This window comes from Python bivittatus, unplaced genomic scaffold (assembly GCF_059951505.1).
Source record: "Python bivittatus isolate LINGU-HERP-01145 unplaced genomic scaffold, Pbiv_v1 ctg000310_np1212, whole genome shotgun sequence".
NCBI lineage: Eukaryota > Metazoa > Chordata > Lepidosauria > Squamata > Pythonidae > Python > Python bivittatus.
The window spans coordinates 935,915-1,003,410 of NW_028277054.1; the positions used below are offsets into that span (position 1 = coordinate 935,915).

The 67,496-nt window shown below is 52.0% G+C and overlaps 5 protein-coding genes across 7 annotated transcripts; 2 read left to right on the plus strand and 3 right to left on the minus strand.

Annotated features, from left to right (window-relative positions):
- Positions 1-10,418: 10,418 nt before the first annotated feature.
- GMFG (glia maturation factor gamma) lies at positions 10,419-19,308 on the minus strand. 2 transcript variants are annotated; one of them, XM_088139715.1, is made up of 7 exons: positions 18,256-19,308; positions 16,941-17,033; positions 16,248-16,297; positions 12,620-12,671; positions 11,417-11,497; positions 11,002-11,075; positions 10,419-10,671 (listed from the first exon to the last, which is right to left on the minus strand). In XM_088139715.1, the coding sequence occupies exons 2-7, from the start codon at positions 16,942-16,944 to the stop codon at positions 10,600-10,602; spliced, it is 333 nt and encodes a 110-aa protein (XP_087995841.1). In that variant the 5' UTR covers positions 16,945-17,033; positions 18,256-19,308; the 3' UTR covers positions 10,419-10,599. The 2 variants fall into 2 exon arrangements, with proteins under 2 accessions (XP_087995841.1, XP_087995840.1); XM_088139714.1 differs by having other exon boundaries at positions 16,941-17,037.
- Positions 19,309-20,188: 880 nt separating this feature from the next.
- On the plus strand, positions 20,189-38,575 carry SAMD4B (sterile alpha motif domain containing 4B). Of its 2 annotated transcripts, none has more exons than XM_088139689.1 (13): positions 20,189-20,402; positions 25,650-26,079; positions 26,635-27,120; positions 27,596-27,838; positions 28,489-28,598; positions 28,935-29,021; positions 31,956-32,250; positions 32,639-32,724; positions 32,826-32,944; positions 34,476-34,674; positions 35,221-35,344; positions 35,718-35,801; positions 37,734-38,575. In XM_088139689.1, exons 2-13 carry the CDS (start codon positions 25,884-25,886, stop codon positions 37,760-37,762), a joined length of 2,058 nt encoding a protein of 685 aa, XP_087995815.1. In that variant the 5' UTR covers positions 20,189-20,402; positions 25,650-25,883; the 3' UTR covers positions 37,763-38,575. The 2 variants fall into 2 exon arrangements, with proteins under 2 accessions (XP_087995815.1, XP_025026549.1); XM_025170781.2 differs by lacking the exon at positions 20,189-20,402 and adding an exon at positions 20,444-21,232.
- Positions 38,576-41,104: 2,529 nt separating this feature from the next.
- On the minus strand, positions 41,105-46,058 carry LOC103055617 (suppressor of cytokine signaling 5-like). Its single transcript, XM_088139699.1, has 2 exons — positions 45,798-46,058; positions 41,105-44,598 (listed from the first exon to the last, which is right to left on the minus strand). The coding sequence occupies exons 1-2, from the start codon at positions 45,806-45,808 to the stop codon at positions 43,251-43,253; spliced, it is 1,359 nt and encodes a 452-aa protein (XP_087995825.1). The 5' UTR covers positions 45,809-46,058; the 3' UTR covers positions 41,105-43,250.
- An 856-nt stretch (positions 46,059-46,914) lies between these two features.
- Positions 46,915-53,408, minus strand: PAF1 (PAF1 component of Paf1/RNA polymerase II complex). Its single transcript, XM_088139690.1, has 14 exons — positions 53,193-53,408; positions 53,057-53,086; positions 52,875-52,967; positions 52,236-52,357; positions 51,264-51,330; positions 50,491-50,592; positions 50,156-50,261; positions 49,815-49,883; positions 49,577-49,680; positions 49,150-49,266; positions 48,488-48,616; positions 47,998-48,103; positions 47,762-47,852; positions 46,915-47,628 (listed from the first exon to the last, which is right to left on the minus strand). Exons 1-14 carry the CDS (start codon positions 53,240-53,242, stop codon positions 47,201-47,203), a joined length of 1,614 nt encoding a protein of 537 aa, XP_087995816.1. The 5' UTR covers positions 53,243-53,408; the 3' UTR covers positions 46,915-47,200.
- A 63-nt stretch (positions 53,409-53,471) lies between these two features.
- MED29 (mediator complex subunit 29) lies at positions 53,472-58,957 on the plus strand. The gene is made up of 4 exons (XM_088139712.1): positions 53,472-53,884; positions 57,532-57,590; positions 57,696-57,780; positions 58,125-58,957. The coding sequence occupies exons 1-4, from the start codon at positions 53,618-53,620 to the stop codon at positions 58,350-58,352; spliced, it is 639 nt and encodes a 212-aa protein (XP_087995838.1). The 5' UTR covers positions 53,472-53,617; the 3' UTR covers positions 58,353-58,957.
- The last annotated feature ends 8,539 nt before the right edge of the window (positions 58,958-67,496 follow it).

A 67,496-nucleotide genomic window follows, 5' to 3' on the forward strand; every position in this document is an offset into this window, starting at 1 on the left:
GACCCTGACCCTGGAAGCTCGGATGTCAAGGTCTCCTCAGGAGCAGCATCTGGGTAAGGGAATGCAACCTGCTGGGGCTTCTCCTGGGGGTGTAAGCAGATGAGGGGGAGGACCCCCAAGCCTTGGGGGACTCAGACTGTCAGGCCAGCCCAAGAACAACAGTGAAACTGTCCAGTTGAGTTCCTTTACTGATTACACCTCAAAGAGAGAGTCTTGCCAGACTCAGTCTATACTCCTGCAACTAGTGGATACACCCTGGGAGATTCCAGGGAGGGCTATCCTGATCCTCTTACGCTTCCCACGCTGCACCTCCGGACTGTGCCGTCTCTTGTCTCCTTGCCCTTCCTGGCAGCCTTGCTCTCTGCTGCAACCCACCACACAGGTGGGCGCGAGGAAGGGCTGGTAGATCCTGCACAGCAGCTCTCTGGAGCCTCTACTCTGGACAGCTCCTGGTGCCAGCTTGTGCCAGGGGCTCTCTCTTCCAAGGGGATCTCATTCGACTTGGACTGGGGAGAGTCAGTTCTAGTTCCCTCCCAGAGGGAAGCTTCCTGGGGGGCCTTGGGCCAGTCACTGTCTTTCGCCCCAGCCTCTCTCGGGGAAAAAATGGGGGAGGGAGGAACCCCATGTGCCACCCACAGCTCCTGCAGGGAAGGCAGGATTTCAGTACAATGAGATCCAGCAGTCAACCACCCTGGGAAGACTCTCTTTTGAATGGCAGTGTCTAAATTTAAAAAATACCACCCCAAGTGCTAAAAATGTTCAGTGACCTTAGTTATTATTAATGGTATGAATCAATACTTGGTTGTTATTAGTACACTTAATGACTGCTTAATTAAAAATAGGATGCTTGGAGCTGGCAAATGGGTTCCAGCAGTAGTCACTTAAAGGACTTTTCAGCGGAATTTGGCAAATTGTGATGGTGCCAAAATGACACCATGCGTGGTGACATCATCCCGCAGACGGCACCCTAACCCGTGCCCAATTTCTCACGCAAGAACGTTAGCCACGCTGTTTGTGTGACTGCGTTATCACGCTCCCTTTGTCGTTGGCTTCCCACCTGGAGCATTTCTATTATTGCAGATTTCTTGCTTGGGGTAGGCGGAGGTGGGGTCGGGGAGGAGCTCAAAAGCCACAGACAGGTAAAGGAGACAGTAAGGAAATCTCAGCCTGGGAAGGTGCTAAATGTAAGAAGGGGCTGAAAATGGCCTTGCTTGATGCTGTGTGGTATAAGAGAAGACAGAGGGAAACTACAAGCGGTCCTCACTTAGTGACCACTCTTCCAGAGACCCTTTGAACTTACAACGCCACTGAACGAGTGGTACTTACGACCAGTTCTCGTATTTACAACAGTCACAGCGTCCCTGCAGTCATGTGATCGCCATTTGTGACCTGTGTTTGTGGGGTGGAGGGGCTCCTTCCTCTAGCACATGGGATCTTGGTCAGCTGACAAGCAACATGTCTTGGAGAGCAAAAATGTCCAGGCTGTCTCCAAGGGCAGCCCTGCATAAAGGGGATTACAGTAAACTAGCTGGGAGATAGCTCAGGTATGACATCCCTTGTCCATGTCCAGTTTCTGCTGCTGGACCCTCAGAAGGTGGTGAAGGATTTTTCCAACCCTCACAGAGACCTCAGAGTAGATGTTTTTTGGAAAATACCCACTCTGTCCTGATGGAGCTATTAATGTTTCACCTAAGTTATTTGCATGTTTAGTGCCTGGCTGGCTGCATCCATGCTACTGCGAGGGAGCGTGCATGGAGAAGAAGAGGAACTGTAGCACCTGAGGGTCCTCGGAGTGAACAGGTGCGGTGGTGGAGCCCTGAGGAGACTCTTCTCCCTTCCCTGCTAAGGTGGGGAGGGTTCAGCCATTGCCACCAACGGGGCCCATTCGTTCCAGAAACAAGAATCAGGTCTAGGACGTGGCACTCTGAGTCATGCTGACTCCCACGTTGCAAGGCAGGTGAAGATTTTTCTCATTTAGAGGATTTACTTTATTTCTAGAGACCCTGACCCAGAAAACAACAATCATGTTTTCTCAGCTTTCAGAGCATAAAAACAACCCCTTCCTGCCTGCCTTGGAAATAGGACATATTCTCAGCCTGAGCTGGTCCCCACAGCTGTCCTGACACGGAGCCCCGGACCATTATCTGTGCTTTGGGCCCTTCAGCTGATCATCAGGGCTGAACTGGCACAAGGGACAGGGACTGCCATCCAGCGCCAGGGCCAAGGCCGGTCAGCCAGCAATTCAACAGGGATTCAGGCAAGATTTTATGTCCGACCTGATGCTGTCTGGGAATTCTGCAAGAGGCAGCCTCTGCTGTGTACAAGCGTCCATTTTGGGAAGGCTGCTCGCGGATGCCCGGGGACACCCGAGCCCGCACAGGGTGGCCAGTTATATTAAACTCTGAAGGCACGGGCAGCCATCACAGGGGGCCAGGCAGAGACTTACAGGGGACTTGAGCCCTAAGATTTGTCTGGTCTAAAGTAAAACGTGTCAGGGTGGTCTGCCGGGGCACGGCCCCTGCATTCTACCCATTGTAGCCATGCTACTGTTTATCTGCGTTTATTTATCAAATCTAGGCCTAATCTTTCCGCTGTCTTCAGGTCTGCTCGCACACTGTCTCACTGGCCAATGGGAACAGACACGGGTGCCTGAAAGGTGCGGCCAAACCATCACAACGACAGGGCGATCCAAGCACCACGCACGAAAACAGGTGGAGCTCTGATCGCGCCGCTGCACCTGTCGTCCTGATTTTTTTTATCGTGTCCTGCGGACATCCCTGGAACAGCCTCGCTCAGCTGGAACACGGAAGGCTGCGAACGCTGCTGGCAGGTAGCAGGGCAGCCAACACAGCGCCTTCCCTTCTCTGGCCCCCACTGAAGAACGAGCGCCTGCTTAAGAGTTGCGGTTCCCTCAGTTACCCTCCAGTCCGCACTGCGTGTCCGCTTGCTTATTCAAGGAATTTCTTCAAGGCCTCATACACAAAGCATCGCTGGCTGCTAAGCAGGTGAAAACACAACCGCATGCAAGGACACCCACAGGGAAAGACCAGCCACAGTCAGCAGGCCCAGGCGGGCCAACATAACGCTGTGACACGTATCCTTCGAATACACAGAGTAGAATAGCCAGCGAGATTTAAAACTAAGCCCCGGGTGCTCAGATGCAGATGGCCTGGGAAAGGAATATGGGCTAGGCTCTGGAGCCCCCCTCGGGGAGGCGTTTTTAATTCGGGAGGGGGCCACCACCGCGAAAGCGCTGTTCGTGCTCCTTCTTCTCCATGCCCCGTGCTTCTGGCAGAGGGGGCAGCAGAGAAGGGTTCTGGCAAAGACCCAGGGATAGGAAGGGGCAGTGAGCTTTTCTGGCATTTACAGGTCCTTATTTGACTTGGAGCTTGACTTCTTTATGCAGTTTCTGCCATGCGCTTTGCCCTCAAGGATGCCCTCACCCACCCGTAAGCATCCTTTGGCGCAGCTTCTTCTGCCCATATGCCTCTCTCTTTGCCCTGCGCAGATTTCCATCCAGGCTGCACAAATTTCCCACCAGGCTTCCGTTGCAGAATGTGTCTCTGGGGCCCAGAGCCAACTCCCCTCTCAAATCGTTGTCTTCCTTAACAGCCCCGACATGCTTGAGAGCCCTGCTGACAGATCTCATGCTCCGTGCACGCCTGTCGCCCTCTCCACACAGCCCTGTGCGTCTTCCCCGGAGGGTCTTGGGCCTGTGATTCCCAGGGAGAGAAAACCAGCACTGCAGGGCGTTCCGGCTGCTTTTTCAAAGCCCCAGGTCAACCTCACCAACGGAGAAGCCCTTCACTCCTGCACAGTTCGGCGGGAATCCTTTCAGCATCCCACGCAGTTTGCTTTTTTTCCATGTGGCTGGCCATATTTCCTTCCCAACCAACAGGAGTTTGGGAAACAAACAGCCACTTTTGGAAGGCAACTTTCAGCAGAGAAATGGTGTGTGTCCATATGTGTGCAAGCTGATATCATAGCTGTGATGCTGATAGGCACAAGTATTATTTCTTTGAAGAAAGAAGAATCCCCAGCCCCAGATAACCCAAGCAGTTTTGCTGTTCTGGACACTGTGCCTCAGCATAAACATCTGCTCTGCGCCATCTCTCCCTAGGCAGGCCGGAGGGAAAGGAAGCCGAACGCTTCTGAATTTTGCAGCCCTCCTTTGCAAGAGAACTGTCACCCCTCTGCCTTCGGAGAAACAACCTTGGCAGCAAGCTGGCTTAAAGCACTTAAAATAAGGGGGTGCCTTTGCTCACAGTGACTCGATGTCCTCTTTGTACCACTGACAGCCCGAAAAGACCCAACGAAGAGAGAATTTCCATGCCTTTGCCTCCTGTCATCCAACAGCATCTCCTTGGGAAGCTGCAAAAGGATTGAAAAAACAATTTGTGAACACGCAGATTGTGCACAAATCCTCCAGATGCTTTAACCCAAACAATAAGCTGCAGCTTGGTCCCCAAACCGTTGACCCCTGGCCTCCCAGATGGACTCCCTCCCCTTCTTTTAAATCTCAACCTCTTTTCACCCGTAGCACTCCGTGCGAAGGCTCCCCCTGTTCCTTCTGCCTCTGGTGAACAGAAAATGATTCCAGAGCGCAGCAACTGGAGCAGCCCAGCCCCAGGAAATGGATCTTCCTGCTCTGCTGGTAGGCGGCTGCTGAACATGGAGGTTTCACCGCTTCGTCCTCACCCAGAGCCACCTCCTCCTCTCCCGATTCCACCCATGTGGCTTGGAAATACTTTTGCAAGGCCATCTCAGCAAATTAACAAAACATCAGGAGGGGAACCCATTTGTGGCCAGGAGAGCAAGATGAAATCTTGGGCAGAGGTCAGGATGGGGGGCAGTCGGGGGGCTTAAGGAGGCGGGATGAAAGGCTGCTTGTCACGGTAACTGGAGGCATTGGCCGCGTTGTCCACTTGAAGGGGGAAACGAGAAGGGTGAGTTTGCACGCCTTGGGGCTGTGGCAGAGAGTGAGAGAAGGGAGAGAAAATACTGTGGCACCTTCCACACGCCAGGGAGGAAGACCCAAAGCGTGCCCAGGCACACGGACTCCGACACCATCACTTCTGTGGTCCCTGGAGGGAGTTCTGGAGGGCTTCCTTGAGTTTCAAGAGCCTTGAGCGGTTTGGCTGCTGGCCCCATTCGCCAGATGGGCTCTGGCCCCATCCACTTCCAGAGTGGGACCCTTAAGGGGCCAAAGCTGGCTCCCCAAGGGGTCTTCTCCCCCCTCACCCCCAGTGGAAAGGGAAGGCAGCTCTGCAGGGGTGGGCGTCTTAGGGTTGTACCTGCTGAGGCTGAAACACCTTGCGAGATGCCCGGCCGCAGGGGGGTCCACAGGGTGTGGTCCGAAAAGTCCATATGGGCACCTACAATATGGGGGGAGCTTTGGTCATCCCGTCGTAGCCGCCATCTCGCCTTTTTGGCCCACGCCCTGCAGACACTCCTGCTGGCCCCCAAAGGGCACCACACCTCAGGGCCCAGCCAGCTCCGAACCGGAGCCTGCAGCTCCTCCAGCTTCCTTCACTAAACGGAGGGGGCCCACCTTGGCTCCTTGAGGGCAGCTTGCAAAGCGGGCAGCATGAGAAGAGGAGAGCACGCACAGAGTTTTCCCCTCTAGACTCAGCCCCTTTGGGTAGGCTCTGGTTGAAGGAGGGGGCTCTCTGTGAACCCCACACCCCAGTGAGACGGAGCCTGGGGCAGGGAGCCGCAGGGAGGACTTGACCAGGAACGGCTGCACCGCTGGCGGGGAGACGCTGCTCAGGCCGGGCCTGAGGGGCAGTAGGATGGTGAGGGCCATCTAGGAAGGCAGCAGATGCCCATGCAGGGCCGGGTCTGTCTGGAGGAGCCGGACGGCGCCCGTTCCTGTTTCCATCCTGAGCCTGGGCTGTGCGAGCCCCGAGGGGGACCCTCCTGCCCCTCCGGTGGGCGGCAGACGGGCCAGGAGCTGGGAGCAGGCGCGGCTGGCTCCTGGGGAAGGACGGAGCCGGTCGCGGTGGCTTTAGCCACCCGCACGAACCAACCTGTTTCCATGGAGATGCGCCATCCAGAGCTTTGAGAAAGGAAAGGAAAAGCGGGCGGGGGGCGGCGGGAGGAAAAGAGCCCGCCGACGTGGTCGCTGCAGCCGAGAGGGGGCGGCGGATTCGCCGAGAGGCTTCTGGAGCCTGATGCGAAGGCGATGTCCAGGCTCTCCCGCCACCAGCATGCGGGAGGCGGCCTGTCTGGCCCTTCTCTGGACGGGAGGGGAGGGAGGGGAGGGGAGGGGAGGGGGCTCTCGTCGGAGACCGCCTGCCGACGCGAAGGCTGGCTTCGCGGCCTCCCAAGGCGCAGGCACCCTGGGCCTTGGCCAAGCCCGGGCCTCTTCCCATCGCAGACGGGCACAGAGGTGCCAGCTCTCGGCGCAGTGGGCCGGCAGAGGCCCAGCGGTCCAAAAGCGCCTCCCTGGGGGCAGCCGGCCCTCCGGCCGGCCTCCCAACCTGATGCAGCAGGGGCCTCCGCTCCCATCCTCCCCAACGCCCGTTCAGAAAGTCAGCTCCCTCGCCATCCCGGGGTCAGCGCCCCGGAGTCCCGCTGGCTGTTGGGGGCAGAGCCTTGTCGCTGGTGGTACCGACTTCCTGCTTCCTTGCGCGGGCTGCCATTAAGCGCCAGGCGCAGATATCGCTGCGCGTAGCCGCTATCCCATGTTATTCTCCCCCTAGAAACGAGCGCTGATCCCTCGGCTGGGCGCGCGGCTCCGCTCGTCGCCTTCTCTCGCCGAGGGGCTGATTGGTGTTTTGTTGGCAACAGTAATGACAGTGTATTTTTTAAAAATAACTTTTTAATTACCGCTTGTATGCTCACTGCTTTCACAAATGGAAAGGTGGGGTGGATTGCCTTAATGGACTGAATTAATTTGTCAGGCTTTGTTTTAGCTGGCGAGTGAGATGGAGGAGTTAAGCCCAGATGTTTCACGCGAGAGGGGACCTGGACCAGGGCGCATCGTCCGCCTTGCTTTACCGCTGGGGTGGCAAAAAGGCATCGCAGACCGGTTCCTCGTCTGCGCTTCTAGTGTCGCACACTCCTGCTTTCGGGACGGCCCCGAATCAGCCGGGCCCGCGAATGCTTCGCGCCTCCGCGCGAGGGTGGCGGGTCCACGCGGTCCCGAGCAAGAGAGCCCGGCCCGGTCAGCATCGCTCAGCTCGCCCTGTGGCAAGGGGGACGACGGGTGGCGGCCGGACGCAGGGAGGCAGAAACCACGGCTGCCCTTCCTCAGGCGCTGGCTCCGCGGTCCCAAGCAAGCCACCTCGTCCTCCGGTCCTTTATTTTTCCTCCATGTTGAAAAATCATCATCTTCATCATCATAACCACCAACAACCCAATATGCAGCCCCCCCGCAATCCAAGGACAACGGCTCTGCGCCCCCTGCTGCCCAGAGCCGGAACTGCAGACGCCCGGATCCCTGTCTCGGCTTGGCCCGCCTCGCCCAGGCGAAGATGCGGGAGGAGACCCGCCTCGGCCTGGACGCCGCGCTGCGCTGCGCTGCGCTGCGCCGCGCTGCGGGGAGGGGAGGGGAGGGGAGCCTTTTCCCAGCGCAGGCCCTCTGCAGGCTGCTGCCCGCCTCCCAGAAATGCTCAAGGCTCCTCGTTTTGCCTGCATGCAAGGAGACGGAGCCGCTGACAGCCGCAGCCCGCTCGAGTCGGCCGTTTCGAAAGCCACCTCGGTTAGTCGCCGCCTCTGCGCTTGGGGCAAAGAGCTGCGGTGCTAAACTCTGGAGAGAAGTTTTTAAGGACAAAAGGAGTCCCTGGCAACCCCCCTCCTGGGAAGGCCAGCTCGAGGGCGGTGGGAAGTCCACAAGGGCGCTGCTTGAATTCAGGGATAGCCTTGCCCGCTTGGTCGCCAGCAGCTGGCATCCAGAGGCAAACTCCTTCCACTGAACAGGGTAACCATGATGAGTCGCCATGGGCAGTCTGCTCATCTGGGGGGTGTGTGTGTGTCAAAAGATGGGAGGCCTGGCACCAAAGGCCAGAGGAAGGACTCCCTGGGCAGCCTTTGCCAGTCAGCGGCCAACGGCTACGCTGTATTCCTCTCCCATTTGCCCAGCCCTCGTCCCCAACGGCCACCCAGACCACGGGGTTGTGGGAGTCGAAGTCCAGCACATCTGGAGGACCCCTGGGCGGGAAAGGCACAGAGACTGCGGCGTAAAGCAAAGCACTCCATTCCCCTGGGAGACCTTCCTGGACCCCAGAACGCCTCTGCTTCGTAACCCAGCTTGAGATGTGAGACGTGCACATCTGTCTCACGCTTATGTGATAGCTGCTGCCCCAGATCCACAGGAGATGACAGCACCTTGATTTGAGCTGGCATCCCTGAAGTTAGAGGGAGGGAAGATCCTGCCTTCCATGGGCAAGAGGACAAGAGCTGCTTTCTTCAGCCTCTGACTGAAGAATCAGAGTTTTCAACCGACAGGCAGAAGCACCTCTGCGGCCACGGTGATACAGCAACATAAGCATCCGAAGAGCAAAACTACGTCTCCACCATTTCTGGAGTGCGGGGTTTAAGGCATTTTGGGATATTTGCGCAAGCCTTTTTGGGCATATAAACAGCACTTATCCTATGAGAATTTATTTCCTAGACTGGAAACAAGATATTGCATGTTATAAGGTTGAATAGGTAGATTAGCCAGCTGCAGCCTGACGCTTCAGCCAGCCCTAAAGTAAATAAGCTGGGATGGGCCTAGCCCTGTGGCCCCGATCTTTCTCATAATCTTCCGTTTTGCCAAACAAGCGACGTTTAAAGAACTTTCTTCCATGCTTCTGAGATATACAAACTCACTTTGTAGAGAAAACGTGTTTCAGGATTGTCTGCATGGTATCGTTCATAAACCTTGGGCAAATTTCTCGTGCACGAGTTTCCTACCCAGATTTCCCTCCCTTCCCACACCGGACCAGGACATTGAGTTACCCATTTCCATCACCGAGACACATTTTCTCTTCTTCCCTGCCCCCTTTGTCTTTCCAATCAGCAAAACCAATTTCCAGGCCAGGCCGTTTTAATAATCGCTCCTCAGATTAATCTGGCAGGGAGATGGAGAGAAACCCACTCCCTCTATAAATGAGGCAATAATTAGCCCGAGTCTCCGGAGGATACGAATGCCCTGGGGATTCTTCCCACCCCTCAGTGAAGACTCCGGAGGATGATAGAGGATGCAGCATTTTTCTGCTGGGGATCATCTCTATCCAGCCTTTACCACTATACTTTAATAACTCTCACCAATCTAACACTGCTCCATAAAATCTTCCTCCTCAAACTTTCTTTCACCTTTTTAAGTCCCTTTTCCAATTTCTGTCTCCAGGAAGTAGATGTCTCTCAAGGCTTACAAGAAATCCATATTTCCCATCAGAATAAATGCCTGTATCGGTTCAGCCATCAAGGTTAAGATCCTGTACATATTTGTCTGCTTCTTCACGAATTGGCTTAGCCTTTAACCCAAAGGCTCTGAAACTAGGGGTTGTGATTACCCCTGGGGCTTGTGTACAACTTAGAAGGGGGGGGGGGATGTCATGAAGTTTTGTTACAGCTGATCAGGCAATGTAGGAGTGCTATCAAAACTTGCTTCCTCGACAGGCTTGTGCAAGCTAAGTGGGGACCAAGCCTTGCACGAGTTCCATCTGCACTTGTGAGTTCAGCCATCTCTCCAAACCGCCCCCCCAATCACAGCAGTTTTATGTGTTATTGATTTTCTATTTAGCTTTGTTCATGAAGTTCGCACACATTTGTCATTTTAGGGCATCGCAGTATCAGAAGGTTTGAGATTCCTTGCTTTAACCAAACTGCTGAATGAATCCATTTTCTTAGTTTGCACAATATGTTGACCTACAAATTGATCAGAAGTTTGGCTTAGCATACAAAATGCTAAAAACTAGATTCAGTCACTCTCTTTTGTCACTAAGTTGGTAAGTGCCCTGCTTCGGTGTGTTGTACAACACAGCCAGGGCCCTTTTCCCCCTCAGAGTAGCTCTTCGCCATCTTGCTATTTCTGAGGCAACCGTGGCAATCCGACAGGTCTGCTGAGAGAATTCAGCAAGTGCGTAGCTTCTGTGTCATATCTGGAATGCTTTGAAAAGCTGCACTTGCAGGAATTCCTCGCTCAGTCCTGCATCCCAAATTAAAAGACTCTGAAAAGCTGGTCACCCCAATATAGAACTAGGTGTCCACTCTACCTTGCCAGAGCCCTTCCAATGGGCAGAAGGTGCCATCAGCTGGTGAAAGGCTGCACTACGGGGAAAAGAGATCAGCTTGGTCTTCCTGGGTCAGAAAGAGTTCCCCTTCATCTGCAAGAGTGGCAACCCAGATGGTGGTCCCTGGAAACTTAAATCAAGCCCGAAGGGGACAAGTTCAGCACAATGCTTCAGAGAGGAAAAACTAGAATCAGTCACTCTCTTTTATTTTCAGACATTTTCGCTACTAGCCAAAAGCTGGTGGTGCAAACAGTGGTGATGGAGAGGCAGCTTCTGTTATACGCATCATGTGGCGGTGTCTCCAGAGGGAGAGTGGCAGAATCTATTGGAGGCTGGGATTTAAGTGAAGGCTCAGCCCTCCTGGATTGACCAGCAGCTAACGGAAAAAAGCCAGGCGTTCTTTCAGCCACTGCTCCGTCAGCTCTTCTGTGGATCGGATCTCAAAGACCTGGCGAACAGAGAATTGCCACTGTTGTTAATAATTCAATACGGTATATATGACTCCACTCTGTACTACATATAAATGGAACATTTTGCAAATTAAAATAAAATGCAAGACAAAATAAATTCAAAACCAATTCTCACCAATACTGTAAAATAACACAGCAATCGGCAGCACAACGTCAGTGGAATCTTGGTAATCTATATTCTACGGACCTGCAGCCAAGCGACCTTACTCTTTGCATAGAGAAGGTAGAATGAGATAGCACAAGTTCCAAAAGCCAAAAGAGTCAAAGGTTTTGGCAGAACCGTAAGCAGCAAAACCAGGATTAAATACCTTTGTGAGCTCAGCTGCCTGCACCAGCCTGTTTTTGCTCCCGGCATACATCATCTGCTGCTCTGGCTTGCACCCTGGGCGGAAGGAAGAGGGGAGAACTGTTTATTTGCAATTAGCATTCATCATCTCCTTTGGAATGTCTTTCAAAGTAGGGAGAGAAGTCCTCCCTCGAACTGGGCAAACTCAAGTCACATAGATGCTGGACCACTGTATTCTCTCCTTAGAACAAAAAGGCGCCAACAGGAAACTACACAGGATTAGGGAAAACTGCTGCTACGCCCACTCAGAATCAAATCTTGCACTCTTCCTACAACCACCTTCAAAGGTTTGCATTTATTCCTATAAGGAATCAAACCCAACTCCACTGAAACCAGCCCCTTAAACTACCCTGGTTGTGTTGGTTAGTGATTCTTACCAGCTGGACTGGAAAAGATGAAACAAAGCGGGTAAGAGATCCGCCCATCACTGTGGACATATTTATAGCTGTAGACAACAAATGTAGACACACATGGACAGTCAAGGAAACAACAGGAAATTTCAAGCAAGTTAGGACAGGGACTCTGAAGAGAGCTTCTTCCGAGCTTATGCCTAGGCTCTAGAACTATCTACAGAGACCTGTTTCGTCCTTTCTCTGATGGATTTTCATGATTTAATTTCGAGTTTTTTCTGGTGTGCTTCCTTTTAGGTATAGAGCCTTCGTAAACCTGGCCTTGCCTCTACAACATACACAAAGCAGTCCTAAGATGCCCAGGACTGGGCTTCCTGGTCAAAAACACCTTTCATTCATTTGCAGCCTAGCCTATACTCTCTTCCAGTTGCTTGAAAACTTAAGGAATGGAGGATAAATTTCTCTTTTGAGCCATTCACCTTGTGCGGCTGCTTTAATTCTCTCCCCATTATGTGAACAGCATCAATGCCTTTGGCAACGCTGTTCATTCCTGTGTTCTTTTATCCTGGATGTATGGCTAAGGGACAGTGGAATAGAGTTTGCCAGTTTATGTTGCTATTCTTTTGTGACTCAGTGGACAGCCAACACTGTTTGCTTTATGTCCAGCAGTGACTGACGTAGGACCTAAGTAGAAATAGGGCAACCAGATCTGGGCTGCAAGCTTCTGGGTGATCATTAGATAGCAGCGCAGAAATACAGAAAACTCTGATAATTCTTTGTTGCCATCTAGTGGTCATCCAGATGTATACAGCCCAAATCTGGCAGCTGAAAAAAAAAGCCTAAGTAAGAAGGGTCTGGCTGCTGGTCAGATCAAAGACCTATTTAGTTATGCACACTGCTTTCTGGGTGGTCAGCTAGATGTTCCTGAGAAATGTTCATGCAGAGCTGGAGAGCAATATTTGTCTGATGCAGTGACTTCCCCATCAAATGTCCTTTAACCATTATAGCAATTAGCCCTGGATAAAACTTGGCTAATTAACTTGCAGAATCATCTAATATTCTACCATCTTGTGAGAGCAAATTTCATAAACTGATTACGCCTTAGGTGAGGGAAGACTTCCTCTTGTCTGTCCTGACAGCAACAGAAAAACGCAGAGCCACTTAAAGATATGGGCAGATGCAGAAGGACCTAGAAGATGAAACTAGATTCCCTCCCCACAGCTCTAGGATATCGGGGCTGGCGCTCAGGTAGTTCATTTCTCAGCTGCTCTGGAGAGACATCCTACAGAAGAAGAGAAGACAAAAGAGGCGTTATTTCAGAGATGGGCCTTGACCAATGGGAGTGCAAAGAAAGGGGCGAGATTTCTTCTCAACTCAAATAAAACCTACATGGAACTTCGCAAAAGATGAAGCTAAGAGAGGGGAGGGGCCTTGTGGGATGAGAAGCAGGGAAAGCAAAGTACAGAACTATAGAAGTATTTTCAAAATGTAAGCTAAACAATGTTTTCATATGTGTTATATCTTCAGGAGTTAACTTTGCTTCTTGAGGAATGTTCTTGCATCCCATAGGGTTTTTACAGGATGTACTTCAAATCTTATTGTTTCTTGGACATCCTGAGGCATCCTGTTCCACTGGGCTGCAATGGGGGATCACATATCACATGCTGTACTGCTACAGCTGTGCTCTGTGCAGTGTTTTGCTTTTGATAAGCCACCAAAAGAACTCCTTGTTGTGAGAAGATGGCATCACCAGTAATGAGGCAGAAATTCCTAGACCCGTCTTTTTTGCAAGCTGCTGAGCACCAAAGCAAAGCAAAGGACTGTTCACCCACCCAGCAGCCCGCTGTGTCACTCTCGGGGTTTCTGTGCGCCCTTCTGCCTGCCATCTTTCCCTCTGACATGGAGATGTACGGTCCTTCCCCAGCTGAGGTCCACACAGTCTTTGGACAGCATGACAAGGCTCACACTTCCAAAAGTGGGCATGGTGTTGCTAAAACTCAAGTTTGGCTTAATTGAGAACTCTCTGTGTTTAATATTTTCCTCTTCAATTTGGCTAAACATCACAATGTGATGGCAGAGGGGTTTGGAGGACCACCCCAAGCCTTTGGGGCACCCAGATTACATACGGGCACAGTAAAACTCAGATACGGCTACTCTCCCTGCACTAAAATCTCATGAGGTAGCAGATATGATCTGAATCTGGGACCCCCAATAATGGCTCCATTTGCTGCCTCACAGCAGCGATCTTCTATCAGGTGTCAGGTGGAGTTGCTCTGACTACAAGCAGCCTGAAAAGTGTCATTTTCAGTCTCACATCAAAATGCCAAAATTGTTTAAAGGCTCAGCTGTGGCTCTTGACATTCCAGATAGTTGAATAAAATGGGCCATAAAATGTTGATGGTTGCTTGCTGCTCTAGAGAGCAGTGGAGTGGGGAGAGAGGGAAGAAGCAGTGGTTCTGTTTCTCACCACTCTTCTGCAAACTCTGCCTTCATCAAATAGGAAACTTTCTGTCTTTGAAGGCTCCCTGCTCTGACTCAGTGCCACGGAAAAGGGGCTCAAAAGTTCATTTCTTCATTCATTCCGCTCCATTCAAACTGTTAAAACTCCGAAAAGAGCAGTTGCTGTTTAGGATAAAGAAAGATGGCTCAAAGGGATCAGCAGTCTCCTCATTCGAGGTCCCTGCGCATATCCTTTTAAATGCAGCAGCATTGAGGCACCCTGAAACCAATCTAAGCAGCTCAAGTGAAGAGGTTACTTGGAGCCAATGATACAGGTGCCAGAGCCAGCCCTCCTCTGCTCTTGGTCAGTCTACCCGGATTCAGCTGCAGCAGTCATAAACCCTACGCACGCGTGTCTCAGGGGCTTGGAAGTGGAGAGCGGGGGGCAAGCAGAGAGAGCAACACAAGGCCTTCCCAGAGCCTGACAACTTAAGAGTAAGAGCCTGAATATTACAGGAGGTAATCTCAAGATAGAGTATCAATTAATATTTTGATCCCAGAAGATAAAAGTAATTCTTCTTAGCTATCTACTTTTCCAGGATAATCTAACTGGTTAATTGGTTAAAAGCTGGTCCAGAATGCAGCCACGTGAGCTATTTTTGGTGCCCAAAGAAGGACCCACATAACACCGTTGCTCCGCAAGCTGCATTGGGTACCGGTTTGCTTCTGGGTCCAATTCAAGGTCTTGGTTATCACCTTTAAAGCCCTACATGGCATGGGACCAGGTTACCTGAGGGACCGCCTCTTCCCCATGACTTCAACCCGTCCCACCCGATCACACAGAGAGGGCATGCTCTGGACCCCCTCAGCAAAAGAGCTCCGACTAGCGGGGTCCAGAAGGCGGGCCTTCTCTGCTGTAGCCCCTGCCCTTTGGAACACCTTGCCCTCGGAGGTGAGATTGGCCCCCTCACTCCTGGCCTTTCGGAGGGATCTGAAGACCTGGCTCTGCCATCTGGCCTGGGGTGGGGAGGGAAGTCATCCAGTGTGGGGTTGGCTAGCCCCTTAGAGGCCTGGCGTTGCTGCTTTTTCCTTCATCTTTTGTGACTGTGTATATAGGCTTTTAATTGTATATTTATTTATTGTTTTTAATGAGTTGTGAGCTGCCCAGAGTCCCCCATTGGGGGGAGATGGGCGGGGACAGATTTAATAAAATCAATCAAGCAATCAAGCAATCTGTTTGGAAGTATCTATTCTCTGCACCGCTTTCTGTTTTGGAGATTCCCTCAGAACTATTAAAATGATTTTGCATTCTGATAAAAGGGGGAGGCAAAGTCCTCCACAAAATCCCACCAACTCCTTGTGCTTTACTAAAAAGCAATGAACTAGAGATCAAATCATTAACATCTCACTGACATGCATGAAGATTGTAAAACATACTGAATTAAATAGGAAGGCAAACAATGTCATCAGCACATTGCTCCCCTAAGATAATAAATTTGATTTGAAATTCAATTTGCTTTTAGTCTGGCCTAGTAATTTCTAGCAAAATTTATATCAATGCTGGAATGTATAGTGGAAGAGTTTGCTTTTGGGGAAAAAGTGATGTTGCCTTAAGTCAGATTCAACCAATGGCATAACACATTGGGATTTTAGCTTTTGGATGAACTTAAATCAGGAGGAGTAGAAATGGAATGTGTATGCCTATGCATATATAAATGTACGTGCATGCACACATGAAGGAATGAGAGCAAATGAAAGAGAAATGCAAAAGCGTGTCATTTCAGTGCCCTCCGTGTAAAAAAAAAATCCCATCTTGTGTATGTTTAGGATTTGGCATCATTGCTATCTTTCCATTGTGTTGAAGGAAAGGAGTTGGCTCATATTTTATCTTAATCCATAGTGCAGATAATTCAATTTTACTCCAAAAGGCAAAATTCCTTTATAATGTCCTCTGTTTATAACAAAATACACATTTCTAGCTTTATAAAATTGAGTTTTTATTTTAATATATGAAACTACAGTTAAGCAGTTAGATAACTATTCATAAGATGCAGCCCTTCTCATGCTCCAGATTTAACCGAGCACTTTATTTGATATAAAAGAGAGCACTCCACAGTTCTGACTGATTTGGGACGACAGGAAAGATGTATCTTTCTCTGCCCCCTGTGGCTTGGTTTATGTGTATGTGAGTCAGCTCTGCATTAATTGCTCTTTGTAGCGTGTTCAGCCGCAAATACATGCTAGACATTTCTCTGACCCTTGAATGAACCTATGTTTTCCCTACCTAAGCTAAATGCTGCTTTAAACTATGGACTGGAATTATGAATAGGTATTTAAATAGAGTCAAAATATGTGGCCTTCTTTAATGGGAATACTGTATTCATTTTAGTTTTAAAAATGAAATAAAACTTTTGCCTACCTGAAATTCTTCTTCCAGAACCACCAGTTGTCTATCTTTGTCAACTTTCACTGATGATAGAGAAAGGAGAAACCAATTAATAATTCTTTCACCTCCATCTGTTCCTACAAATCTTGCAGTTTCAGCAACCACAAATTCCTCGTCCTTCTCAAATCTTCCTGCACGACTGGTAGACAAGAGTGAGAATGGAGCACTAAGCTTGAAATCCTGACTTTAACAGCACTGAAGAAATCTACAGTAAGCAGGATTACAGCCAAAAGCTGTTTTCAGATCTCCTTCACTTTCATCGAAGTGATGACAAATTAACTGATGTTAAAGGTTGCCTATACAGCTGTCAGCAGAGGTTCAATGAACACCAAAGCCACTTTAATATAAGGTGTCCAAAGTGCTGACACATTTCAAACTAGTAGGCTGCTGTCCTCTTGGGTTAAAAAATACAATCACAATGGTGTACAATGGAGCTCATTGAAAGTGTACACACACACACACGAGTGCACACATGCATATTCACTGAGGAAGCACAGATGTTTGAAATGTATCAGGATCTGGGTGCCTCTTGTACTGAATTTGTGATACATGGGCCAAGCATACTGTTTTGCACTAATAATTGTGTTAAGTCACAATGCTTGAGCACCCAAGGGGGGGAAAACATGGGACAGACAATTAATTTGCATCACACAGGGGGTAACTCACTCATTATAGCTGTGTTGTTAGTCTCCTTCTGGAAACGAAATTTCTTCAGTTTCTCTAAGAGCTCTGGATCCACATCACACACAACCAGAGAGTCTGACTGAAAAAGAAAGAGCAATGTGGATTTTCTGTTCCACTCACGTGTATCACGCCTGGCATCATTTCATTTTCCTGAAGGCAACATGAATCTCCCCTCCTCTCTGACTACTGCAAAAGGTTGCCTATATTTTCAGCCTGGTCCAAAATGTGAGGCTCATATCCAGTAACAAAATGCCCAAGTGGGTGTAGAACAAATGACATATGCAAAACAGGCTTGTTTTCTTAAAACCATAGTCCATTTTTCTATACCTAACGGTTTAGCTATAGCTATAAACTGTAATTAAAATTGAAACTAAAAATTCCAATTTCCATGTGGCTATATGGAGCTGAGCAGGGCAGGCAGGCAGCTGGTTGCACAAGACTTATGCACAACCAGGCAGTATTTTTCTAGATGCCTTTCTGTTTCTGCAGTTCCTCATTTTTGAAAAAAAAAAAAGAAATTAATTCCAATCCTCCACAAAACACATCTTTTTTCACATGGATTTTGGTTTAGCCTCTGCATCCTCATTCTGAAAACGTTTGGTTCATGTAATGGCATTTGCCTACAGTCAGTCAAGCCTTTATTACGGTCAGACCAGCATATGCCTACTGTATAGTCTTATCTCCTCCACCCTTCACCATTTTGATGTTAGACTGGCAGCGGAAACTATGTTGCCTGCGTGTATTGATGGTGCAACATCAACAAAAGCAGAAAGGTTTTGAACTGGCCATAAATCACGAGGTTGTCAGGGGTTGAGTTAATCTCATCTGCCAACTTTGTTTCTAGGACATTTTATGCCTAACAGAAATTTTTCCACCCTCTTCTTGAAAACCTGAGATAAGGGGATTCTGTCTCTTTGTTTCATGACTAAATAGGCTTAAATCTTCATAAAGCAGTCTACATTTTCCTTATCACTAAAACTCAACTACTCAAAAGCACTCCAAAACGCCCTTGTTTTGAAATGCTGATCTTTCAATACGGCACACTGCAGAGGAAGTGCGTTTCAACACGAGCCTGGCCCCAACTTGGGCCATAACTGTTTCTCTTGAGGCTTCATTTTGAAAGATGGCAAAGAAACCGTGCCTTCAGAACCTCCTCCCGATGGATTTTGCATCTGAAGGAATAACTGACTGACTGGCAGTGACCAGTCAAATTAAAAAAAAAAACCACTTTCCAAGACAGCTAACCCAACATTGGAAGCAAGGGCCCCACCCACAATTAGAAATTGTTTAAGCTGACCATTCTGTCTTGGTTCTCTCCAGTCTTATCTCCTTGTCTGCTGAAATCTTGTAGCTCCCGGTCTGGTGCTTTTCCCCTAGGCAGGATGTGTTGTTCTTCAGCTCAGGGCACTCTCCAACAGATGTAAAGGAAAGACAGATAGGGAGGAAGTAATTGCTGATGATGGGGTGGAGCATAGAGCAATGCAAAAGGTTTCCTTTTTAGTTACAAAAGAACAGCAGCCAGAAAACAAGGTGGGAATTTATTCTGCTGTATTTGGGAGTCCCACCAAATCATATTTTTCAAAAGGAAACAAGCACAAGGAGAAATTAAGGCTATGAAAGAGGCTGCAGTTCTCAGCTCCGTTTCAAACAGTAGTTTAGCAAAGCAGGTTACTCAAGCAAACAAGCCAGGGCATCTTCTTTAGGGAGAGCCTATCAGTTTGATCCAATATAGTATTCAGAAATAAGCGTGAGTTTTTAAGAGCTAACCAAGTTTACAAGCCTGGGCCAGATCAAGCAGGTCCCTTTAATACAGGATTAGAGTTCAATTCCCAGAATCCCCAGTCAGCTGGCCAGAATTCAACACATCAGGGAAGGCCAATTGCTGAGAGACAAATAGCAGGGCAGAGCAATCACCTACATAGATTGGATTTGCTCCATCTGGTGCTAAAACATAGTTGGCTTTTACCTTAGCTATCTAAACAAACCACCATTGGCTGGGTCCCCCCAACATGCTAAATGGAAAGCAAACAAGGCTGTGCCTAATTCATGGGGCAAACCCAGAAGACTGGGTGAGCTGAGGAGCCACAAGCAGGAGTCCTGTGAACCCCACGTTTGCATGGCCATCTGCAGGGGGAAGCGGGCAACGTGACACACACAGTCCTGGATTGCAGTATACACCTAAGGGCAGGCAGCTTGGCTAGCCAACCCAGGGGGCGGAGGTGCTCTGACCCTGTCCTGCAGGGCGGGCTTCACACAACCAGGCCGAGGCGGACACTGGAACCCAGCCACCATTGTCTGAGCCTGTTGGGTGAACCACTAGGCCAGTGTTTCTCAACCTCAGCGACTTTCAGATGCGTGGACTTCAACTCCCAGAATTCCCCAGCCAGCTGTGCTGGCTGGGGAATTTTGGGAGTTGAAGTCCATGCATCTGAAAGTCGCTGAGGTTGAGATACACCGCACTAGGCCCTAAGAGCCTTTACTGGCTTTACTGTCGTGCTACCAGCACGACAGCAGAGGCTTGCGAACACGGGTCTGGGGCTTCACAGCTTGTGTGAACTCAGCCAAGGTGAAGACCCAGGTTCGAGCAAGTTACTGGGCTCCATCCGCACCGGGAAGACGGACGGGGCTCGAGGGGCAGGGCAGCCCTCGGAGGCTTGGACCCAAGGGCCGCAAAGTGAGGCGGGGACCCGGCGCGGCCCGAGGGAAGCGGCGGGTGAGGGGAACGGGGCGCCTCTTTTGGGCCTTGCGCTTCTCTCGGCGGCTCCGGGAAGAGCCCAGGCAGCGGACAGCCCGCTTCCCGACCGCTGTCGCCCCACAGTTCTCCGGACGCGTGCTCGGAAAGCTCCGGGCGGCCGCGGCCTGCCGCTGAGGGAGAAACGCACTTTGAGCGGGAAAGGGAAGGGGCGTGGCCGTTCCTAAGAGACTCGGAAGCCACGCCCCCGCCTTCCCCCGCCTCACGCCTTGATTTCCCGCCAGTTCATTGGCCGCCCGGGAGGCCCTTCGCGCAAACTCCTCCCCGCACCGCCTTTCTTCGCCGATTGGCGATGGAGCGTCCCGAAGACGAGAAGGATTGGTGGAGGAGGAGGAGGTGGGATTAAAGGGAAGGCTCGCGCGGCGCCAGCCAATGGGAATGCGATCTGGGTGACGTAGCTAGGCGACCGAGTCGGGCTGGCGCGTTCGTTGGTTGGTCCGGGGCGCGCGCCCGTGCGTGCGTGAGTGCGTGCGTGCGGTCGTCCCGGGTGCGTCCCCACGTCGCCGTGCGTTGTGACGTCGCGCGCCCCCCTCTGGAGTGTGTGGTGGCTGGAGCTGCCCTGTGTGCGTGAGAGTGTGTGAGTGAGTGAGTGAGTGAGTGAGTGTGTATGTATGTATGTACGTGGGTCTATGTGCGCGCGCGCGCGTGTGGAACTTGGTCTCCCCGGTGGGCCGGAGTGGGCCGCGGTGACGGTGAGTGCGGCTCCGGGCGCGGGCGGGAGAGCGGCTCTGAGGCGACGGGCGGTCCGCCGGAGACACCCCACCCCTGCGGCCCCTCCCCCTCCCGGGGGTCCTGGGGAGCGGCGGCGGCCCCGCCCCGTGGGAGGGGGCCTCGGCGGCCCCGCCCCTTCCCCTCGGTCGAAGGGTGAGGAGGGCGCCCTCGCAGGGCGACTCCAGGCCCCATCATCCTCAGCCATGCTTTGGGCGCCGGCCGCCTCGGGTCGCGGCTGGACCGGAGACCCTCCCGCTCCCGGGCGTCCCAGGCGCCGACCCCTTAAACGGCCGGGGACGGTTGTGAAGACCCCCCGATCCGAAGCAGCCCCTCTCCGTCCGTGGGGTGCTGGAGATGAGCCGGGGCGCGGGCAGCCTGCCCCCCGCCTGAATCGGGCCCTCGTCTGGCGTTGCTGGTGCACTTGAGCCCCCCAAGAGGAGGGGGATCCTTGCCAGGCGCGCCGCCTTCAGCTGCGGGGTCTCCTCATCTTCTGCCTGAACCAGGAAACACCTTCCGGCTGTGGGCTGCCTCTGCCCCCCCGCAAAGATTTAATTGCCGGGCCGCCTGCTCTGTCACTTGCTGTTCCTCTAAAGCGGGAGATGAGGCTTCTTTCCCTGATCAGCTGCTTCTGCCGTTTTAAGGGGCTTCTCCTCAGACGGAAGGGGTCTTCTGCTTTGTCTCAGGTCTAAAAGGTTTCAGCTGAATGCTCGCTCAGGGTCTTCTTGGATCGTTTTAACCCAACATCTTGCTTTCGGACCCAGTGGAGAACCGCCTTTGTGGAGCAGGAACCAGGGAGGGGAAAGCTCCAAGGGTATTTTGGGATACTGGCAGTTTTTGAAAGTTTAAAATTTAGATTTCTGAGAGCAGAAGAGCAGAAGGGGTACTTTGGGGGGCTGGACTGTGACCTTTCAGCAGCTGGCTTGCCTCCTAGCACATATGCAGCTGGGGAACTAGGCCCGCTTTTCATCATGTGTCATAAACAACTAATAAAGCCACTCGGATGTTCCCTTTAGGCATCTTTTACAGGAAAAAATGGCTTTTATTCATTTTATATGGGCTGCCTCATTGTTTTTATCCTTGTAACGCTTATGTTGATTCTGCTTCAGGTTATCGCCATGCGATTTTTTTCTTTTTTGTTCTATCACTTAGCTTTCTCTGCAGGGTTATTGCTCACAGATTACTTCTCTGTGAGCTGAAATACTCTTCTATAATTATTTCAGCTCCCATTGGGGGGTTCACTGGTTCAGCTTTGAGAGCACCCCCTTGCTGTCACTGTCTTCTGGATCTGAGGAAAGCATTCCTCTCCTTTGGCAGGCTTCTAACCGTACTTGGTAGTGATGCACTGCCTCGGTATTGTCCATGCGCTCTGTTCCCAGGTCCTCGATGGAACAAGCTCAGATCCTCTCTGGGATAGTGGAGAGCAAATGCAAAATAACTACATAATATTCAGTTTTGTGCGATTTGTAGAGGCACCTCCTATTTGAGGCAAGACCATTAAGAGACTTAAGAGACTTGCTGCATCCTTCATTCTAGCCACCTACATGTTCCTCTCTATCTGATTTTTCCTCTGGGCTCTCTTGCACAAGTGTCACGAGCTTTCTTCCATGAAGTTACTCCTAGTGATGCTCTGATCTTTGTCCCTAGTGTATGGAGGAATCTTTGGGTTTTTTTTTTTAATGACTAGCCAGGTTTGATGGTTGTCTTCAGATCCAGAAAAGAAAACTCCAACTTCTGGAAATGCTGCCTCCCAAAGGTGATAAACTGGTGGTAACCCCAAGATGTAAAGTATGTTAATCTGCCTTGGGATCCGTACAGAGGCTCCATCTATTTCTGTGTCCTGAAATTAGTGATGAAAAGAGGATCCAGCTGTGTCAGTTCTTTCCAAAAGTTTGATAACTGGGACACCTCCAGATTTTAAAATTGGAGGCACACTTCATTTTTTGCTCTTTTTTTTAAATTCATTTTTTATTCATTTTATGAGTAAACCTTTAATGTGAAAGCCCTCTTATCCCATGGAAGGTCCAGTTCAGAAGCTAGTGGTCAGCCTACACAACCTGTTCTCACCAAGCTTAATTGTGGTTATGCACTGTTTAGCATATTGGGGCAGATTCGTGTTTTAGATTGAACCTGGCATCTTGTCTTATCTTATATACGTTGTAACTAGATCTGCCAGGCCAAAGATAATAGTGTTATGAGATTCTGCTGTTCTTTTGTGGGTTTTGAAACTGGAACTAGAAATCTGAACTAGATTAGAAAGTTAGTACAGGTCCTAATGATCTATGTCAATAACAAAATTCCATACTGAGTATGATGGCTGAAGCCAAGTGAGGCACAGTAGAAGCCTATATTTAGCTGAAAGGCTTGTCCTACTTAATATCTATATTGTTTTATGGCCAATGACAGATGCCCTTCTATTAAGAGACAAAGTTGTGCCATGAGCACTCAATAAGATGCTGTGTTTCCATCCTGTCCCCTTATTTCAACATGTTGGTCTGCTTTCAGACCTTCAGGTGGACATGGCTCTGAATCTTGTTTTATGGTTTGCATTTCTTGGCCACGAGGGAAGGCCTGGTTAATGCAGTGAAGTAAATTACAAACCTTGAGGTTAGTTGCATTTTTTAAGCGTGCTGTTTTGCACCGAAGGGAAGAATTTGAACAAGTGCAAGAGCAACCTTGAGGACTGAACATCAGTGTAGGTCATTCCATGATGTATTCTGTGTGTACTAGGCTGTAAGAGCAATAGGCCAGGATTGCCAGGTTGTTACTGTTCTCTACATAGTTCATTTGCAGAGTTGTTCGCTGGCATGCGCTGCCATAGAGAAAAATTGGCGTGCGTATGTATGCATTGGACTTAGTTTGTGCAAAGACAAGTCAGGCCAGCTAAAACTCTGTTTTTGCAAGAAACATGAGTGAAGGATCACTGTGTAACAAACCATATTTCTTGGCTTTAATGGCTGTGTACAGGAACAGAAGCAAAAAAGGCGCTGGGGCCATTCTGATGGTGCTGTCTCAGTTCTCTTAAACACCCACATACCTTTTAAGGTGTCTTCTGTCAAAGCTATTCCGGACTCTGTTTTGTGCCATGCAAGTAGACAGCCTATCTAGGAAGAATAAGATTAGGTCCTGCTCTGTCTTACAAGGTTCACAGGAATGAACACGTTAGGGAGAATCTTACTGCTCTGCTATAAAAGTTTTCTCTCTTTTACACAAATATCCTTTTTGTATGAGGAATAAAATTGATATGTGTGCAAGTTTTTAAAGAATCTTCCTCCCTCAAATAAGGTGATGTTGTGTTTCCACATAACATTAATCCAGAATAGGGGGCTCGCATATCGTACTCCTGTAACTAACTATATTATGATTTATTGTTCTGTACAAACTAGGTTTATGTCTTCCATCTTTGTATCTTCCCTGCTTTATCGGAAAGTGATCCAAGCTGCAAGTATCAAACTACAGATCTGCTTGACAGTTCCTTTTACTAAGCTCTCCAACCTCCTTCTGTCTTGAAACTGGGAGTTCAGCGTTATTAGCCCCTGAAGTTCAAAATAGTGTCATGGAGTCATTTGTCCTGAATCATCTCTTGGAACTGGAAAACTGGGAGTAAAATCGGAGTATCCTTTTGTTTCTGATTTACAAGTCCTATTTTTGGACCTCAGGGAATGATGTTTCCTTGGTTCTGACTTTCAGCGTGAGAACCAGAAACATACACTAGTGCCCTGAGGGAAGGGGAAGGATAGCCACCTCATCTGCTTTGTATTCTTTTGCTCCAGTTAAACATTTGCCATGTATTTTGGGGTAGCAAAATAGGCTTAGCCTTGCATTTTTGGAGTTGGCGGGGGAAGTGGCCAGAAGTGGCCTCTTTACTGCTTGGTAAAGGATATTTCTGCTTGGCTGAGTCACTGGAACCTGACTGTAATTCTAGGGTTCTAGTCCTGGCTTGTTTGTGTAACTGAAATACATTTCCATCCTTTGGGCAAACTCTATCAAAGTTTTATTTGGGGTATGCACGAGATTTCAAAATGAAGCAGTGTCATCTTTTCCCAAAGTTAAACTGATTTGGAGTTATGGAATCATGCTCTCCTTCAGATTATACAACTCATCTCCAGTTTTGGCTTTTTATCTTTTTGGTGCTGTTGGTCCACTCTTCCATCTTCTGTGCTGCTGCTTCCTACCTGTGTGGCAAAGGGCCTCTTTTCAGTGCGCATGTGACTCCGGATGGCATTCGGTGTGTTGTGTTCTTCTTTTGAAGGTGTAATTAGGGCCAGCTGCCCTGCTGCTCTTCCAGACTACTTCTGGTTGTTTTCTTTGGGGAGTATGCTTGCTTCAGTTTACTCTAATTATAGTGTCCAGAGAATAGAAGGACCCAGACAGCCGTTTCCTCAGTCTATTCTTTCCCTTTCATTAAAAAAAAAATACAGATGCTCTCTCTTTGTAGAACTGCTTTAATAGAAACCTAGTTTTGGAAGCCACTTTGCTTCTTCCTCTATCAAAATTGGATATCTGAACAGTGGCAGTGTCCAGAGGCAATGATTGAAGCTGGGCTAGGCTTATGAATGTTTTCTTTTTAAGTGATTCTTTTTCTCTGGTAGGGGTTGCTTTGTTCATCAATACTTGCCTTGTCTTGAATTTCTTTATTTACACCTTAAGTCACATTCTGAAATTTGAGGGATTTTTTCTTTGCTTGCTTGCTTGTTTGATTGATTGGCAGTTAATTGGATTCATCCATCTCAGCTGGCTTCTGGCTCCTTTGGGGGTCTTGGAGAAGTCACTTAGAGCCTTTTATGATATTGCTTCTTGGGGTTACATTATTTGCATAACACCGTGCACTGAATATCTCAAAATGCCATTTGCCAGAGGTGATTGTCCTCCTGCTCTTTCTTTTGAGGCTCATCCAAACACTGTCTCTCTGATCCTAAACTAGCTTTTCCTTTATCCCTTTTGTTTTGCTATCTTTAATAGGAAGAATTTCAGTGTCATTGTTCAGTGTAAATAATGCTCAAGATAGCTTACACAATAGGTAAGGAGACATGACTGGTAAGTTTCTGGGCTTGGGTGCTCCCTTGTTAGTGCACTGTGAAGTACAAGTAGTTGGAAACTGTTTAAAGCAGCAGGTGTTTTATCTTCTTTTCAAGCATGTGTTACACGTTCCCAGCTTAGGGATTTGATAGATAATAGAGAAATGGGGAGGGACTCCCAGAGCCTCATACTTATTTCTTTCTTTTGTACAGGGAGGTCTGAAACAATCCGTCAAAGAAGAGGAATCCCAAAGAACTTACAGAGAACCAGGAGTTCCTGACATACTTCTGTGCCACCCTGATTCCCTGCTAGTGTGAAAGTTGGTGTTGTAGTGGTGCCTACCTGCTAACCCCCATACTTGAAAACATGTGAGGGGTTCCCCTGTCCTGTACTTTTCTTGGCCCCTTTGTGGGTGAGTTGCTGCTAAGGCCAAGGTGCTGGCCATCATGATGTTCCGGGACCAGGTGGGCATCCTTGCTGGCTGGTTCAAAGGCTGGAACGAGTGTGAGCAGACAGTAGCCCTGCTGTCCCTCCTCAAGCGTATCTCTCGCACCCAAGCCCGCTTTCTGCAGCTATGCCTGGAGCACTCGCTGGCAGACTGCACAGAGGTCCATGTTCTGGAGTCTGAAGCTAACAGCGCAGGTAAGCCAGTGATTCTTTTGTCGGAGCTTGAGCTCGGTCTCCGCATCACCTGGGGATTCAGATGCAGACAGCTTGCCCATTTGGTGGTGATCCTTCTGTTGCCCCACTTGCCAGGGGGGCTGCGTCAAGACTCCTAGCAGGCTGCAAGAGGAGTCTCAGCCCAGAGTGAGCCCAGTTGCTTTGGCAGTGCCAGGGAAGATTCTTTTCCTCCTCCCCCAAGCTCAAGAGGATGGAGGGTGTGGGCAGAATGGCTTTCTGTCGCTAGGCTGCCAAGGCACTTCAAACTCCTGTGTTAAGTCAGTTATACTGTTTCTGAGCATACATCATAAAAGATACGGTCACCTCTGAAAGGCTGATACAGTTATTGCAGCAGTGGCAGCTCTCTGACCTTGTTGCAGCAGGCTAACCACCTACCTCCTTCATCTCACGCATCTTGATGGGAAGGACCCCGCTTCAGGATAGGGGGGCTTTCCTTGGAGACCCTGGAAGTGGTTAATGGCTCTCTGGCACACGAGGCACCTATCAGATTTGTATCCCTCTCCTTCTCTCCAACAGCCATCATCAGTCAGTGGCACCAAGAGCCAAAAGACAAAGTCGTCTCCTTGCTCCTGTCCCATCTGCCCCTTCTCCAGCCTGGCAACACAGATGCCAAGTCAGAATACATGAAGCTTTTGCAAAAGGTGCTGGCTTACTCTATTGAGAGCAACCTCTTCATAGAAGAAAGCAGGCAGCTCCTGTCCTATGCCCTCATTCATCCAGCCACCACGCTGGACGACCGCAGTTCCCTGGCACTTTGGCTCAACCATCTTGAGGAGCGCCTTTCCAGCGGCTATCCCAGCCAAGGCAGGGGACGACCAGACACAGCCTACCACTCACGCCAAGGCTCAGATGACTGGCAAGGTCCGGTGGAGACGGGCCTTGGAGATCTGGGACACAGCTGGCAGGAGAAGACACCACGGGAAAATGGGCACATGTCCTTCCATCCTTCTGGCTCAGTGTCCTCGGCAATCAATAGTATTGGGAGCAACACGAGCAACACAGGTTCGGAAAGGCATTGCTGTGAAGCAGGGTGGTAAATGTGGGTTTTGCTATCCAGCCTGGTGAGTCTGGGCTATTTCTGAGGAGTTGGAAAAGGTTTCCACGTATCCAGGTCAAAGTAGCTTTGCCTGTGAGCTGGGAAACCTTCATGCTGGGGGACACTTCTGGGCCATTGCCCTCACGCTTTACTGCATGCAGCTTTTGTTGCTGGACTTTCTGAATGCCCAAGCAATGAGTAGGGATAGTTCTGCTGGGTAAGCTCTTCCTATGTTCTACCCAAATGAATGCTAGTTGGTTTCGTGTTTCCGAGTGGGGAGAGGGCAGTTCACCCCATCAGAAACTAATGCACTTCCTCCTATTGGAAGCCCCTAAGCATTTAACTCCTTCCCAAAATAAGCAGCTTTTTCCTTCTGATAATTTCGTGACCAGCGCCTGAAACCGTTGCTGGTGCATCCTAATTCTTTCTTCCTGGTTGCAGCTCTTCCTTGCCAAATCCACCCCAGCCCGCTGAAGCGCTCCATGTCGCTCATCCCCACGGGCCAGCAGGTCTCCAGCGAGTGGATGAACGTGGATGAGATGGGTGCCAGGCCAGCCTTCATCTCCAGTGGGGAGCACGCGCCCCTCTCTCCCCAGAGCAGCGTGGCTTCCTCAGGCAGCGAGCAGACGGAGGAACAGCCCGGCAGTCGTAACACCTTTCAGGAGGACGGCAGCGGCATGAAAGGTATGACAGGTTCTGGACAAGGTGACTGAGCAGCTTCCCCAGATTTGAAGGTAGTTGGGGCTAAGAAGGCACATGACCCGGTTCTGCCTCGCTTGCCTAATTCCAGTCCTGGGATTTGAGGAGTCAACAGACCCCTAAGTGTCTCTCAGACTTCTTAAAGGTGCATCTTAGTTGGGAAATCCCTTAGTTGGGGGGAAAAATATTTTGTACTGGGTTTGTGATGGTGGATATATTACAGAGAAAAGCCCAGCCTGTCTGTGAAGCTATGCTGCCTTGACTGTTTCTTAGTCAGTTACTTAGAAGGCATTCAAAATATGTTTGAAAGAGAATATGACACTGATTGCCTTGATTCTGTTGTCCTGGATGTTGCATCTGATGCATCGGGATTGTGAAGACAGGCGGGGTCTCTTATAGCTCGTAAGTTTGGAAACTTGAGTAGATCTTGTGTAGGGCTTGCGATTGTACCACTGTCTCTCAAAGCAGCACTAGAAATGCTCCATAATATTTCTTACTTCACCCCAAAAGGGCCTCTCCTTGTGCCTGTGTTTGAGGGCTTTTCTTTGAGACCCGCAGGGTGCTTAATTGGCGGTCTTCTCTGGGAAACAGGGCTTTGGGGCAGGTGGCTTGACTTCTCGATCCTTTTCCCACAGATGTTCCCTCATGGCTGAAGAGCCTCCGTCTCCACAAATATGCAGCCCTTTTCTCCCAAATGACTTACGAAGAGATGATGACTCTCACGGAGCAGCATCTGGAATCGCAGGTACTAAAATCCCCACGCCGGGAGGAGGAGGGAGAGCAGGGAAAAGGGGCTCCCTTGCCTTGCCTTGCCTTGCCTTGCCTTCTATGCATAATAGGGGCCTATTCCTGCCTACTTTAAAAGGCTGGTGTTTGGGTGGTGCCTGGGAGGGCCGTGATGATCACGTTTTCCATTTCTGTGACTTTGTCGCAACAAGATGCCTAAAATGCAGTGCCAGGCATTGTTGAGGGGGCCACTCTGAAGATGTAAATATATCCCTCCTGTAAAGGCTGGAGGGCAGAGGCAGTTCTGGTTCCCTTTTTTAGCTCTCTTTTTCTTCCCCAATCCTTCCCTGAACAGAACGTGACCAAAGGAGCAAGGCACAAAATTGCCTTAAGTATCCAAAAGCTGCGGGAAAGGCAGAGCGTCCTGAAGTCCTTGGAGAAGGTAAGGGGCCTGTTGAACAGAGCTGCGATTCCATGGGTCGTTTGAATTGCCTGGAGCAGTTTTCCTCTTTTTTTACATAAGCATGATTACGTATTTTTATAAAGGAAGATAAAAACTAATACAAACTAATATAAAGAAAGGAAAAGAAAGAAATCAAAGAGAAAGCTAAAAGTAAAAGAAAGGGGAAAAAAGTAAAAGAAAAGAAAAGAAAAGAAAGAAAAAAGATACAAAGAAATAGCTTCCAATCTTCTTTACAGAGGTTGTTAGTACATTTATAAATTTACCTCTTACTCTGTGGCTGCAACATAACTCTCTTCTTTCTATAATCTCTCTTGTCCAATTATTAAAACCATAAATCGTTTTTTCATTTTTTTCTGTTTTACGCAAAAAAGTCCATAAGGGGTTTCCAGTCAGCAATAAATGTAGATATCCCAACATTCTCAGCAGGTAGAGCTTGATGCAATCCATGCTTCTATGAGGAGATTGCCTGCCACTGTGGAACCCACTGAGGACCCTCCTGAAGAAGACCCGCTTTATGCTTCCCCAGATTAATTGCTGCTTGACAGTGCCCAGTGCCATATTAACAATGGCAGCACATGCTACAACAACTTAAGTAGTTCTTTCCCCTTTTGGTCTTGTATCACAGGTGTTAGATTCTAAATCCGTAGAATCCTCTCCTGGTCTTAAACTGGAGTGTCGCTACATGGCTCTGCATAGATTGATTCAGTATTGTGTTGTCCTTAGGACAAGAAGTGGAGATTGTGAGAGGAAAATTTTAGTAGCCTTCTATATGTTTTAATGTTAGTTTTGATTGCGTTTGATAAAGCCAGGTTAGCTTCTTGTGACCTGTAGGGCAGTGACAGGAAAAGCCAGATGCAAGACTAAGCAACTTGCTGATGGGAATAGAACAGGAAGGTACGGTAAAATTAGCACCAAGGGCGTTACGAATCAGTTGCTAAACCTAGGAGTCGTGTCTGTGGTTTGTGGTTTTAAAGGATAAAAAGGATTGCATCTGAGGGGGTCGGGACCATTTTGGTCAAGCTGTCTACCTGACGGCTCAATTAAAATGGTCACGACATTGCAATGTGAATCTCAGTGAGTACCATGTATGCTATTGGTTGAATTTTACTTGCCTGTTGAACTAACATTTAATAAAGCTTTTAGAACTTTGAAGTGACTTGTTTTGTGGTGTGTCTGCCTCCCGTGTTTAACGTGGTTTTTCCCCTGACACCACCTTTGTGCATACAATAATCTCGCTGCAGTTATCATGTACAAAAACAAAGTTCCATGCCTTTTTTCCAGTTGTTTGTCATTTGGAGCAGTGTTTCTCAATCTTGGCAACTTTAAGATGTGTGGACTTCAACACCCAGAATCCCCCAGCCAGCATGCTAATGAACTTTAAGATGTGTGGACTTCATGCTGGCTGGGAAATTCTGGGTGTTGAATCCACACCACATGCTAAGGTTGAGAAACACTGGCCTGGAGCATGCAGAAGGGTAGGCCCTTTGCACAAGATCAAGAAATACAATAGTATGCTAAAGCAGCTGTAAAAATATGAGCAAACACACCCAGCACTGGCTTCAGAATACTGATATATTCAAACATCACCATGATGCATATTTTCAACCTTTTTTACACAGTCCCAGAAAGGAAAAGCTCCTGTTTCAGTGTAATAGATCTCTCCAATTAGTTCTACGATTTCAGAATTTGTTTTACTGTATCAGCTATGCAGCTCCAATTTTTTCTCAGCATCCTTGGCCATTGCTTTGCTAGATTCTGAAGAGAAAACAGACTTTCCTAGGATTGCTACTTTGGCCTGGGAGCCTCTAGATGAGATTGGCTTGGGGTGACAGGCTTGCAGTGTTCAGATCAGGCCCTTGCTGGCTCAGGGAGTCTGCCTGATGCTTTGAGGCAGCCTTCCCAATGTGGTGGAAGGGCTGGGGTGGATGGGAATTGAGGTCCATAACAACTGGGATTACACAGGGCCAAAGAACTCTATCTGTTACGTTTTACTGTGTTGTAAAAGTTCTTTGCAAGCCACAGCAACATTCAGTAAAATACTTTCTTTCCATTCAGTTGGAAATACAGTAAGCAGATGTTACTTGCCACGGGTTAGTATGCAGTACTTAAAGTTATGGAGTCCTTGGTGCGCTCTGAGCCGGGCGGCTGGCTTGCAGACGTTTCATTACCCATCAGTGCTGATGATGTTACCTAGTCCGGTCATGAAATGTCTGCAAACAAACAAACAAGCTCAGAGAGCACCAAGGACTCCACAGTTCAACCCTGAGCTACAGAGATTCTCTTCTACTGGAACTTAAAGTTATATCGTGTGTGCTTTGTGATGCTGTGTGAGATACATTGCTCTTCATTTGCTCACAGTAGTGTCACTCTGCTGTTGAGTCAGAATGCTGGATCAGGTCACTCAGATCCCACAGTTGCTAGCCATGTACCCCTGCAGGAAGACTCACTTGTTCCCAGCAACTGGGGCTGAGAGGCACCTGTTGCCTCTTGTCTTGCATTGGGCATTTAGCCCCCGCGATACCTGTAAATAAATATACAAATGTTAAAGAGTTGTTTACAGCCATATCTTCCACAGATTGCCAAATCTTTTTCTAAAGCCACCTGAGCTGGCACCTGCTGTTTCATCTTGTCATAGCAATTTCCATAGTTTGGCTTCCTTTTTAATTTATGTAATTTATTCTCTTTTTTTAATCTTGCATTTTTTCTTCAGCCAAATGAGGCTGCTAACCTCCATATGACTCAGAGAGTGATTTTTGCGAGTCACTGAGAGTCTTTGTGATTGTGGCTGGATATCCATTTCATGAATACATAAATAAACAATAGATAAATAGCTTGCACAAAGTGAGCAGAATTCCAAGATAATTTTTCCCTTTCCCTTGGCCTCCCCCTCTTTTCTCTCCTTTTTTGGGGCAGGACATTCTGGAAGGTGGGAACTTGTGGAATGCTCTCCAGGAACTGCAGCAGATCATCACCACACCCATCAAAGCCTTCCATGCTCTGCAGGCCGCGGCAGCATCCAAGGAAGCCGCTGAGCCACGTGGAGGTCCCACGCTGGGCTTGGAGAAAAGCAGCAACAGCACCGAGGACAAGGAAGCCACCGATGACCCCTTCCCACCCCCAACAGGCTCTCCATGCGATGGAGAATCCGGAGCAGCGCCTATCGCTGAAGGGGACATTGCCGGGCAGTTCACTCGCGTGATGGGTAAAGGTGCGTTTTCTGGGATGGCATCAAGCACTTTGTACTCTCCCCCCAGCAACCGGGATGGGCTACACTGACTTTTTCAGCAAGACCTTCAAGAAAGCTGGAGTTTGTGAGGTGTGCCGTGGGTCTGTGTCCACTTAAGGAACGATCTATTCTCGCACTCTACCCTTTGTGTTCACAGAGTTTGGAGGATTGGTGTGGCTGTTTCCAACAGTGATGTTTCTTATTGTTCCTTTATGCTGAACTTGCAGTGGGGTTTTTCAGTGGGGGAGCTTTGGTGTAAGCCTCCAGGAGTTACTTGATTTTAGTGGTATATACATTAAATAAACAGTGCTACTGGAAGAGCTCTGATTTCTTAGGTAACCATTCCACCTTTCCTCTTACTCTCTTGCAGTGTGTACGCAATTGCTAGTCTCCCGGCCAGATGAGGAGAACATCACTAGTTACCTCCAATTGATAGAAAAGTGCTTGATGCACGAGGTAGGCATGGGCGTTACGGGGCCCTAGAGGTCGATGTCCTGAGAATGCTGGCTCTTTCCATCCTTTCCCAACATGGCTGCCTTCCTGTCCCCCTCCCTCAGGCCTTCACAGAGACCCAGAAAAAGAGGCTGTTGTCTTGGAAGCAGCAAGTACTGAAGTTGCTCCGTACCTTCCCAAGGAAGGCTGTGCTGGACATGCAAGGCTATCGCCCCCAGAAGGGGTAGGTCTCTGGGCACCAGAGTGGGCACAAGGAGCTTTCTAGGCTAATTGAGTAGAGCTGTAGTCTTTTTTCAGTGAACTGGGGAAAAAAACCCTGATTGTCAGCCCTGTGAGATTGACAAGGCTAAGATACAGACACCGTGCAGACCTAAAGCTACTTTTATTAGAACGGCTGAAGTAAGAGACTCTTGCAAGTCTGAATGTGCTCCCCTTCCTCCCTCTTTTATCTTCTTGTGAATTGGGTGGCGGGGGGTACTGTCTGAGGTGTTTTTGCAAGCCTCTTTGTCGGTCAGGCTCAGGGCTCATTTTTCTGATAATTGCCTTGGCAACGGATCTTCCCTCTGTCCTTCAAGGCCATCTCAGTTGCCTGTTTCGCAGAGTGCTGCCTTGGGAAGGGTCAGAATAGAGCTGGATCTGGAAGTGCTGAACGTCCATTCACGTAGGAGTCATTCTCCCGCAGGACAGGGAGCTCTTTTATTTTAAAGAGACGCCTCTGCGTGAGCAGAGGAAATTCAGCTCCAGAAAAGGACTCGGGGGCTTTCAGAGCTTTTTGAGCAGCCGTTGTGCTAGCTAATATTATGACAAGCAAAGGGTGAGTTTTGATGGCATTGCCAGTCTGTGGTGTCAGCCTGCCAGGCAAATGACAGTTCAAGAATCCTTTGGGGGAAGGATGGAACCAGATTACCGTCAGAACTATTTCCGAAGTCACCAGCTTAAACTCATAAAGCCTGGGAGGTTTGCTGCTTATGGCTTGCATCATGAATTTAATTAAACAATAGAAATGGATTTCGCTCTTTGCTTCAAAATGACTGAGAGGGGTTGTGTTTTTTTTGGTTAAACTAATCCTTTCATATTTAAGGGAAGCTGTCACTTCCGTAAAGAACCTGCAAATGCGCCTGCTATTGTGATGCTGCAGTATGGAAATTCAAACTGCTTGCTTTGGGTCATTTTTGGAAAAGCCAGGGCTTAGTTGACACATCCCTATTCAGAGAGAAGAGGTTTTGCGTGGGCTTCCTTACAGCTCCTAGCTGGGATCTGCTTAGCTAACTTTGCTCTTTCCCTTTGCGGCTTGGGGGGGGTCAGTCCTCCTCTCGGCTGGCCACCGTCAAATGTAAGCGAAAGAGAAAGGGCAGCTTGGCTCCCACTGTGGTGTTCCTCTCAAGAAGGTCTCAATACCTAGGTCGCATTCAGATAAGTGTTGAGGGTTTGGCATGGGGGCGCTCTGTGGCTGTTGCCCCCCGCCGTGCTAGGATGTCAGGTGGCTAAGGAGGCCTCTTAGATCTGTCCTGTCCTTTGTGAAATACCTCGACAGTGATGGAGGGTGGGGCAGAGGAAGGCTTCCGAGGGGCTAAGCCACTTGAGGGAGGTGGCCGTTCTTCTGAGCAGAGAGAGCTGCTTTAATTGTTTGGGCTCGCTTTGGATGTCTGGGTTAAGCTGCAACAAGCAGCGTTGCTTTGGTGGCAAGTTATGACCAGGATTCCAGACACAATGATCAGAGGTGGGATTAACTTCCTCTCCCTGTATTTTTCCAGATGGGCCTTTGGTTCTAACTCTCTCCCCATAGCTGGATCTGTGGGGGTGGGAGTGGCCCGCCGAGGACAGAGGCAGTTCCAGATGCCCCCCCGTGCTATCCCCCCAAGCCGCATGGGGATCCTTAGTCCCGTGGGGATTGGTGGAGTCTCTCCGCGGCACGGACTGGCCAGCCCAAATCTGGGGAGCCAAGGTCGGCAGGTAAGATCCAGTTGAGTTCTTCCAGCAGAACAGTACCTGAATGCATCGGAAAGATTGTTGCAGGTGAAGAGGTGCCTTGACTGGGAGAGGGTTGGGAAGAATCTTCAACCCACCCCCCATGAACCCATCCCCTGCTCTCTGCTCACTTAGCATAAAAGGGACCTGCCTTTCTCCACTACAGCAGAGAAGCCTCTGTAGACGACCTCTCATCTTCTGCCACGTGCAGTTCTTTCAGCCATCCAGGTTACTCGTCTCTGGGATGAATTGTTTCTCTTGCTGCTGTGGCCCCATTCTGGCTGAGGTCCTTGTAGGATGAAACGGAGGAGGCTTGCTAGTGGCATGCGTGCTTGACTTTCCCTATGGAGTTAGCAGTGGTCTCCTTGATGCCGCTGTGATGAACAGATGTGTTCAGCTTGGCCCTTATCACGTGGGCTCCACCTCCCTCCTGTTTCTTCCCTTGCCCTGCCGCAGAGAGGTGAGCGGGGGGTGAGAGGCTTTGCTTCTCAGAGAGATCCTACGCCAATGAGCTTCTCTCCTCTCCCATAGAATCTGTGGTTTGCCAATCCCGGTGGCAGCAACAGCATGCCTGGCCAGAATCGCAGCTCAGTCCAGCGGACCCATTCGCTGCCCGTTCACACCTCCCCTCAGGCTATCCTCATGTTCCCACAGGGTGAGTAAGCAGCGCGTCTGCATGTCAGCTGAATAGCAGGCATCTTGCTTCGTTCTGCGGCATGTAATTTCTTAGAAACGCTACTTTTGGGATCTGAGTTTCAATCCTGGAGGACCAGCCTTTCCTTAAAGGTCTTGGGCAAGTGTCTGTAAAGTGCTTTCTCCTCATTTTTAAGGAACTGTCACCATTCTCTTCCTCTTTTCTCTCCCCATTCCTTTCAAATTTGGGACGGAGCAAATCCAAATTTGGAGCATCCATATTTCACCGTGGCCCTTAAGCACTAGCCAAGAGCTGTGTCATCTCCCCTGTGGAATGCTGGAACCACCCATGGCCCTGCCTGATGGTTCAGTTGATCTTTCCTCTAACCTCTCAGATTGCCAGCTCCCTGGAACGGATCTGGAGATCAACCCCACATTGGAGTCACTGTGCCTGAGCATGACGGAGCACGCGCTGGGCGGTAAGCAACTCTGGGCTTACCAGATTGTGAGAATACATTTGGTTTGCCAAAGGCAGGCCTGATGTGGGTTTACCTGAAAGCAAACATGGAAGGTGTTGCGGTTCTTGTTCACGTGTTGAACTAGAATGGGGGAGACCCATGTTCAAGCCCACTCTTGGGCACAAAGGCCCAAGGGGAAGTCTTGGGCCAGTACTTTCATTCAGCCTGGTCTACCTCACAGTTATTGTTGACAAAAATTAGAAGTGCCATGTATGCCAACTTGAGCTTCTGAAGGAAAAGAAGACATCAATCTAAGTAATAGATCCATAAAATGACTATCTTTGTGTCATCTGGGGCAGGTGGCCAAGGAATTGTAAATTCCATTAATGAGAAACTCAGCAAGCACCTTGGTTTTCATAGACAACCTGTTTTTCTTCCAAGGCTCTGGTAGAAAGGGATGATCTGAATGGCAACCTTGCCAGTCAGGGGTCATGTGACTTTTCCTGAAATGGACCTTCCAGCACCCTGCGAGGCCAACCCAGGATAGGTGACTGGTCAGCTTCTGACACTGTTCAGCCTCAGAAAGAACAGATTGTTCAGCCTCAGGTTGTCTGACAGCTGAGCTGCGGCTGCCATCATTCCTCACCATGGCTAAAGCTGCTGGGAACTGAGTAGCAGCTGGAGAGCTGCCTATTAAAGTGGCCTTGGTCACCCCGAGGGATAGCTTGCTTCCAGGGAGAGAGGAGAGAAATGAACCTGTGAGGTTCCTGGAGTTCTCAGCTGCTTCTGTTACCAGCAACTGTAGCGTCTGGTCTTAGTGGACTAGTTGGTTTCTGCTCCTGTGTATAAAGCAGATTTCAGAAGAATTTCTGTTCCGTTGCTTGGCTTCCAAGGGATAGGTTACTGTGTGATTCTGCTGTATCTCCTGGGCTGTTTAACATCTGTATGAAATTGCTAGGTGAGGCCATCATGGATTTAGAGTCAGGCATCATCTACATACGATGATACCCACTCTTCTCATTGCCGAACTCAGGCAAAGCTGTGCAAATGCTGAAATAGTGTCCTTGGGCTTGATGAGGACAAATGCATTGAAACTGAATTCTGGCAAAATGAAGGGTCTATAGCAGAGTTTCTCAACCGTGCCAGCTTGAAGTCCACACCTCTTCAAGTTGCCAAGATTGAGAAACACTGGTCTATAGATTGGCAGTTCTCAAGTCCGCAGGTTGGTTAATTATCCTCCCCCGAGTGGGGTTGTCCCTTAAGGAGGCCACTGAAACTCAAATTACCTCAACAGCCCAGAGTTGCTAGGGACCACTCCAGTTGGCCCAGTGGCTGGGCAAGGATAACTTGACCACAGGGTCAGCCACATGCTGACCAGACTTCAGGGACCAGAGCTAAGACCTTAGTACATTTTGTATGGAGCACCTTTTTGAAGATGCTGTGTTTTTATTGTTTACTTGCTGTTTTCATTGTTCACGCTGCTGATTTCGGGCAGGTTAGAAATGTTTAAATGAATACAAGTCGCTGGGGCAAATTCTCCTCCTCCCTGATAGATACTAGGTACGGTTGAAGGCCGGGCTTATAAAGGTTCCTAAGAGCAGTTAAAAGCATCTTCTCCTGTCCATTGCGTCCTCAGGGCCTTATTTAATCCTTTTAATTTGAAGGCGATTTGGGGGTCTGTAGGAAGAGCTTCAGAAAGCAGAACTGGAGAGTCACATTCCTTGCTGTAAAGGTGGGTGGGTGGGTGGATGGATATTTAAAGTCTGTGCAAAGAATGCTCTGACCTCTCTTCAGATAAGGCCCTTGTGTACATTTTCCCATTTCCACCCAACATGAGAAGACTCGAGGATTCCCAGGACATCAAAGCCCCTCCGTGTTGAATAAAAGCCTGTGACCTGTGAACGTGGCAGCCCGCTCACGTGCTGCCATCTTACCCACGTTCTCTCTTTGCAGATGGCACCGACAAGACCTCCACCATTTGAAAAAGCTGGATCTGCTGGCATTCCTGAGAAGCTTTAGGATGGCTGTTTATTTTTCTCCTCCCACTCCTTTTTTTTTTTTAACCCCTTCCCCCAGGGGTATGTTGCTATGGGGGTAGGTGAATCATTTTTTTTCCCTCTGACCTCCAAACCTTCTCCAGCATTCCTTAGCAGCCAGAGGGATAGGGGAGAAAAAGCTGTCACTACAATCTTACCATCTTATTGTGTTCTAATATTTTTCTATTTTTTATTATTCTTATAACTTCAGATATTGGTTTAATATTTTGATGTACATGGGAGTTGGCAGTCTCCCCAATTTAACTTACAAAGGCAGACGCCTAAATTAGGCCATATATACCGTAATTCCTTTTCCAATCTGGTTTCCCTCTCTTCTCCTCCAGCAGCCACCTCCTCCCCATCTATCTCCCTCCCTCCCTCCCTCCGGCCTAAGAAAGGAACAGGGAGTGAAATCCAAGGTGACCCCTTAGCAGAGTCAGACTCGCACTGAAGAACCCATCAGCACCAGGATTTGAGGGGGGCGAGATGGGGTCATCAGGGCAAACTGAGCAACTTCACTGGTAGTTTTTGGTCTCTGGCTTTGGAGGGGAAGTCAGAGGGATAGGGAGGAGGACGAGGAGGAAAAGCATGCAGCAGGTGACTCGTGAAATTTTAAAAGTGCCTCTAATACTTGCTTCTACCAAGAGTGGTTGGGGGGGGGGGACAAGGGAATGGCACAGGAAGTGTGTGGGTGTCTAGTACACAATTGGTGTTCATTTTCTTTTAGTGCTAACGAAGCAATGTCCATGGGTGATCTCTTTGAGGAACTGGACAGAGTAGCTGATGAAGGTTTAAGAGGACCCTCTTAGCCATCTCCCAGACGTGGGAAATGTATCACTAATGTGGGATTTTTAACCCCCTCAGTTACTGCCCCTGAGACTTTTTTTTTTTTTAAATGGGGCAGTATTAAGCCTAGTTCTGTTGAAGCAGTTCCAGTGGATTGGGGGATCACCAGTTTGAGTTTCAGAAGCCGAGTTCTCAGTTGAACTGATTTGGGTTCCTGGTATAGATGCCAGATTCTTTTCTCCCCCTGTAATCGTGGAGGGGGCAGGGAGGGGGTAAGGGATTGGGACATCTATGGAGAATCTCCAAACATCGGTCATGAATTTTCTCTAGTTCTTCAGTAGTTTGGGTTGGATAATTGTCTTCCTTTGTTGAAGGGCGATGGGGAGAGCGTGAAGGTAGTCAGAGCAGACTGATCATAGCCAAACCCTGGTGACCTGGTGACAGGGACCATTCCCACTACCCAGTTTCCTGGTACGTAGCAAGAACTAGGTTGAGGAGCATGTGGGGCACATGGGGTGAATGAATTTGGAAAGCAGGCTGGTGTCTCCTGGGGAAGAAGCATTTGATCGGATGCTAGGATGTAAGGTGATCCAGGAACCAGGATCATCCCCGTTAATTGAGGCTGGGAGGGGAGGAAAGACTTTGGACATGCATCCAGGTGGGCTAGAAGATTTGGGTGAGGGTAGGGGGCAGGAAGCCCTGTTTCTGTGGGATTGCATTTTCCTGGACACTACAGGGGTTGAGGGCACTGGGGTGGGGGGCTTTCTTCACACATCTTCTCCAGCCAGTCTGCACCGCCTTGTTTACGTTTTCCTAGTTTCGAATAGCTTTACTGCAGAAGGGAGAGGAGGACGTTGCTACCACCCTGCCTCTCCCACTTTTCCAGAGGGGGCAGTCCCAGGAAATGAAGGGGGGGGGCTTGTATTTGGAAACAAAGACCGGCCTTGCTTTTTTATAGCAGGACCAGGTAAGCAGGGTGAGACACCGAGCCCGGACTTCCAGGGTGAGTGTGGGTGTAGGGGCAAGGCAGGTTTGTCCAGTTGGGGGGGGGCTGGAGGGAGCCCGCCCGCCTGCCCCCCCAACTGTGCTTGGCGTGTCTGCTGCGGGTGGCGGCATCTCTCCCCCACCCACACTCTTTGCAAGGAGGGGGGTGTTCCCCGTCCACCGGCGTCGGCCAGCTCTTAGGTACAGACGACCTCTCGCCGTCTTCCCTTTCTTCTTTCACACCCTCGAGAACTGTTTGAAGTATAAAAGCCTTTTTCCAAAGTGTATACCGAAGAGTAGCGTACAGAAAAACAAACCAGACAGAACTACTGTATTTCTAAAAAGTAGAGAGACAAGGTTCCTGTTTGAAATAGAAATGTTATTTTAGATACATTTTATTATGAATAACTTTTGTTATGACTATGGCTGGTAACCATGAATACGTTATTTAAAAAAAAACACACACAAAATGTTTTACAAAAAAAAAAATCAAATTCTGACTTTAGACTGCTTTGTTGGACTCCTTTGCTGCTTTCCCCTTCTGGTTTTTTGCTTTGTAAAAGGCATATACAGAACTTAAGCATTAGTCCTTTTTTATTAACCTCTATGATAAAGCTGTGCTTATTTTGTATTATTTTTTTAAGTGCTTGGTTCTTTGGGGATGGGGGGCCTCGACCCAGCGCTGTATTTCCTCTTGCTTAGGTTAATGGAAGCGGGGGGGAGTCAGCTGCTAAAAGATTGGCTCACCCTATCGCTCGCATCCCCAGAATGGTGAGCTTTTTCGGATTAATCAAATCATGCAGATTTCCTCCACCTGCCTTTAGCGCCTAATGGGGGTCGCGGGGGGAAGTATTTAAAGGTGGTGGGTCTGACCAGTGTTTCTCAACCTCGGCAGCTTGAAAAGGTCTGGACTTCAACTCCCAGAACTCCCCAGCCAGCAAGGCTGGCGGGAATTCTGGGAGTTGAAGTCCAGACCTCTTCAGGCTGCTGAGGTTGAGAAACACTGGTCAGACCTATATCAACCTCTCACCCGCTGGGTCGTTTCTGATAGAACATTTTGGAATGATTTGTTCTAATGTATGCTTTGGTGGGTTGGGCTCCCTGTTGGAGGAAGAGTGGCTGGTTTGGACAGACCGATGCTCCTCCTCACCTGGGGAGGAGCGTGGTGCCTTACAGCAGGGTTGCTCCATCTCCTCCTGCATTTGAGCAACCAGCGGTGGTGTCTTCAGAAGCCACTGAGATGTCAGATTTACCCAAAGTTCACCAGCAAGACCAGCCGTGGCTTTGAAGGCCTGGGTGTTCCCTCCTGGGTCTGCCTTTGGTTCAGGTGAACGTCCTTGCACGTTCTCAAGCTCAGGCCCCAGACGTGGGGAGGGCAGGAGCCTTTGTCCCGTGGTTTGCCTCCCTGCAAATGCTTGCTCAGACAGCCCCTTTTTATAACTATAAACCGAGAGTGACACATTTTTATTTTTTGGGTCTGTTCCGGGATAACGGGGGGAGTCAGTGCATCTGTTTGTGACACGTCATCCCCCCCCCCATTTTTTCCTCTTTGGAAGCACCCAGTCTGCCCCCCTCAGGTGTTTCTGTATCTTGGATGTGCCAAACATTTTGAATTTCAATTGTTCTATGTTTGAAATGGATAGTTCCAACCTTCCCAGAAATTTTCTGATGCTACTAAATCTCAGGAGAGTTCTGGAGTGGTCCAAACTGCTGTACTAAACTCAGAAGTGTTTAAATATGAAATATTTTGCACACCACTAATAACCCAGTCATTGTGTCTTACACTGAAAAAGGCCCACCAGTCAAAGCAAAGCTTGTGGGTTGTTTATAGCAGCAGGTTCTTCTGTGGCAATGTTTCTCAACCTTGCCAACTTTTAAGATCTGTGGACTTCAATTCCCAGAATTCCCCAGCCAGCATGCAATTGAACTCCACAGATCTTAAAGTTGCCAACACTGTTCTTTGGGGGTTGGCCTTTGGAGACCACCTGCCGGAATCTGCCCTTTGAAATTACACTCCTGTGTTTGCCTCCACTATTGCTGCCAACAAGAATGATCTGTTAGGCGGACATTTTTCATCTAATGGGCTGGCCCAGCGCATTTGGCAGCAGTAGGAAAGGCAACATCTGTTTGTTCTTAACCTGGGGAATGATCTACCAGGACTTCCTTCCATTGCACCCTCAATAGCAGTTGCCCAGGGCCACGGGTCTCTTGGTAACAGCTGGGCCCACCAGGCCCTTTGGCACCCCTGCCTCCTGCTCAGCGAGACTAGTTTGGGGGCAGCCAGCTCACCTTTCAGAAAGCAAAACCAGACTCAAACCTGTCCAGAGAGCAGGGTTGCAGGCAGGTCTGACAACTGGTTCCTGTTGGCCCTGATTTTTCAGTGGGAAAGGGTTTGGGTGCTTTGCCCCTCCCCTTTGTGAAACCAGGGTGCCTGTGTAGGCTGGAGATGGGGCACAGGTCTTCCTTTGCTGGGAGGGGCAGCTGGGCCTTGGAGCCGCTTCAGTCCCCTCCCAGGCTGCTCACTCAGCCCCAAGTTTAACAGGAAAGTCCACCATGAGGAGCAGTGGACCAAAAAGGTTTTAATGGTGCACGATGGTACAGAGCGACAGGTTGTGGAGGAAGCCCAACAGCAGGAATTCAGAGGCAGTTGTGCCTATATTATACCCATTATCCCTCCCCAAGGATAGTGCAAACAAGGCTTCTAGATCTTCAGCTACTGTGCCTCAGCCCTCAAGGCAAGGCGCTTGTGGTTCCCTCTGCTGCCCTGTGGCAACCAGGATTTGGGGTGTCAGCAAGGTCTCCATAGGGCAGCAACTACGACTTGGAGGAATGGAAGAAGAGCAAAGAACTGCAGGATTGTGCCAGAGGCGGTGCCCAACGAGAAGCACCGGCTTATCCTCCTGCGTGACGCTTGTGCTCAAAGCCTGGCTTGGAAACACTCCCAGCCCCAAACCTTTGTGCTTTTTCTTTGTCCTGACTTGCCCCCGGTTCCCACCAGGGAGTAGGGTGACTCCAGAAACCAGCTGCCCAGGACTGCCAACGCAGGGCAATGAAGTGGAAATCAGGCTGTAGCCACTCTTGTTCTTTAAAATGCAGAGGCTGCCTTTGGAACTCAGTTTGCACATGATCTCTTCCCTGACAGACCCCCACTATTCATATGCAGAGGGGGGAAGAACTGAAGGCAGGCCACTGACAGGTAGCTTTCGCCTCAAAGCAGCAGAGCACCAGTTGGGGTAGATGATCTGTCTGGCGGGCCCTCAAGCATCTGATGCTACTTCAACTTCTGTTTTCTGGTCCAGTTGTTTGCTCTTGCTTGCAAAGATTCTGGGTGCTCCCCAGATCTCTACAGCCTAAGGTCTCTGCAACACTGAATTCTGCACCAAAGTGAAACAGGCATACGCAAACACACTTGTGCTCACAACACTGGAGAAGCACGGAGGGAGACGGGGCCGCTTTCTCCAACCGAATGCTTTCCAGATGTGCCAGACTACAGCTCCCAGTATTTCCAGCCAGCATGCTAGCTAGGAATCCTGGAAAGGCACACCCATCAGTTCCAGAGAGTGCCAGGTTAGAGAAGATGGGTTAAGAATTACAATTGTCACCAAAGGAAAAGTGAGTAGACTCAGGAGGCTGATCGGCTGCTGATGGCCATCAAGGAGCCGCTTCAGGTCCCCCAGGTATCCAGGCGCCGCACCCTCACCCTCTGCTTGTAGTGGTACTCTTTCAGGTACTCCTTCAGTGCCCTGGGGAGTGGCAGGTGCCCGATGCCGTCGTAAGTGGTGCAGCAGGTCACGACGGCTCGGCAGAGGTGCTGCAGGCCAAACGGGAAGGTGCGGTTCACAGGGATGGAGAGCAGCGGTTCGAAGAACATGCAGACACTGGGGTCCTTGTAGTGCTCCAAGAGGCCACTCACGGTGGGGGCGTGAAAGACGCTGGGGTCGTGAACGTCAAAGCTGAAATTGTGGTTCCACTGCTCGATGCGGGCGTGGAGGGAGCGGCCGTAGCGCCGGAAGCTCACGGAGAAGAGGTAGTCCTCCTGGGCAGAGTCCCGCAGGAGGAACGTCCCCTCTGGCTTGCCCTCCAGCAGGGACTCGGCTTCGTAGCGGTCCATCACGCCCCAGTAGCAGGGCAGCTGGGTCAGCCGCAGCAGGTCAGGGACCAGGCAGTGGATGTAATCGATCTGGGTGTGGACCCGGAAGCCGTCCCTGACCTCTGGCAGCCCAGCCAAGGCCGACTCCAGTTCCTCCTCCTCTTCCTCCTCTTCCTCCTCCTCCTCCCCTTCCTCCTGCTCATCTGCGGCTGTCAGCATGACCCGGCCAGGCCCAGCCAACTCGGTCATCCCGTGGGCGAGCTTCGGCCCCAGTTTGTAGAGGGGGTTGATCTGAGCCGTCACCTCGAAGGTGTGGATCAAGGCATCCGGGGGGGGCTCCACGCCCTGCTCGATGCTGACACGGCGCCGCTCCCTCAGGCGGTCGTCTTCGTCTTCGGGGGGCAGGGGCGCCAGGCCATCGTGCTCGGAGACGGGCACCGTGTGCTGCTTGATGAGCTTCCATGTGCGGGCCAGCTCCGAGCCGGGGGGGAAGGGGCAGGTGTCCAGCATCAGCTCCCGGAGGTGGATTTTGCGCTGGGAAGAGAGATCCGGGGAGCGAGACAAGCTCTTGATCGGGAAGCACTGGCCCACCGCAGCCTGGAGCTTCTGCCGCAAGGAATGGCCGAGCCCCTTGGCGGGCTCGGGGTCTGCCTGCCGCTGGCCCTGCGTGGCCGACTCCGCTTTGGGCGAGGAAAGGCTCAGTCTCTCCGAGGACCGGCCCGGTCTGGCTTTCCCACGCCCACCAAGTTGGCTGCTCGTCCCCCCATCTGGCTTCACTTTAGGCCGAGCCCCCGCTGTGCTGTGATGTGGCCCCCCAGGCAGGGGGCACTCCGGAGGGCTGGAGCTCCTCCCGGGCACGCAGCGAGGTGGCTGCAGTTCTTCGGAGGGAGGGGCAGACCAACAGGGCCGTGATGATGCTGACCTGGGGGAGGAAAGAGGGGAGCACCATTAGCAGCCCTTCTGCTCCAAGACCCAGGAGGCTCTGGGTTCCCCCGTCCGAGGCCCTGGACTAGGCTGGAAGTGGGGCAAGAGCGTCTCGGGACAGAAACCGAACAGATGCCATTTGTCTAAACCAGCGTTTCTCAAGCTCAGCGGGTTGAAGATGGGCGGACTTCAACTCCCAGAATTCCCCAGCCAGCCCTGCAGGGCTGGCTGGGGAATTCTGGGAGTTGAAGTCCGCCCATCTTCAACCCGCTGAGCTTGAGAAACGCTGGTCTAAACTTTGGTCTCGTCCAGATTCCCTTCAACCGCTGCGTGCTTTGCCACTTTGCCCTCGCCCGTCCCCTGATGCCAGCCGCAGCTTGCGCGCCGTGATCTCTGGCTGGCGGCAACGCGCGAACCCGCCCCACTGCCCACAGTCGCGGCTCAGCAGAGTCTGCGAACGGGGGAGGGTCGGCAGGGAATCCTCGCCCTCGCGGGCTTGCGACGTCCGAGAGGCGAGGCCTGGGGACCTCCCAAAATGGACACGGCTGGACGAGACCGGGGAAAGAGCCGCTCGGCGGCGGAGCTGCGGCGACTCCTGCGGGGCGGCCGGGAAGAGCGAGGGGCTCTCCTCGAGGCGCCCTTCCTCCCCCGGGCCCGAAGGCGGCGGCGGCGGCGGCGGCTGCCCCTTCCCCGCCGCAGCTTTCGGGAGCCGCGGCTCGCTTCACCGGGGCAGGGGCAGGGGCAGGGGCAGGGGCGGCCGGGCTCGCTCGGCCGCCCGCCTCGGATCTCCGGCCGGCTCCCCTCCCACCGCCTGCTCCTCCGGCGGGTCCCCGGGCGGAGCACGCTAAGCCCACCTGGGCCCCTCCCCGCCACCGCAGGCCGCGGCCAGGGACGAGCCCGTCCGCTGGCCGGCCTGGCGGCTCCGGCCTCGGCCTCGGCAGGCGCTGCCCACCTGCCGCGCAGTTCGGAGCGGGGGCGCCCGGCTGGGGCGCCCGGCCGAACCGAGCCGCCCGGGCTCCGAGGAGGGCGGACGGAGCCCGCGACCGCCGCCCCGGAGACCCTCTCCGGGAGGCGCCATCGCGGCGCGGCTGGAGGGAATCCGCCCCGAGGGCGCCGGGGCCCCGAGAGGCGGGGTCGGCCAGCTCGGGGGTCCGCCGGCTCTGCCCGCCTGCCGCCCGCCCCCCGGCCCCAACGCACCCGCGGTCCATGCGCCCCCTGCCCGCCGGCCCGCGCCGGATCCCGAGGGCGCCGCGGCGCGAGCGAGGCCGCTTCCTGGGTGGCGGCCGCCGGCCGAGCAGAGGAAGCGCCGCCCCGCGAGGAGGAGGGGCGAGGAGGAGGGGCGGGGCCGCCCCAGGGCCGGGGCTGCGGGGCCCGGGGGCGCGGGCCGGGTGGGGCCCGAGCCCCTCCCCTCCCCTCCCCTCCCCTCCCGCTTCGCCCGGGAGCGCCTTTCAGGCTCGCTCCGGAAGAAAAAGGCCCTTTCCCCGCCCACGGGCTCGACTCGGCACCGGGGTGCGAAGACCCGGCCGGCTGCGGGGCGAGGGAGGGGAAGCGCGGCCTGCGTGGCCGCCGAGGGCCGGCTCCGACTTGACGGCCCGCGGTGCCTCCATCGGCGATGGGCTGAGCGTGGCGGGCAGGGCAGGGCAGGGCAGGGCAGGGCGCACTTTGCGCTGCTCCGGAGCCGGCAGGGCCGCAGACCGCCTGCCTGGAACCAAGCAAGGCCGCCTCGCTTTTCCCACCGCCCCGAATCGCACCGGCTTGGCTCCCACGCACGCGAGCCGCAAGTCGGCCGGCGGCGTCGCTGAAGTGCGTCACCTCCTGGAGGGCCTCGCGTCCCTCGGCACAAGGACAGGGGCTCCGGGGACCTCCCAAATCCCGAAGAATCGCCCTGCTGCGGGGAAGCAACGGCCTGCGCGACCAGGGGCTGCTTCTGGGGGGTGCTGCGTGGCCCCCGGCGGGAGACTCCCCTCGAGGCCGCAGCCACAGGGCTGCTCGAGAGCCGGCCCTCCTGCACCCCACCAACCCGGCCCTGGCCTGTTCTACCCCAGGCCTCCGGGGCCACATGCCCAAGGGATGATGGGCATTGTCGCCCAGCACACCCGCAGGGCCCCAGCTAGGGAAGCCTGCCGCACGGATCCGGCCTGAAAACAAAAATGCACCCACCCGGCAGAAGTGAATTTTCCCGCGTTTATATTATAGCTGAGTCCACGTCTAGGCAAGACAAAATGCTCCTTTCACTGCTCCTGCCTCCCCATACTGAGCGGGGGGCACTGCTGCGGAAGAGCCCGTGACTGAAGAGCAGGCGGTTCCAGAAAGGAAAGGGGAAAAGAAGCCTTTATTGCAAGGGGAAGGGGCTGGCTGTCCTTATATACAGCAGGAACACGCGGGCCGGACGCAAGCAGCTCCCCAACCGCGCCTGCTCCCACTCCCACTCCCACCGCCCAGCCGCCCTGCCGACAGCGCCCTGGTGGCACGGAGGGCAGAGTTGGGGAAAGGAGCTTCCGCGGACCAGAAGGGGCCCGGAGAATCGCAGTGCCGCCGCTGCCGCCACCTCCAGGCGGGAACAGCCGTGCCGGAAGCCCTCGGTCCGCCTGCGCAGCTGCTCAGTCACTGTCGCTGCTGTCACTGCTGGACTCCGAAGGGGCGTCGCTGGCGCTGGCCTCGCCTTCCTCGTCGTCCTCGTGGTTGGAGCGGTCGCTGCCGCTGAGAAAGGGGCTACGGCTGCCACGGTGGTGGTGGTGCTGCTGCTGCTGCCGCCGGCTCCCCCCATCCTCGTCCTCCTCCCCGCTGCCGCTCTCCTCGTCCCCCTCTGGCCGGCCCCCGTCTGGCTCGGAGTCCTCCTCCTCCTCATCGTCGTCGCTCCCAAAGATCTCCTCCTTGTCTCGCGCGGCCCGCTCGTCTTCCTCGCTCTCCTCGGCGGCGGCCCCCTCTCCCTCGCTGGGCGAGCGGCCTTCCTCCTCCTCTTCCTCCTCCTCCTCCTCGGCTTCGCTGGCCTCCTTCTCGCTCTCGCTTCCTTTCTCCGGCTCTTCATCTGAAGGGGGAGAGACAGCAAAGGCTCAGGGAGTTAAGGGAAGGCGAAGGGAGGACGGGGTGTTCTGAGGGGCGGGGAGGGACTGCCAAAGGAGCAGCGGGGCAGGCGGGGGTCTGGGAGAAGGAGCGGTTACCTGATCCTTGCGCCTCTTTACCCAAGTCCATCTCCTCCTCCTCTTCCTCCTCCTCAGGCTCGTGGTTCTCCAGTTGGGCTTTGCGGGCCTCCTGCAGAGGATACAAAAAATGCCCAAGTTGGACTCGCGGCACACGATCCCCCCCATCTTCCACAGGGAGAGCTCTTGGGCAGGGCCCCAGAGCCCCCCCGGCCCAGAGGTGGGCTCCCTCTGCCCACCAGGACACCCCGTCCTACCTGTGCCTCCAGCTCCTTCTCATTCATATCCCTGTGCTTCACCACCAGCACCGCGTTGGTGCCCGACTGAACCCCAGCCTTGGCTCGCCGTTTGCTGAGCCGCACTCTGCCAGGGAAGAAGCGCGTCAGAGACAGAAAGGAGGAAGCGGCCACCCCACCCTTGCCAGCATCTGGGCAGCATGTCAGTCCCCCCAACAACCTTTTATCTAAACGACCACAGCTGCAAAGGCCTGAGCTGACTTTTCGGACAATTCCCAACACCTCTCCCCCTTATTGGGGTTAAGCAGAACAAAAGACAGCCACAAGGAGAAAGATGGCATCTTTCTGGCAAACTAGGTGCTGGAACATCTCCAACAAGGAAACTCAGAAAACAGCCCATCAGCCTGGGGAGCACCAACCACACAGGCTTAGCACACAAAGGTCCCAGGAGCTCAAAGCAGCAGCATCTTCCAGCCCCTCCCTGTCCTGGCCCCAAACTCCTTCTCCTCACCTGGTTTCCAGTTCGTTGTAATAGACACCATCGCCCTCACGGAAGATGAAGAAATAATTTTCTTCATAGCCCTTGCTGGCCTTGTTCTTAACGTTCCAGTTGTATTCCCGGGCAATTTTGTATTCATACCTAACGGTGGATGGAAAAGAGAAAGATGAGCATTTCACAGCTGCTTGTGGAAAAAGCAATCTGGGAAAAATCAACTCCCCCCCCATCCATTGCCTAAATCAAGATTTATTTTCTTGCTTCTCCAAATCCCATAAGTGGGACAGAGCTATTTTGCAACAGCAAACCAATGCAGAAAGAGGCACGTACAAAATTTAAGAGCAGAATTCAGCAATCCATGCAAGTTAGTTTCTAACATTTCTATCCTCATTAATGAAGTAAAAAGCTAGAAAAAAGAAGAAATGTCTACCAACTCAGCCAACCCTATCGCTTGGCCTTAATCCATGGGTCTGAAAAGCCAAATTCAAACTAAGCCAGTTGAAAATGTAAGCTAAGTTGTATGCAGCTTGCTGACCCAAGTTTTCACCTATGGAAAGCAACACTAGAACCCAAACACAATGCCTTTCTGTGTTTCTTTCCATGTTGATTTTATCTTTAGCCTTGCTCGTATTCCTGCTTTCTTAATAAGACAATCCTTGACAACTGCAATCACATACACATCTTCGGGGGCATAATCCATCTCCTCCTCTTGGTCTCGTTTGCGTTTCCGCATTGTATCATCCACGGGAAGGAAGTAGGCCACAAACTGGTTGCCCTCTTCATCCATCATGCCCCTGGAGATGGAGGGAAAGGGGAAAAGCGTATAAACTCGCTGCTCTGAGCGGGACAGAGCTCCAGGCAGAACAGCCAGAGTGCTAAGCTTGATCTTCACCAGCACCACCAAATTAAAGGGGAAGACAGAAGGTTATGGGAGGAAAGTAGTTCTTTCTGCTTGAGACCTTAAAAAGCTGGGCTGGGCTCCACAGTCCAAAAAAGCCCGCATCTGAAGAAGTGCCAAGCGTCAAGATGCAAGACAAAACACGCTCGGCCGGGAAGCCTGCGCCGGCCTCCCCTCCCCGCTTTACAAATGAAACGTGGTAGCACCTAATCATGGCCTGAGACATCATCTCCAGAGCTGCTGCCCCGCTGGTGTCCTTGGGTGCTGGGTCAGAGTCAAAAATGACCTGAGCACAGGGGTTGATCCACATCTGGCAGGGAGGAGAAAAAGAACAGCAGCTCAGGACCCAGCAACACCTTCTTGCGATGTGCAGGCGGTGTGACCTGCTGATCTCTCACACCACCCAGCCTGACCCTTCCCTGCCACAACCTGCTTTCACCTTACCTTGAAGTCAGGAAAGACTGGCATAACTTCCATTGGAGTAACACGAGGCTTGCTGTAGTGCTGAGAAATCTAGGGGCAGAGGTTCCCATTAGGAGACACCCAAGACGAGGGAACACAACCCTTGCCGTGCCCTGAAAGCTGTAGCTGAATTTAGTCTGTGCCAAGCTCTCCCCTCCCCCCCCAAAACAGTGCATTTAAGCCATCAATACATGGAGAATAAATGTGACTCCAGCAACCATCCACAGTTTCTTTCTACACAGGCTCCTTCTCTAAAACTAAAAAAGGCAGAACAATGAGATGAAAACAGATTTTTGGGAAAAGAAAGAGGGAGGGCAGCTCACTGATTTCTGAGCATCCTCAAATGTCTTCTCAATGGCTGCGATTTGGCTGTCTCGGTCCTTGTAGATTTCCTCTTCTGTGAACTGTTGTTTGACAGACACGCCGATTCTAAGTGAAACAAGGGGGCAAGTTCAGAAAGGGAGTCTCACCACATGGAAGAGGAGCGTGGCTTCCTTGTGTTGGACTTGGTGAGAAAATTCCTTTTGAGCAAATACAAGAAGCCCCTCTCCAGAAACACATTCTCATCACAATTAACCTCACAACAGAGTACTTCTTTTCTAGCACAAAGCTGGACAGAAAAACAGAATTGTTTAACCCCACAAACATTTCTACTCACTTAACCTCTGGCTTCTCATTGGAGACACCGTAGCGGTTGAACTCTGTAGAGATATATTCTGTCTTCCGCATCCATGGCACAACTTTGGCATGCTGCTGTGATCTGGAGAAGAAAAACACCCCAAATCCACTTGGATTTCTCTTCCTCTCCAGAGCTGCCTCCCTCAAACCCACCTGGCTACACCTCCAATGGTTCTCAGCCAGCACAGGCTTTAAGGAGTGTCATCAAGATCCAGGAACACAAAACCCTCCACAGGCTGACTAGCAGCACAAAAAGGATAGGCCGTTTGCTCTCTTTACTTGATTTAAATAAGCTTCAGGATTCCTTGGCACAGAAGCACAATTTCTTTGAAAAATATCCCGTTCTAACTACTGCTCCTTATATAAAGTCAGTCCTGGCTCAACATTATTCCAAACCAAGTATCAGTCCCAAACACAAGTGCAATGTACAATCTGTGTTCTCTCAACAGCAGCTATATAGTCAGAGAGAGGGAGCGGAGCAGCACACAGCACATGGTGAGGCTGAGGGGAATCACGGAGCCTTTGAGGCAGACGTCGAGGCCAAGGGAGCTTATGAAAGATGGGACTGTCTTACAAAGAAGAAATCATTTAAATGAGCAATGTCATGCAGGACAACTGCAAGGAACTTTGAACAATCTCAGGTTGAGGTGGGAGACCGAGAGGCATCTGGAATAAGAAAAGGGCAGCAGTCCCAGGAGCAAAGCAGAAGGGTGCTGTGGTGTCTGAGTAATTACACAGAAGTGTGCGCGCTACCTCTTGGAACTGGCTGGTGCCTGGATCTCCTCCTCCAGCAGCTTCTCATCTGCCGGATCCAGAAGAACTACAAGAAACCAAAGGGATACATACACGGTCAGAGGCTGATCACCTCCAATGAATATGCTCAGAGAACTCTACAGGGGTTTGAGATGCAGTCCTGCTTCTTTGCAACCCTGAATCCTGCTACGTTAGACGGAGCAATCGGGGGTGTACAAATTTTATGTTATCGTTTATATTTCGTACAGGTAGTCTTTGCTTAATGATGGTAATTGGGACCGGAATTTCCACTGCCAAGCAATGTGGTTTTAAAGCGCAACATCACGTGACCACATTGCTTCGCACAGCAATCCCGGCAGTCCCTGAATCACAGGTCATTAAGCAAGGACTTCCTTGCAATTTCCTGCTGGCTTCCCACAATCAAAAGTCAGTGGGGAAGCCAGCAGGAAGTTGCAAGTCCCAACTGGCCTGCAAGCAGGCTGACGGGCAGGTAAGCTGCTGGGTGGGGAAGGGTGTGTGGGTAGTTACAGCAGCATGCGCGAGCAATTTCAGGCCCGGGGGTTGCTGCTTGGGTGCAGGAGACTTACCCACATGACTCGCAATCTTCCCTGCCGGCTTCCCCATTGACTTTGCTTGTGAGAAGCCAGCAGGGAAGGTCACAAATGGTGATCATGTGACCGCAGGGGTGCTACGACGGCCAGAACTTTGAGGACCAGTCGTAAGTACCACTTGTTCAGCACCATTGCGACTTCGAACGGTTGCTGAATGAGTGGTTGGTAAGTGAGGACTATCTGTTAAGGGATTTTAATTCGCAGCATAGTTGTCTGCTATCTCCCTTATTCAGTGGGTACCAGAAATTTACTATGCAGGTTTTCCTCACATATAAATCAGGCACATCTCCCCAGCCAGCATCCATCTGCACACGCGTTATTAAACCTTGATTGTGATGGGTGTACATAGAGTTCATCTCACCATTGGGGTCAATGCGGTAAGTGTCTGGGTTAATTAGATCTATGGTGACTCCCAAGTCAGGTTCAGTCAGCAAGTCATGTTTGTGCTGCTTTTCAAGAGAGGTGGCCTTGTACTGTACAAACCTGGAAAGGGATGGAAGCAAGAAAAACCTTAATCCACAGAAAACGTCCAAGCAACAATTCAAAGCCCGATCATGCTCAGAAGTGTGCAGCACCAGTAATGCGAGTATGGAATCCATTTCCCCAGCCAAACCTAGGCCTGAACTGACATAAAGAACCTCCCTGCCCGTAAAAGGGAGAGCGGGAGGAAAGCACCACTCCTCTCCTGCTGGGTGTGCGCTCGCAGGGCTTCAGCTCCCTGGAGTGATTCAGAAAGGCAAAGCGGTTTCCCAAATTGGAATATTTTCACTAACGTGCATAAAGGTGGGGCAGGAGCGCGCCAGTAACTGTCCGCCCCCCAACTGAAGCCGGCGGGGGCTGGAGCAGAAGTGAAGCCCTCGCCAGAGCGCCCCGGAGCTGGAGGGGCCCCCAGAGGTCATCCAGGCCGGCCCGCTGCAGGACTCGCCAGGCCCTCGCGCCCCTTCCCGGGCGACGGGCTTAGAGGGGGGCCTCGGAGCTCCGTCCCCGCCCGCGGGCTCACCTGTTCTGGTCGAAGGGGTAGGTGATGAACTTGGGGTCGAAGGGGATGTCGGGGAGGCTGTTGCAGTACTTGACGCGGCACACCACCCCGGACCTAGGGCCGAAGCAGAAGGGGCAGAAGTCAGGCCGCCGCCGCCGCCGCCGCTTGCGGGGCCGGAGCCCGCGGCGGGAGGGGCGCCTTACCTCTCGGGGAGCGTCCGGTGCGAGTTGGGCCTGCGGAGAAGCGGACCGAGGGAGAGAGTTAGTGCCTGCGGAGAGCGGGAGGGAGCCGCGCCGCCCGCCCCCGCCCCCGCCCCAGCCCCACGGACGCCCCTCGCACCTGTGGCCCGGCTCCTCCCTCTGCGCTTGAGTCTGGATCGTCGGCGCCATAGCAGCGGCTTCCCCAGCTCCCGGGGCGGGGCTACCAGGCCCTTCCTGCCGCGGAGGGCGCCGGGAAGCGTAGTCCGGGAGCCCGCCGACGCCGCCCGCCCTCTACATTCCGGGACTCCAACTCCCGGAGCTCCCAGCCGGGATCCCCGCGGAAAGGGCGCCTCTCGCTGTCGCGCAAGGCACGCTGGGGCTCCTCCGTCAGAGGAGCCCGCCCAGGCTCGCGCACGGTCTGCCGGGAAGCGTCGCCCTCGGTGCCGCGGCGGGGGAAGCGCTTCCGCGGTGGATGCCGGGAAGCGCCCCTCGCGCGCCGCACGCCGGGAAGAGCGGTCCCCGCCGGGCACGCCGGGAGCGGTAGTCCCCTGAGAGCCGCCGAAGATGGCGGCGCCGCCTCAGTCCCAGGCGCCGCCGCCTCAGCCCCAGGCGCCCCCGCAGCCGCCGCTGCCGCTGCCGCTGGGCCAGGTGGGGCCTTCCGCCGCGGCCGGAGCGGCGGCGGCGGCGGGAGGGCAGCAGGCCGCGGCGGGAGCGCCCCCGCTGGCCACGGGCCCGGCGCCCTCGGGCATGCAGGTGGCCGCGCAGGCGCAGGACTTCGACCCGGTGCAGCGCTTCCGCCTCCTGCTGCCGCAGCTGAAGGAGAGCCTGCAGGTGAGCGGGACTCCAGCGCCCATGGTGCGCGGCCAGCAGGGGGCGCCCGCGGCCGGCCGCAGCCTTCCCCGCCGCTGGAAGCCCCGGGGCGGGGCGCGGGGGGAGAGAGGGAGACCGGCTGGCTGGGGGATTCTGGGAATTCGCAGCCCGCGCTGTTCGTCCTCCGTCTCCGAGCTTTTTCACGCGGGGGTGTTTAGTGCTTTGTCCTCTTAAAACCGCCAGCCGCGCAGAGTCCGCAGTTTGAGATGGGCGGCCGTAGAAGACAGACAGACAGACAGACAGACAGAGAGGCAAGGCGGGCCTGGCGCTTTCTGCCCCCGGCCCAGGATGGGCCTCCCTCCTGTCAACCCGCCAACTTGGCTTTTCTTCGCCGGCTGCGGAAAGAGCCACGCGCAAAAACGAGGGAACTGGAGCTGCGGCTTCGCTCGCTCTCCGTTAACAAATCCAGCAGTGCGCAAATAGGTAAGCTTGGCCTGACTGAAGGACAGGACAGGACAGGAGAGCCTTCCCCGGAGGCCGCCCGAAACGCCGCTTCCTTTCTCGGTGAGCCTTTTGGAAAGGCGGCGGCTGCGGCAGAGGAGCGCCGGCGGGCAGGCACCTTCCTGAGCCTTCTCTGAGTCAGATTTCCCACTCCGGAGTAAGTTCTGCCCGCTGCCTCGCAGGTGGTACGCGGCATCGTTCCGTGCGGCAGCACAGAAACACATTTCATAAATAATAAATCAGATAAACAGCCGTTCGACTTCAACCCTTTCCGTCTTTTTATCTTTATGATAGTTTTATTAAAGATGATGTTATACAGATAAAACTAATGCGATCTACATAGGGTAGAAATATATAAAAAGAAGAAGAAATAGAGAGAAAAAGTGCAGAAGAAAAAAGAAGAAACCTCCCCCTGCACCGCCAGCAAGTACAAACAACATTAACAACTTACCACCATCTCTTAGAATAAAACCATCTCTTCATCCCATATCTCATCCCATTCTCTATAAACAAATCTTTAAAACCTCATCACTCCATCTTAATCAGCAAAAGTCCATTAAGGTTTATCAGCAATAACAACATAACTATTGGAAACTGTATGCAATAAACCCCCTTTGAATCCTTCCTTTTACATTTATATGTCATTTTCTATTTAAACAAATCCCCCGATCTCATCTCCTCACATAAACAAAATCTTTAAAATGTAATCATCTCGTCCTGGTCGGCAAAAGTCCCCTAAACATTACCAAATATAGCAACCCACTTATTTTAGCCTTGATCAAATAAACCGATTTTGTATTATTTACCCTTTCTCCCAACAATCTTTAGTCCCCTCAAATAATATCCTAACATCTGTTTTCTTTTCATGCTCCTTTTGTCTCTTCTCCCAAAGTTGTTGGCACCTTTAACAAGTCCTTTTTGTAAATCCAGCAGAAAGAAATTATCCATGTTACTATTCATATTCTCACTTGTCTCTTCTCATGAAATCGTTGACAACTTCAACAAGTCCCTTTTGTAAATCCAGTATAAAGAGGTTATCCACATCACTCTTCTGGCTTAGTACTTGCGTGTCTTTTTTAATTGTTAAGTCATCAGCCAGTTTTATTTGTATATCCAATATTTCAGTTTTTGTATATCCACAATTTCATTTTTTTCCATCTCTTTCTTACAGGCTGTCATTTTAAAGTCTACATTCAGATTGATTTCAGTTTTATTCAGTGGAAGTTGTTCCTCTTCAATGACACCATCTAGCTTTTCTATCATAGCAGATAACTTTAAAATTATTTTCTGAGCCCAATAGTCATAAATCTCTCTCAACGGATCCACTGATGTATTTGTTTCCTTCTGGTGCCCTCTAGTGACCAACCTTCAAAGTCATCTTATCAGTTTTTTTTCCAGATGTAAACATAGAAAATTTCCCACAGGAAGGATTCTTACAGTTAATTTCAAAATTTTAATTCAAGTCCATCTGGACTCTTAATCCATTTAAAACTTTCTAAAATCATTACTGTAATCACCCTTTTGCTGTATATTCCAAAAAAAAAAAAAAATTCCCAGACCTTAAACTTGCAATTGAAACTTCTTTCTTAAAGGATTGAAGAAAAACTCACCCAGTGAATACAATCCAACTTGTGGTTCTGAAGGTTCTCAATCTTTAAAAAGAAGTAGAAAAAAAAATCTAAAGTGATTAAGAAGTGAGGTTTGGTCGAACTTTTGAGTCCCTAAAGGCTACATTGGCAGCTCTGAGTTTGATGGAATCCTGCATCTCCTAGCAGTTTGCCCGCTAAATTTTTATTTATTTATACATATTTCAAATTTAGATACTGCCCATTTCATGAAGAAGCGACTGGGCAGTTCACAATAAAACTACAATAAATATTAATTAAAATACAATAAAAACAGTATAAAAATACAGTAAAAATAGAATAAAACCAAACCAAATAAAACCAAAAATGTCAGTTTCTCCCGTCTACTCACAAAAAACAGCTGCCCAGAGTACATATGGGTAATCTCAAGACCTCTCCTTTCTCCGGAGAGATTTTGGCAGTCCAGATCCAGCATCCAGTTGCCGTTTTTAGCCGTAATGTCTCCCGCTCTCCGCGGGACGTCAGTTCACCATTTCCTCACCGGAAGCTCTTCAACCCTTTCCTTCTCAGAAGTAGGGCAAATATCCCAACTACCTGCCCTGCCCGTCCGTTTCCTGCTCTTTCTTTCACAAGACCCCATTCTTTCTCCTCCCAAAGGCCCAAAGGTGTGGCTTTTTTAGAAAAAGTGCTGGCGTTGCTGTGGCTGCCAAGCCCAGCTGAATTATTTCTAAGTCCGCTAAAACAAAAAGCAAAAAGAAACCAAACCGCTGACTCCTTTGAAAGGAATGAAGCCTCAGTCTTTAGCCAAATACACTAAATTATGAAAAGTAGCATTTTTTCTGGCGGGGAGGAGCAGAGCAGCACCTGCGGAGGGGGGAGCCTGTTCAGCAGTAGGCTGCCGTCCAAACCTTCTGGTAAGTGACTCAGCGGGCGAGGGGGGCTCCATCCCGGGGTCAGTAACTCCAGAGCCACTGAGTTGGAAAGTTGTAGGAAAAGCACCAAAAATCCAAGGCGCCTGGTGGCGCCTTTTCAGCCTAACAAACGTTACCAATAGGCAGACTCTCTTGGCTCCTGTTTGCTTTCTTCCTGCCCCCAACCTGTGGACTTTGGCATTTGAATTTTCCGGAATCAGTTTCTGTTTTGATAAGGTTGGCTTCGTTTTTGTTTCCTGAGCTTATGGGGTTTTGCCAATGAACCTGATCCTCCCTCTCACCCAGCCCCCTCCTCCCTTTGCTGAATCTGTGCAGAATGTCACAACAAGCTTTCAAAGACTCTTTTGGGGGTGGTAGGATAGAGGCCCGCACTCTCTCTCTCTCTCTCTGTCGTTTTGGGGCCAGGGATGGGAGGGAGCAGTGCAGAAAAAGAGCTTAGTCATCATTTAATACCATTTGCCAGTGTTAAATGACTGGATGTAATGATAATTTCAAATCACGGGTAGTCAGAGGCTAAAAACACAACCTCTGCACCCAGCAAACTGCAGTTCAGATTGTCCTGCGGGGAGAGGTAATTTATGCCAACCATGCTTAAATTCAGGGGTTCCCTCTTAGGAGGCAATTTAATGTTCTCCTTTCCCCATTCCAGAACCTGATGAAGGTGGCTGCTCAGAACTTTGTCCAGAACACCAACATCGATAGCGGACAGTGAGTTCACTCAAGCTTGCCTCTCCACAGCCTGGCTGAATATACCCACCCTGCTCCTTTTTTTTCTGCAAATTATAAGCTTTTCTTCATTTTCCTTTTCTTCAGGAAAATTAGTGAAGTTCCAGTGCAAAGAGTGGACAAAAATCTTGAGGAATTTTACGCCTTGTGTGACCAGCTGGAACTCTGCCTGGTAAGTCCTGCAGGAGAGGGAACCACTTCTCGCTCATTGGCCACGGATTCCAACCTGATGAAATATTTCTCACTGGGGTTTGTTTTTTCCCCATCTTTTTTGTACTCCACATCTCTGGCTGGTGCAGTTGGGGATGGGCACTGCTTTAAGAGGACCCAGTTGTGAGAAGGAGCGGCCTATCTCTGCCTTAGGCCAACAGGCAGTCTTCCCTGGAGAGACCAGCAGCAGAGGAGGCTGTTGTCTGCTGGCCCTCCCTAGGCCATTCCCGGGGGGGCATCTGATCGGTTTCGGTCTCTGAGGCTACTGTTCTGCTCTGACATCCCACTCTTTCTCCCTCTTTCCAGCGCCTGGCCTACGAGTGCCTTTCCCAGAGCTTCGACAGTGCTAAGCACTCACCCACCCTTGTGCCAACAGCCACCAAGCCCGACGCAGTCCAGGCAGAGAGTCTGCCTTACACCCAGTACCTCAGCATGATCAAGTCCCAGATCTCATGTGCCAAGGACATCCACAATGCCCTCCTCGAGTGCTCCAACAAGATCACAGGCAAGATGCCCTCTCAGGGGGCCTTGTAACCTGCGAGGCTTTCAAATCACTTCTGAATTCTGACCCCCTGGGCAGAAGAGCCAAACGGGCTGGAAGAGGGCAGAACCAGAATTCTGGTTCTCAGTCTTGCCTTCAGTTCGTCTCCGTCTCATTTTTCAGCCCCAGGGCCTATCCTGTGCAATGCTCAGCTTCCTGACAGAGCTTGCGGGAGCCACCGAGCAACGATAATTCTGCCAACTGCAGGTCACAAAGCTCTCCTGGAGATGGCTGGCCAGTTTTTCCTATTTTTATTTTCACTTAGGAGAAAGCTTCATGAGGTCTGCCCCACAACAATGACTCCCTCGCTGCTGGAGATTTCAGAACTCATAATTTTAAAAAAATCACCTATTCCAAAGGGACTTCAGCCAGGTAGAGAAGGGCCAAATGTCTTTCTTCGACTTAATTTCCAGAAGGCAGATCTGGGCATGAATACAACGTTCTGTGGACCTTGGTTATCAAATGTGTATCTGTAAAAAGACGACTTCTGGGCTGATGAATAGGCTTCTAGAAGTGTATCTTTGCTTACCTTTCTGTTATACTTGGTAAAAGGCGATAGAAGGCATTGCAACACAATAAAATCTGCCTAATGAGTTTAGTTTAAGTTGAGCACGCTCCCCGCTCTGCCCGCTGGAGTGATCTTTGGCCTTGCCAGGTTTTTCTCCCTGACCAGCTGAGAAGAGAAGGAGCCCACAAACCAGCCTGTTCAGTTGGAGAGGGGCTGGTCTGTTGCATCCCAGAATGCGGGAAATGCATGGAAGAAGGGGCTTTGGAGAGGTCATGGGCGAGCACCACGCCCACGTGGAAATGCCAGCTGCCTAGCCTCTCCTGAAGCTGTTCTTCCCCATGGCGTGCTCTTTTGGCTCACGTGCGTCCTCCTCCATCTCTTTGTGCGAGACTTCCGGCTTTGTCTTCACACCCGTGTTTTATTTGCTCCTCATTTTTACCCAAAGCTTACCAACAGCAAAACCTGCCTCTTTAGAATCAGAAATGGGTCCCTCAGAAGCATTGGCACACCCTTTGACCTAAGCCCGCAAGGTTGCGTACGTGGCTGCCTCATGCTGAGTCAGGCCCTTGGCTCAGGGAACTCACCGGGGGTGCGCTCAGGGATCTGTAGGATCTTTGGCTGCTGTTTCCTAAGCATTTCCTGCTCCAAATCCTTTTTATTGAGAGGCGGCCAGGGACGGGATTAGAGGCCTCCTGCCCCCAAAGCTGGACTAGGGTAATTCACTGCCAGCAACCCCGTCTGGGATGAAACAGACATGGCCCTACTAGCACCCCGCCCCCCCCGGTCAACCCTTCTGCAGGAGGCTGCTCCACAGTTTCACCTTGGAGAGGCCGGGTGGGACGAGGAGGATGGCGTGAGCTGTCTGCCTCTACTGTGTGATCCCCAGGTTGGGGACGGCTGGCCCACCCATCCGAGAAGCAAGGGTACTGACTGAGAGGAAAACAGCATGGTGGTATGGCCAGGAGCTACACTGGACTCTCCACCATTGTAGCAAAGCACCGTTGTAATATGTGGGGCAGTTTGTCAACAAGGAGAGGCTTTTAGAGGACTGGAGGGTTGCTTGTGAGTGACCTCCAACTGGCACTGGGGCAGCAGAATGAAAGGGGAAGATGAGCCCAGGGCTGTGACTTGGCCAGGACCCCTCTGCACTTGAGGGGTCCCCTGTTTTTGGAAATGCTGGGACGAGCCCCAGCAAGCAGGCCCTTGATTCTTTCCAGTTGGAGGTGGATGGCGAGTTGCCTTAGCGCAGTTTCTCAACCTTGGCAACTTTAAGACGGGTGGACTGGGGAAAGCAAGGCTGGCTGGGGAATTCTGGGAGTTGAAGTCCACCCATCTTAAAGTTGCCAAGGTTGAGAAACTCTACCTTAGGAGTTTGAAAGGCAGGCCCAAATTCTGTCCTAAGGAGAAGTCTGGGAGCCCCTTCCCCAATGGAGACATGGTGTGAGAAGGCAGAGGCTTGCTTTCGTGAACGGTGGCTTTTTAAAGCCAAGTGTTCATTGGGACAGGCTGCAGCTCACGAAGGCCTTTTAGTCTCCTTTGTTAAGTCAGAAAAGGTGCTGCCAGACCTCTGTTTTTCTGCGACTGTGGGCTAACACGGCTCTCCTGGCAGGAAGCAGAAATGAGAAGGCAAACTCTGCAAGAAGGAAGCGGGCACTTTGGCCCTCCAGGACAGCTGGGAGCAGGAAAGGTTGGGCGCTTCCCTTTGCTCCTGCCTTTTCGACGAAGGGAGATTTGTCCCATCTGGTTCCTCTGCAGTTCCATAGGGTAGCTTTTGCAATATTTATTCCGGGCGTTGTGGGGTGGGGGGGAGGACATTCAGTTCTTGGTAGGCCCCCAGGCCAGAAAGCACAGTTGCATCACAGAAGGCCCAGGGCCCGTCTTCCTTCTGCAGGCAGCTTGCTGGTTTCCCTGCTGAGCAAGACTGCCTCCTTCCTCTCCCCCCCCCCCTGGCCCCATTTCTGTTGCAAGGGGAGGGAGTGGGAGAGGAAGCTACAGCAGCAAGCGACAGAACACCCTGTTCTCAGCTGTTTTAGCTGCACCTCTTTGCCCCCCTTCCAAAAGCCACGGGGAGGCAGTGAGATATTGGAAAAAGTCAGCCTGTGCCAAGCCACAGGCCAAGAGTTGTGTCAGCAAGCAAAAAAGGAAAGCAGTTCCCTGTCCGGGCTTTCTAAAGCAGCTTGTCCCCCAAGGTAGGGAGGGGGTCGGTTCCCAGAATGGCGCAGCCTTTTGCTAGCGCAAAGAGGAGCCCAGCCCGCCTTCGTGCCAAGCTGCCCTTTCTGATTCCGGCAGGAAGGCCGGCCAACCCCTCCCACCCCGTCCGTATTCGTGCATTTGTTCCATCTGTGCTGGAGAAACTTTCAGGGCCCTCCTCAAGAGGCAGTTTACTTGAAATGTTGAAACGTTAAACAAACCAGCAATACTTTTTAAACATGCAGCTTTTACACCCGCAACTGCCAACATTGCTCAGGCACGTTGAGGAGGCACACGCAGGCGGGGCTCAGCACCAGGGCTTTCTCTGGAGTTAGCGGGGGGGGGGGGGAGAGTGCCTGGTCTCTGCCTTTCTTAGAGGCAGGAGTTCGAAAGAGAATAATAAAGATAAAAGGTGATTCAGAGCCTGAGAAGGCTGGGGATGATGCAGGGCTTAATCAAAGCCTGTTCCACTGGCCCAGTGAGGCATTTTTTTTTATAAAGGGCAACCAGGACAGAGGGGAAGATGGCTCTTTCAAAGAGGAAGATGGGCAGGCAGAAAGAAGGGGGGGAGGAAAGGAGGAGAGGGAGAAGGGAATGAAGGCAAGCCCCCCCCCCACCTCTGCTGTTCCAGAAGCAACATCCCCGGACACATTCGGTTCCAGATGTGCAGATGCAGGCCCTGCCAGCCCCACATCTGGCTGGGGTGGCCGGGATGGCTCTGCCCTAAGGAGACAGCAAACGGCCTCCCAGCCGGGTTGGCGAATTTTTTATTGGTGTCCCAGCCGCGGGTCAGTTTCACCCGCTCTTCCCAGACAGGTAGCAGCCCTGCCAGTCTCTAATCAGGGAAGAAAGCCAGAAAGCGAGGAGGGGTCTTGGCCCGCAGTGCCACCTCTCCTCCCTCCTCCCTCCCACCCCCCAATCAGGCTTTGGCTGGGAACACACAGTGTGTCAAAGAAGTCAGCAAGACAGATGCCCCTGTGCAACCCTAATCACTTGCTTTACATGCAACACTTTGATTTCAAGGGCACCGCTGCCATTGTGACTTTCTTCACACACGCACATCGCCTTCCCCTTCCCTGCAGACATTCTTGCACAAAGAGGTTGAACTGGCTTGGCTTTATCATGCTGGCAGACATCGAAGCTTCAATCCCACCGTTGTGACTTTTTTGACCACACCCTGAAGACACTCCTGATCAGCAAACCCAGTTAAGCAGGGTTTGCAAGACATGGATGGCTTGTGTATTGTTCAGTTTGCGTATCCCCGTCGTTTCCAAATGAGCCGTGCGTCCCCAGCCCGCCACGGCCTGTTTTCAGACCAGTGGTGCTACTTGGAAAGGGGACGCTGAGGCACGCCCACCAGACCAGGAGCATCGCTCCCTAATCTGGGGTTGAAGAAAATCCACAATGCACGTGTTGGAGGCCGTAAAGCCCTCACTTCAGGGCTTCCTCCGACTTTAACCTCCTCGACTGTGCACTGCAGCTCCCCTGGTTACGATTTTTTGCCAAGAGTGAAGGTGAAACCAAACCATGCAATTCACGATCCTCCCTCCCTCATGCGGCTGGCTTTGGGGCTTCCCCCCACCCTGCTTGACTGAAAGTAGCAGTGCAAAAGCTGTGACCCGTGTGCTTTCTCTCCCTTCTGTTGCCTTTTTTCAACCCACCTAAAAAGTGTCTCTTTTTATAGTCCCCCAGGTTTGCATTTCCTGCTTTGCAAACATGTACTGCGGAGGCAGAAGTGTCCGGAAGAGCTGAACTGAAGGACTAACTGGGGGGTACCCCTAAACCCTGGCAGGCGGCATGAGCACCATCAACATCTTTTAGGCGTCCAGCCTCACCCACTGGCTTCCTGCAATGCACCTTCCGATCCGTGGGGTGGGACCCAGGAGTGAACCTTTGGGTGCCCCTTTTCATCGCTTCCATGACTGCTCCAAAAGGCCCCCCTCCCTTCTTTATCCCAAAAATGTGAGCTGTGCAATGGAGGGACACGGGTCACACTTAGCAGTTGAATAGTGTGCAAGGCTGGACAACGAATATGCCTTAATTTGAGTGAATCAGCACACAAGGTACCTACAGTTAGCATGACTGCACCCCGGGGGGGGGGCTTTCTTGCTTATGCTCCACTTACCTTTGCCATGTGGAAGCATTCTCCACATCTCTGGAAGAACCTGGGGGGCACCTCCAGGGTTTGAGGGCCTGGCTGTGCTCCCCTGCACCAGGCTGAAATGCCCAGAGACAGGGAGATTTCAGCAGCTGCACCAGAACACAGAGCCTTGGCTTGCAGCTTGCTGGTGGCACCCTGATGCCTGGGGGGCCACTGGCACCACCCTCAGGCCGAGGGCTGTAGGGGGGAGGGTCTCATTGACCGGTTGGGGTGCCAAAGGCTGGTCCAGAAGCTGGGCCCCGGCAGGCTTTTCCTACCTTGATGCTTTTTTCAACAGGCAAAGCGTGTGAATCAGCTGAGGAGTGTGTGTGTGTGTGAAGAGAGGCTCTCTTGTGATAAGGGTCCTTTCCCCCACTGTCAGCGGCTGACTGGCATCATTAATTGCTACAAAGCAGGCAGGAATACAGCAGGAGAAGCTCCAGCTGAGGAGGTCGCCCTTCCCATCTCCGACGCGTCCACCTCCTGCTCGCGTGCTGCGATTCACACGCGGCGTGCCCGGCGGTGTGCCGCCGGCCCCGGCACCCGCCCTGACCTGCCTGGTGGATGAGAGGGCGATGCGCCGATTCGCCCGAGGCTGCGCCGAGGGAGGAAGCCCCCTTCGCCCCGGCGGCCTTGCAGGCAGCTAGTTTCTCCCGTGCAAGGAATTGGCCTGTAGCGTCAGCGAGTGTGCAGGTGAATGAGTCTGTGCGCACGCTCCCCGGTGAGTAATCAGGATGCGCGCACGGGTGTGTAGGATCTACTCAGCGCGGGCGCACCCGTGTTGCGGGCGCCGGTCTGCCGTGGTCACCCGGCCGGGACGGAGCGGTCAGCGGTATGCCAGGCGCTGCCCCCGCCCCCGCCCCCGCCCCGGCCTCTTTTCCCACCGGGCCTGCCTTCTCCCCCAGCCCCAACCCTGGGCGCAGAGCCCTCTCGCGGGGGCCGGGCGGGCGGCCTCGTCCCCCCCCCGAGATTCCGGGGTGGGGGAGAATGACCGGAGAACTCTGCGCATGGCTAGGGGCTCGCTTGGCCAAGGGAGGGGAAAGGAGGCGGGCCCGAAAGGACAGCGGGTTCTCCCCGTCGCTTCCGGCTGAGCCGAGGAAGCAGCCGCGACCGGCCCTCCGGTGCGGCCTGATGGCATCGTGTGTCAGATAAACCCGGTGCCCGGTGACATCAGAGCTCCGAGCCCGCCACCCGCAGCCCTCGGGCCATGGCTCGGCCGCTCCAGCGGCTGCAGGGAGGCGCCGGCCGCGGCTCGACCCTCGCCCCTTCCACCGACTCGCCTCCGCGGGGCGTCGGTCCGAGCCGAGCCTAGCCGAACCGGGCGGCGGCCGCGGGGTGCCCGGGCCGTCCCCGTTGCACCGCCCGGGCGGAGGGAAGCGACGCCGAGCCGCGGCTGCGGACGCCCTGTCGCTCCTTCGCCTTCTGCCGGGCGCGGTCCCGGGGGAGAGCGGGGCCCGCCTGCTGACCCCCGGGTGGGCTCCCTCCTCAAGGCCCGCTAGAATTGCGCGCCCAGCGCTGCCGCCAGCAGCCCCAGCGCGGCTCTCCGCAAGGGGCGCGGAGGGGACCGGCGCCCGGAGGGGGCTTGGGAAAGCCCTTTGCTCCGGGGGTCGGGCGGGTTGCAAGGCGGGCCGCCGTGCCTAGCCTGAAAAAGCCCTTCCCTCTCTTCCGAGCATCTCTCCGTCCGTCATCCATCCTCTGCGCCAGCGTTTCGACTTCAGCACCTCTAAGATGGGTGGACTTCGACTCCCAGGATCCCCCAGCCCCTTGGCTCTAGGCAGAAAGGTGGTTTGCAGACTTGTCTAATCAAGGGCGGGGGGGGGGGGGGGAGAGAAATGCGTCAGTCCACAAACGTGGGTTAAATCAGTCACAATAAGGAATGAAGCCTGGCCTCTTGCAAGTTACGGTTTCAGTACTGGAGCCCACCAGCTCAGGATAGGGAATGCCACAGCTTGCTAAGAGACAAGTTCTTTTCGTGATACAGAACTGGTGTGGGCTTTCACGGCTGGTATCTGTGGGGCTTCAGGGTTTAGTGCCACATTTCCCTGGCGACCGTGGCTGGCATCTTCAGGCCACCTTGCCTCTGAAGATGCCAGCCACAGTTGCCAGCGAAACATCAGGAAATCTGTGGTCTAGTCCATGGTCACTAAACCCTTCTTTTCAGGACTTAAACTTGGATTCAGCCCTTACTCTGGTGTGTCGTGTTTTTGAGCATGTGCGGAGTGCTTTTGTGTCGCAAGCAAGGAGCCCCCTGGACTAGTTCACATGTAGGGATCCAGAACCAGCCGGGGGTAGGACTCAGCAGGGGGTCTGCAGAAGCTGGCACTGGAATTGGGGAATTAGCAAGCGCTTCGTAAGAGGCAAAGCCTGTCATCTTTTCAAAAGCCAAAGCTGCACAACGGGGCTTTTCTGATGAGCTGAGCCTCCCCCCCTTGCAGGTTGTAGTTTGGCTTCCTCAGAACCGTCAGCACAAGTCTGCCATCTTTTCAAACGCTTCACAGACATGGCTGAGGCCCCGCTTGGTTTCTTCAGATCCTCTGTAGGACATGCTCTTCCACCGCAGCTTTTGTTCCATATAGCTTGGCCTTGGTGCATGGGGGGGGGGGGGGGAGCAGGGATGCTCCCACTTCAGCTCCCTCTGAATCAGGGCCCCACTCCGGGTCTCGTTTCCTTTTCAAAAGCCAGCGCTTCCACTGCCGTACTCTGCCATCACTGACTGTTAAAGGCCAGCAGATCTTGGGGAAGAGCCTGTCCTTCCAGGTTTTCAGTCTCCACTTAGTTCAAGGGGGTACGCAGCCAGAAGCCTGGAGCCCAGGTGCTCTCCAAAACGTTCAGCGCAACCCCTAGAGATGCAGAAGTGGGGACCAGATTGACATGCTTCATGCAACAGAAGCAGGAAATTATTAAATGGATGACAGGAAAGGAATCATGTGAACTCGAATTCATAAAATCAAATGTAGCTTTTATCCTGGCTGCACCCACAACTTTGAGAGGGCAACTCCACTGGGCCTTGAGCAAAACTCCTGCCAGAAGTTGGATGTTCATTTTTGTTCTGGTCCTCTTCAGATTTGCTATCTGGCATCCTTTCCGAGTGACCGCTTTACCGCACCCACAGGTTGGCCCTGAATTCAGGACCCATCCTGGGACAGAAGTTAATGGCATGTCCCCCCCCCCTTTCTTTTCATCGCTCAAGTCACAAGCCCCCACGCCCTGCGCCTGGTTGCTTTCCCCGAGTTCCCTCCGCCTGTCTCTTTTGCTTTGCCCTTCAAGGTTCAAGGCTATGTTGGAGGGGTAGAAAAGGGGAACCACTTCTTTAAAAAAAATGGCTTATCACAAACCATAGTCTCATTGCCTGCCTCCTCCTCCCACTGCCTACTTTTTTCCCATCCGAACTCTCCTCGAAACGACACCATTCCCCAAGCAGCTCAGCTGCCGTGTAATTGCCGCCGGTGTGACCCGATGAGTCAAGAGTGTCTCAAAGAGGCCAGACACGGCCCTCTGTGGAGGGCTGATGTTTTCCCAGCACATCAAGCTGTGGGTGTGAGAAGCGGGTTCTGGGAGGAGGAGGAGGAGGAGGAGGAGGAGAGCAAATCTGGAGAGGCAAGGGAGGGCCCTGGGCATCTCCGCTGCCCGGAAGACAGCTGTGAATTGCCACCTGAGGAGGCCAGACTACAGTCTGCAGAGGGGCGGGGGCAGCTCAGCCCGTCAGAAAAGGCCCATTGTACAGCTTTGCCTCTTATGAAGTGCTTGCTGATTCCCCAATTTTAATGCAAGGCTCTGCTTGATCCCCGACCCGGTTAGAAGCAGGTCCTGGGTTTGAGGCTTCAGCCCAGAGGACCCAGAGAAAGGGGCTTTAAAGTGGATTTGGGGAACTGCCCAAGCCTGCCTTTGCTTCGAAGCAAAAAAGATCAGCATAGCGCCCACTTTCCAGCGTGTCGACAGAGAGTGGACAGAAAGGCTAACCTGGCAGCCACAACGGTGCAACTGAAGCTCCGCTCAGCTTTTATGGGCGTTGCTCCTTAGACCCCTGGATGGGGAAATCAGAGCCCTCCCTCAGCACATGCTCAAAGGCAGGGTCTGTGTGCGGCCAGTCCCATTCTTGGGCAGCCCTGGCACCAGGCACCCAGCTGATGCCCCTTCTCCGGAGCAAAACAGCCCTCGCCCAAGTCCAGAGGCGCCTGGGAGGCCACAGGCTCCTTCCCGGTGCCCTGCCAAAGGATCTGTGCGGGATGATGCACCCTTTGGGGCCAGGAGCTCTGTGCTTTGGCGGCCCCCAGTCAAGAGGATGGCAGCAAGGCCGCC

Bases quoted from the DNA above. Each gene is read 5' to 3' on its own strand.
- GMFG (XM_088139714.1), bottom strand. The intron at 12,672-16,247 runs GTAGGCAAAAGT...CTTCTTCTGTAG, and splicing joins TTCTGGAAGAAGAATTTCAG to GATGTCTCTCCAGAGCAGCT. The intron at 10,672-11,001 runs GTATTTAATCCT...TCTGTTCGCCAG, and splicing joins AGGCAGCTGAGCTCACAAAG to GTCTTTGAGATCCGATCCAC.
- SAMD4B (XM_088139689.1), top strand. From the start codon at position 25,884: ATGATGTTCCGGGACCAGGTGGGCATCCTTGCTGGCTGGTTCAAAGGC. The intron at 28,599-28,934 runs GTACTAAAATCC...TTCCCTGAACAG, and splicing joins AGCAGCATCTGGAATCGCAG to AACGTGACCAAAGGAGCAAG. The intron at 32,251-32,638 runs GTGCGTTTTCTG...ACTCTCTTGCAG, and splicing joins CACTCGCGTGATGGGTAAAG to TGTGTACGCAATTGCTAGTC.
- PAF1 (XM_088139690.1), bottom strand. From the start codon at position 53,242: ATGGCGCCGACGATCCAGACTCAAGCGCAGAGGGAGGAGCCGGGCCAC. The intron at 51,331-52,235 runs GTGAGATGAACT...GGTTTCTTGTAG, and splicing joins TTACCGCATTGACCCCAATG to TTCTTCTGGATCCGGCAGAT. The intron at 49,681-49,814 runs GTAAGGTGAAAG...CCTCCCTGCCAG, and splicing joins CAGTCTTTCCTGACTTCAAG to ATGTGGATCAACCCCTGTGC.
- MED29 (XM_088139712.1), top strand. From the start codon at position 53,618: ATGGCGGCGCCGCCTCAGTCCCAGGCGCCGCCGCCTCAGCCCCAGGCG. The intron at 57,591-57,695 runs GTGAGTTCACTC...CCTTTTCTTCAG, and splicing joins ACCAACATCGATAGCGGACA to GAAAATTAGTGAAGTTCCAG. The intron at 57,781-58,124 runs GTAAGTCCTGCA...CCCTCTTTCCAG, and splicing joins ACCAGCTGGAACTCTGCCTG to CGCCTGGCCTACGAGTGCCT.